At 45.0% G+C, this 72,089-nt stretch overlaps 2 protein-coding genes and 4 long non-coding RNA genes across 10 annotated transcripts; 4 read left to right on the top strand and 2 right to left on the bottom strand.

The window, feature by feature from the left end:
- Nucleotides 1-14,332: 14,332 nt before the first annotated feature.
- LOC139833390 (acyl transferase 7-like) lies at nt 14,333-15,064 on the bottom strand. Its single transcript, XM_071823666.1, has one exon. The coding sequence runs from the start codon at nt 14,958-14,960 to the stop codon at nt 14,505-14,507; it is 456 nt and encodes a 151-aa protein (XP_071679767.1). The 5' UTR covers nt 14,961-15,064; the 3' UTR covers nt 14,333-14,504.
- Nucleotides 15,065-23,411: 8,347 nt separating this feature from the next.
- LOC127313431 (uncharacterized) lies at nt 23,412-29,755 on the top strand. Of its 5 annotated transcripts, XR_007858989.2 has the most exons (11): nt 23,412-23,929; nt 24,053-24,246; nt 24,354-24,468; nt 24,679-24,965; nt 25,342-25,556; nt 26,447-26,639; nt 26,907-27,115; nt 27,294-27,383; nt 27,765-28,039; nt 28,236-28,303; nt 29,356-29,755. It is a non-coding gene; the product is annotated as an uncharacterized lncRNA (long non-coding RNA). The 5 variants fall into 5 exon arrangements; XR_007858986.2 differs by lacking the exon at nt 26,447-26,639 and having other exon boundaries at nt 23,417-23,924; XR_007858987.2 differs by lacking the exon at nt 26,447-26,639 and having other exon boundaries at nt 23,417-23,929; nt 27,841-28,039.
- A 5,088-nt stretch (nt 29,756-34,843) lies between these two features.
- On the top strand, nt 34,844-53,467 carry LOC139833516 (uncharacterized). The gene is made up of 3 exons (XR_011749333.1): nt 34,844-34,945; nt 52,966-53,092; nt 53,179-53,467. It is a non-coding gene; the product is annotated as an uncharacterized lncRNA (long non-coding RNA).
- On the top strand, nt 41,153-42,577 carry LOC127313433 (uncharacterized). Its single transcript, XR_007858990.2, has 3 exons — nt 41,153-41,232; nt 41,721-41,802; nt 42,252-42,577. It is a non-coding gene; the product is annotated as an uncharacterized lncRNA (long non-coding RNA).
- LOC127313437 (uncharacterized) lies at nt 45,088-47,866 on the top strand. Its single transcript, XR_007858997.2, has 3 exons — nt 45,088-45,215; nt 45,954-47,151; nt 47,238-47,866. It is a non-coding gene; the product is annotated as an uncharacterized lncRNA (long non-coding RNA).
- On the bottom strand, nt 48,837-49,582 carry LOC139833384 (acyl transferase 7-like). Its single transcript, XM_071823662.1, has one exon. It carries the CDS (start codon nt 49,467-49,469, stop codon nt 49,014-49,016), a length of 456 nt encoding a protein of 151 aa, XP_071679763.1. The 5' UTR covers nt 49,470-49,582; the 3' UTR covers nt 48,837-49,013.
- Nucleotides 53,468-72,089: the final 18,622 nt, after the last annotated feature.

Raw genomic sequence — 72,089 nt, 5'->3', positions numbered from 1 at the left:
TAGTTAAAACAAGGGGCATTAGTGCAATTATTGTGAACCAAGGAGAGTGTATGAATGGTAAGAAGTCAAAAGTCACGTACCCAGAATTTGTAAACAACCAAATCCGCCGCGGTGCCGCGGCCAAGAGGATCTTCCGCGAGGCTGTAGTGCGCCCACCTCCAAGCTACGTCGCAGCCACCAGTAGGGAAATTGACTATCCCAGGGAAATACCATCTAAGTAGGCCCCCAAGGATGTTCGAGTACCCACGTGGCGGTCTCTGCGTCGGGTCTTCATACTGGAACGAGCTGCACCATGAAACGACAACATCAATATGTATGTGATAATAATTTTGATAATGACAAAATTGCGATAACGAAATGCCAAAAATTAACATGTACCTCCTTCCATAGGGCTGTAGAACAACGTGCCTGTAGCGCCAGTGCTTCAGCTCGGGGAGCTGTGTTATCCCACGCCGATATGGCTTCCTATCACGTGGCCTCAGCCGCTCCACAGCTGGAACGTACTGGTAATCCTCCGGCTCACACCACTCTAGGCTTGGATCAGGATCGAACACTAAGTTCCCCAACCCCTCATCCTCCGAGAGGTCCTCCTCGTCCCCCTCCTCCTCCCCGGTCCTCCCCACCCCCTCCTCCTCCTCCGGTCCTCCCCACCCACCTCCTCCTCCTGGTCCTCCCCACCCCCGTGGTGCTCCTGGTCCTCCTCCTCGTCATCATCATCGGCTGCGGGAGGGGGGCTAGGACTAGGAGTGAGTACCCGCGTCGCATTCTTCCTACGCGGCCGCCCTGTGGGAGCGACAGGAGGGGGGCTAGGAGGGGGGGTAGTAGCTCGGCCCCGCCTCGAAGTCCCTACACCTACCAAGTCCTTGAGCTTCTTTTTAAGACCGCCACCCCTTTTTTTTGGCGGCATGCTTCAATCACCTGCAAACACAAATGAAGAGAGTGGTTTATTAGTACGCAATATTGTAAAGAGATAAATATTAGTGAAAGCAACAGAAATATAAGTAGATGAACATTAATGAAAGCAACAAATAATGCAAAAGTATGAACATTAATTAATTAGTGGAAGCAACAAATAGCTACCATAGAGTTCTCTCAAACATAGCACGGAGTTCTTACAAATAACCTAGCTAGACAATCTCTATTACACGGAGTTATTACAAATAGGCTAGCCTCACAATTACTACTACATAGATCAGTAGCCTGTGTCGCCATCCGTGATTGGACCGCGTGTCTCCTCATCGTCATCAGGCTCGGCGAACCAATAATCATCAATGAAACCTGGAGGTGGTCCATCTGCATCGAGGTCAATCCCTGCTTTGAACGCCTCGAGCAAACTCAGGTCTTCCGGGGCACAGACATCCTCAGCTTCATCTTCTGCATTGTCTCCATCCATGCCCACGTCTTCTTGTTCATCGTCTACGACCATGTCATCGATAGTCGGCAAGCCGATTGTGAAATGGCCGGGGAGCCCTTCTTCCTGATAAAACTCGACACTCCTTGCTGAGGGGTCTACGCGGCGGTAATCGTCCTTGTTTGGCGGGGGCGGCCTATTGCGTGAAGGCACCATCATCACAACATCCCATCCATGTAGACGTTTTGTCGGGTTTCTGCACGCGTACGGGAGATAGAATACTTGAAAGGCCTGGGTTGCCAAGATGTACACATCCTCTCCCTTATAAACGGAGTTCCTTTCAACTTCGACCAACCCAATTTCAGGATCCCGTCTCACCCGACGTGGGTCAAACCAATGGCATTTGAAGACGACGGGATTTAGCCCTCTGTGAAACCCGTAATTCAGCTCGTATATACCCTCGACTCTTCCATAGTAATGGAGCCCATCATCACCTTGACATACCACCCCACTATTTATTGTCTTCGCGTTGGGCCGGCTTGTTGTGTATTGATGGGTGCAGAGCGATACCCGTTCACGTCATAGGAGTTGAACGCTTCTACGGAATGGTCAAAGCCCCTAGCAATTTTTCTTAGCTACGACTTCATCTCTTTGTCAGTTCTTGCCTACAAGTTTAGCACAAGAAGTTTAGAACGAGAAATGACCGATAAATGTCGGAAGTGCTAGCTAATTTGGATAGAATAGTACCAAATTACAAAACCAGCTACTGAAACCGAAACCGCCTCCCTTATCGAAAATTTGCTTGGATTCTTCCGGGTAGGCTCCTGTGGGTATTCTTCCAATGTATAGCCTTGAATTTCCTATACCGATGAAAAGAGGAAGAGTTAGCCACGAACATACGAGTGAATGTTTGCGAATAATTAAATGGTTCGCACTTACTCGATGTACGGCTTCACTTCGACCATGGTGTTTAAGACATACGAGTGGATCAAGGTCCGCTCATGTAGGTCCGTTCTGTACGGCTTCGAGCCACTTGACTTGCCACCAAGCCCCACGAAGATGCTAAGCTTGGGTACTTCTTCATTGTTGGCGGCATTGTAACGGAGGACCGGGTTGTGCTTTGTGGGAATGTTGGGATCATAGTGCTTAGTGGTGAAGTTTGCCACCTCCACGTTCAGGACTGCCTCGGCTATGGATGCTTCGATCTTGCATTTATTGCCGATCATTTGACGAAGCTTTTGTGTTTCTCTCTCGGGACCAAGCGCCAACGGCCCCACCCGGGCCCCCTTTAAGCACTCCTCCGCGAGGTGCAGGATCATGTGTTGCATCGGATTAAAAAACCCTGGAGGAAAGATCTTCTCTAGATCGCAAAGCAACATGGGTGCCTCTTCATCCAGCTTCTCAATCACTTTAGTGTCTAACTCCCTAGCACAACCGCGGAAGAAAAAACTCAACCTCGCTAGCACTCGCCAAGTCTTCTCAGGGACATAGCCTCGAATCATCACCGGCATTATCCGCTCAAGCCATATGTGGTAGTCATGACTCTTCAGTCCTTGTACTCGCAGCGTTTCAATGTTCAGGCCCCTCATCCAGTTGGCTGCGAACCCATCGGGGAAAAACAAGGAGTCCTTCATCCATTGGAAGACCTCCCTTTTTTGGGCCTTTGTGAGGCGAAACGGAGCGTGTGGCTTAGTCCAAGTTTTTTGGCACCATTAGGTGGCTGCATGTTCAACTCCGGCCTATCACACCACATTTCTTGATCAATTCGAGCCTTTATGTTATCCTTCGTCTTCTCAGTGTCCACAATCGTGCTCCAAATGGCTTCACTGATATTCTTCTCGGTGTGCATTACATCAATGTTATGCGGGAGCTCGAGAAACTCAAAGTAAGGGAGCTTCCATAAGCACGGCTTGTGAGTCCATTGGGGTGTCTCCCCATATCCTAAGAAACCATTCCCATCAGGGCTAGGCTGAAGAGCATCTAACTCGGCCTTGATTTCCGTTCCGGTCTTCGGAATTGGCTTCGGGCCACGGACAACACGGTCTTTCTTGAAACTCTTTACATCACTCCCGTATGCATGCCTCCGCTCAAGGAACTGCCGAGCTTCATCAAAGCATGAATACTTGCCTCCCTTGTTTAGCCGTAAGAAAGTCACGGCCTGTCGCACCGTGGGCAAGGCCACTTCCCATGTGTACACCACCCGCAGAACAAAGCACGTCTTTGGCAGGTCATGCAGGGACGTGTGGTACCACACATACATATCGAAGTACTCCTTCTTTGATGCGTCATATGTTCGGATCCCGCGACCTTCCCAGCCACGAACCAAGTCATCCACCAGCGGTTCCAGTACACATTCATGTTCTTGCCCGGGTATTTGGGCCCGGGATTATCATCGGCACAAACATGTTCTCTCGATCTCATGCACGCTGTGGGGGAGGTTCATGGGAATAACAAACACCGGCCAACAACCGTATACCGCAGCCGACATACCATATGGATTGAACCCATCGGTTGATATCGCAATCGCTACGCTCCTCGGGTCACCTGCTTTCTGGAAATTTCTTCACAAAGTTCTTCCATGCGGTACCATCCGACGGATGTATCATCTTGTCGGTGTATCTGTTTCCTTCCACGGCCCACCTCATCTGGCCGGGCAGTATCCTCGGTCATGAAGAGCCGCTGGATCCTCGGTAGAACTGGAAGATAGCGGAGGATATTCTTGGCAACCGTGGTCCGCCTCTTCGACCATCACCATTGCGGTCTACCTCAAAGTACCTAGAGGAATTGCATTTGATGCAATAATTTGTGTCGCGTGCTCCTCTACGAATAGCATGCATCCCTTTGGACAAGCGTGTATCTCGCTGAGATGACATCTTAAGGTCACCGAGCAATTTGGTCGAATAGTAGAAGTTTTGCGGCAAGAGGTGCCCTTTCGGCAGAAGGCTGCCTACGATGACCAGAAGTTCATCGAACCCATCTCTCGCACAAGTTCCTATGGCACTTCAAGGCCATAAGGCGAGCGATGGCATCTAGTTGGGTAACCTCTGTATTTTCATGTAGGGGTTTTCGCGAAGCAAACAGAGCCTCATAATACTCCTTTGTGTTTTCCTCCGGGTCCTCACTTGTCTCCGCATCCTGAGGTGTCTCCACCTCTACATGAGAGCTTTCAGGCACATTACCATTAGCCAAGTTTTCTAAGCACCTATCAAAACCAGTGTCATATTCCCCCCTAGGTTGAATCTGCCGCACCTCCTTCCTAGCACGTTTCTTTGCCTTTTCTCCATGGTAAGTCCAAATCCTGTAGGACGGTGTGAACCCAAACTTGATCAGGTGCATACTCATAGTTTCCTTGTCCTGTGCCTTTCGGTTAGCGCACTTACTACAAGGGCACCAAACACTTATAGGTCTGCTAGGGATGGCAAACGCCCTATCCACAAACTGCTCGGTCTTTTCTCCCCATTCATCAGTATAGTTCCACTGACTGATTCTGCCATCGTACATCCAGCCACGATTATCCATCCTCTAATCAGCAACAAAACAGACGAACATAGCATTTATATATCAAATCCGAAATAAATGCATCATATATTTATTTATTTTACGCGTGCATCAACCTGAAACTCTACTAGGTGGGCTCCTAGCAGCCGCCGGATCCGTAGATTGAGTACGTTCTCCCAGCTCTACCCCGATCCGAGACAGAATTTCGGCAGCACCTCCCCGCTGCTCTCCCGATACACGTCTCGGCAAAAAGCCGAGAGGGGTGTGCATCCGGAGAAAAACGGGGAGGCGCTACCGAAATCCTGTCTCGGATCGGGGTAGAGCACGGGGAACGTACCCAACTACGCATCCGCCGGCTGTCCCGATAAATGCCGTAAGAGTTACGGTTTATAATATGCGAGACCACTAATGCATATTTATCCGCGTAACCCTTACGGTCGGGAAGAGACGCCTAGGTATCGCGACAGACTTGGTGATCTAGACATAAAGAAAAAACCTAGGTACAAGAGAGGCGAACGGATTCTCACCCTCGAAGCGTGACCGACAGCCGGCGAAGAAGACCAACGACCCTCCGGCAAAATCCCCTCCGGAAACGCCCCGACAACGCTCCTCAAGCGCCCCGACAACGCCGGCCCCTGTGTCCACCCCGAAGCATTGCCTGCAAATGCGGAAAAATAAATTAGTCATTCAAGTCTTGCCGATCCAATTCCTATATTAAACTAAATCATATTTCTATTTTATTTTCTGCCCTAAATATTATTTTTCTACCCTTAACCTAAATCCCACTTCTACTAAATCATACATTCTACTAAATCCTACATTCTAAAGCACTAAATCCTATTTTCATGCATATTTATTGTAACTACTAATTAGCATGCATAATATTTTTTAACTACCCTAAATACAGTAAGTAATATGAAAATTTCAAAAAAAAAGAGGCACATACCTCACGCCCGACGCGCGCGGGAGGCTGCAGGGCAGCAGAGGCGGGCCAGGTGGTGGCGGCCGGAGCTCTTCTGTGCGGCTGGTGGCAGCTCAGGTGGTGGCGAGGGGAGGGGTGCGGGCAGCAGCGACGGGCCGAGGGAGGGGCGCGGCAGCAGCGGCGAGGGCGAGGGGCGCGGGCAGCAGCCGCCGCCGGGGGGAGAGGCGGCGGCGTGCGGGCGTGGCTGGTGGCGGTGGGGGCGTGGCTGGTGGCGGTGCGGGTGTGGCTGGTGGCGGGGGAGAGGAGGCGGGGGAGAAGCAGCAGCACGGTGGGGGAGAGGCGGCGGGAGAGAAGCAGCAGCAGCGGCGGGGGAGAGGTGACGGCGTGCGGGCGTGGCTGGTGGCGGTGGCGGCGTGGCTGGTAGCGGGGGAGAGGTGGCGGCAGCGGCGGGGGAGAGGGGCAGCAGCTCGATGCGAAGGAGAAGAAGATCTGGCCGGCCGGTCGGGACACGATACACATTAAGATCTGCCTCTTTGCCGTGCACACGCCTTTGCCGTGCGGCAAAGGTCCTTTGCCGTGCGGGCAGTCCTTTGCCGTGCGCAAGGGCACCTTTGCCGTGCGGCGGGACTTTGCCGTGCTCTTTAGGTCCTTTGCCGTGCGGTAGGGTTCTGTGCCGTGCGTTTGTGCACGGCAAAGGATTTTAAATTTTTGTTTAACATTTTAATTATCAAAAAAATTAGTTTTATTTCAAAAAATTATTAATCCAATTGTGTTAACATGTGTATTATTTAATAATGTATGTATCATTGTTTTCAATTTCAAAAAAATTCACCATTGCACAAATAGCTCCCCGGTACCCTAATTAAACCCTAAACTGGGGAGGCGGGGGAGGAGGGGGACAATGAGAACCGCAGCACCGGAATCCCATCATAACCCCTAACCCTAAACCCTAAACCTATGCCCAACCTTTACCCTAAACCCTAGCCCTACCGCTGAATCCTAACCCTAACCCTAACCCTAAACCTAACCCTAACTAGTAGATCAGGCACACGATCGTGTGATAATGGCTCTAGTTGCGGTATGCCGGAGGCTACCATGTGCCAAAGGGTCCCAATCTTAGTTATCCATGTGTATATGTCCTAAACAAACCAAAAAGAATGAAAAAGTACATTGGTGCACCCTCGCACGGAGAAATCTAGGGGGGTAGACCCGTCGGGGCACACGTTCCGCTGTTTTGGGGGGAGGAGGGGGAGAACGACTGCCGGAGCACCGGAACCCCACCAAATCTTGCATGTGGGCCTATGCTATGTGTCAAAGTGTGATGCAAGGTGTAATGGTGCAAAAGTAGCTCCCCTAAACCCTAGACCCTAGCCATAACCCTACGCCGAACCCTAACCAGTAGATCAGGCACACCGTCGATCGTGTGATAATGGCTCTAGCTGCGGGTATATATGTGCCAAAGGGTCCCAATCTTGGTTCTCCATGTGTATATGTACTAAACAAACCTAAAGGAATGAAAAGTTACATTGGTGCACCCTCGCGCGGAGAAATCTAGTGGGGTAGACCCGCCGGGGCACACGTTCCGCTGTTTTGGGGGGAGGAGGGGGATAACGACCGCCGGAGCACCGGAACCCCACCAAACCTTGCATGTGGACCTATGATATCTGTCAAAGTGTGGTGCAAGGTCTAATGGTGCAAAAGTAGCTCCCCTAAACCCTAAACCCTAAACTGGGGAGGCTTCGAGCCCTAAACCCCTCTAAATCCCTAAACCACGACGCCGGAGCTGCAGAACCATGCATCATAAACCCTAACCCTAACCCTAAACCCTAAACCTATACCTAACCATAAATACTTACCCTTTAACCTAAACCCTAGCCCTACCCCCTAAACCCTAGCCCTAACCCTACACCTAACCCTAACCAGTAGATCAGGCACACCGTCGATCGTGTGATAATGGCTCTAGCTGCGGGTATATATGTGCCAAAGGGTCCCAATCTTGGTTCTCCATGTGTATATGTACTAAACAAACCTAAAGGAATGAAAAGTTACATTGGTGCACCCTCGCGCGGAGAAATCTAGGGGGGTAGACCCGCCGGGGCACACGTTCCGCTGTTTTGGGGGAGGAGGGGGATAACGACCGCCGGAGCACCGGAACCCCACCAAACCTTGCATGTGGACCTATGATATGTGTCAAAGTGTGATGCAAGGTGTAATGGTGCAAAAGTAGCTCCCCTAAACCCTAAACCCTAAACTGGGGAGGCTTCGAGCCCTAAACCCCTCTAAATCCCTAAACCACGACGCCGGAGCTGCAGAACCATGCATCATAAACCCTAACCCTAACCCTAAACCCTAAACCTATACCTAACCATAAATACTTACCCTTTAACCTAAACCCTAGCCCTAGCCCCTAAACCCTAGCCCTAACCCTACACCACCCTAACCAGTAGATCAGGCACACTGTCGATCGTGTGATAATGGCTCTAGCTGCGGGTATATGTGCCAAAGGGTCCCAATCTTTGGTTCTCCATGTGTATATGTACTAAACAAACCTAAAAGAATGAAAAGTTACATTGGTGCACCCTCGCGCGGAGAAATCTAGGGGGGTAGACCCGCCGGGGCACACGTTCCGCTGTTTTGGGGGGAGGAGGGGGATAACGACCGCCGGAGCACCGGAACCCCACCAAACCTTGCATGTGGACCTATGATATGTGTCAAAGTGTGGTGCAAGGTCTAATGGTGCAAAAGTAGCTCCCCTAAACCCTAAACCCTAAACTGGGGAGGCTTCGAGCCCTAAACCCCTCTAAATCCCTAAACCACGACGCCGGAGCTGCAGAACCATGCATCATAAACCCTAACCCTAACCCTAAACCCTAAACCTATACCTAACCATAAATACTTACCCTTAGCCTAAACCCTAGCCCTACCCCCTAAACCCTAGCCCTAACCCTACACCAAACCCTAACCAGTAGATCAGGCACACCCTCGATCGTGTGATAATGGCTCTAGCTGCGGGTATATGTGTCAAAGGGTCCCAATCTTTGGTTCTCCATGTGTATATGTACTAAACAAACCTAAAAGAATGAAAAGTTACATTAGTGCACCCTCGCGCGGAGAAATCTAGGGGGGTAGACCCGCCGGGGCACACGTTCCGCTGTTTTGGGGGAGGAGGGGGATAACGACCACCGAAGCACCGGAACCCCACCAAACCTTGCATGTGGACCTATGATATGTGTCAAAGTGTGGTGCAAGGTCTAATGGTGCAAAAGTAGCTCCCCTAAACCCTAAACCCTAAACTGGGGAGGCTTCGAGCCCTAAACCCCTCTAAATCCCTAAACCACGACGCCGGAGCTGCAGAACCATGCATCATAAACCCTAACCCTAACCCTAAACCCTAAACCTATACCTAACCATAAATACTTACCCTTTAACCTAAACCCTAGCCCTAGCCCCTAAACCCAAGCCCTAACCCTACACCAAACCCTAACCAGTAGATCAGGCACACCGTCGATCGTGTGATAATGGCTCTAGCTGCGGGTATATGTGCCAAAGGGTCCCAATCTTTGGTTCTCCATGTGTATATGTACTAAACAAACCTAAAAGAATGAAAAGTTACATTGGTGCACCCTCGCGCGGAGAAATCTAGGGGGTAGACCACGGGCACACGTTCATTGCTTTTGGGGGGAGGAGGGGGATAACGACCGCCGGAGCACCGGAACCCCACCAAACCTTGCATGTGGACCTATGATATGTGTCAAAGTGCGGTGCAAGGTCTAATGGTGCAAAAGTAGCTCCCCTAAACCCTAAACCCTAAACTGGGGAGGCTTCGAGCCCTAAACCCCTCTAAATCCCTAAACCACGACGCCGGAGCTGCAGAACCATGCATCATAAACCCTAACCCTAACCCTAAACCCTAAACCTATACCTAACCATAAATACTTACCCTTAGCCTAAACCCTAGCCCTACCCCCTAAACCCTAGCCCTAACCCTACACCAAACCCTAACCAGTAGATCAGGCACACCCTCGATCGTGTGATAATGGCTCTAGCTGCGGGTATATGTGCCAAAGGGTCCCAATCTTTGGTTCTCCATGTGTATATGTACTAAACAAACCTAAAAGAATGAAAAGTTACATTGGTGCACCCTCGCACGGAGAAATCTAGGGGGGTAGACTCGCCGGGCACACGTTCATTGTTTTGGGGGAGGAGGGGGATAACGACCGCCGGAGCACCGGAACCCCACCAAACCTTGCATGTGGACCTATGATATGTGTCAAAGTGTGGTGCAAGGTCTAATGGTGCAAAAGTAGCTCCCCTAAACCCTAAACCCTAAACTGGGGAGGCTTCGAGCCCTAAACCCCTCTAAATCCCTAAACCACGACGCCGGAGCTGCAGAACCATGCATCATAAACCCTAACCCTAACCCTAAACCCTAAACCTATACTTAACCATAAATACTTACCCTTTAACCTAAACCCTATCCCTAGCCCCTAAACCCTAGCCCTAACCCTACACCTAACCCTAACCAGTAGATCAGGCACACCGTCGATCATGTGATAATGGCTCTAGCTGCGGGTATATGTGCCAAAGGGTCCCAATCTTTGGTTCTCCATGTGTATATGTACTAAACAAACCTAAAAGAATGAAAAGTTACATTGGTGCACCCTCGCGGAGAAATCTAGGGGGTAGACCCGCTGGGCACACGTTCATTGCTTTTGGGGGAGGAGGGGATAACGACCGCCGGAGCACCGGAACCCCACCAAACCTTGCATGTGGACCTATGATATGTGTCAAAGTGTGGTGCAAGGTGTAATGGTGCAAAAGTAGCTCCCCCAAACCCTAAACCCTAAACCGGGAGGCTTCGAGCCCTAAACCCCTCTAAATCCCTAAACCACGACGCCTTGAGTCACAGAACCATGCATCATAAACCCTAACCCTAACCCTAAACCCTAAACCTATACCTAACCATAAATACTTACCCTTTAACCTAAACCCTAGCCCTAGCCCCTAAACCCTAGCCCTAACCCTACACCTAACCCTAACCAGTAGATCAGGCACACCGTCGATCGTGTGATAATGGCTCTAGCTGCGGGTATATGTGCCAAAGGGTCCCAATCTTTGGTTCTCCATGTGTATATGTACTAAACAAACCTAAAAGAATGAAAAGTTACATTGGTGCACCCTCGCGCGGAGAAATCTAGGGGGGTAGACCCGCCGGGGCACACGTTCCGCTGTTTTGGGGAGAGGAGGGGGATAACGACCGCCGGAGCACCGGAACCCCACCAAACCTTGCATGTGGACCTATGATATGTGTCAAAGTGTGGTGCAAGGTGTAATGGTGCAAAATTAGCTCCCCGGTGTGTGACCTTCCTCACATTTGGGCGATAACACTTAGCAGATTTTCCGAAGCGCGTACGTATTAATTGCTCTGAAACCCTGATATATGTGGGGGATGAACATGGAGAGTAATTTTGTATTGCACATTGTCTTAATTAACACTAATAAATATTCATCAAAAAGTAGAACTAAAAAAAATAAGTATTAGATGAAATAAAATAGAAAGAAAAACAAATAAAATGAAGTATGGCGCACGGCAAAGAAGAAGTCGCACGGCAAAGGCGGCTTTGCCGTGCACTTTCTCTGGCCGCACGGCAAAGGGTGGCCCACGGCAACGTCCCGGCCCTTTGCCGACCAGATTTTCTTTGCCGTGCGTCGTTTATTGGCTTTGCCGTCCTGGATTCTTTGCCGTGCGCATTTGATGGACTTTGCCGTGCACATTAGCTTTGCCGTGCGGCACTGGTGAGTTTGCCGTGCACATGAACTTTGCCGTGCGCCCCGCTCTAACTTTACCGTGCGTATATTGTTTGCCGTGAGTGCCTCTTTCGGCGCACGGCAAAGATTTCTTTGCCGTGCGGTGCCTCACGGCAATGATAGGCCGCACGGCAGCGCCTGTTTTTCCCGTAGTGCATTTGGTGGACAAATAAAGGGAATTTCATTAATAACAAGTAGCTGCATAATGATGATGGCAAGAGTTGTTACCAAATGCCCATATTAAATCTGATGCTGTTTCAAACAGTCTACAGCTAATTACAAGTCTTGGTTCTCATGGTGCTCTAATGAATTGTAAACATGAAGTTACAGATGCACAACATGTGATTTCATCTACGGAGTACTTAACAAGTAAACAGTATCTTTATAACAAGATAATAACCAGTGGAAGCAGTCAATGTGCCATACACAAAAAGTACCAGCATCAGATTAACTTACCGAACCCAAAGCATCCCGTGTCACTGAAGTTCCTCCTGAGCAGCTCGTACTCCTTCACCTTCAGGCCACTATCCAGCAGCTGCATCGCCTTCTCGCCCCTGATCGTCACGTAGCATGCAATCTTCTCATTACGCCGGATGCCGAAAGACCTCACAGTGTACCTCGCTGCAAGCCTGCAACAACGCAATACCATCGCTGTCAGGCACCACCAACATAGACCATACTGGAACTGGACATGGCCAAACAGAATAGGCTGGCTCTAAGAAACTGACCCTTGGAGAACACCGGTGACTGTCCGCTCAGCTGCTCCAGCACCTACCAACAAATGAAAATAGAGCAGTTACGCCAATGTTTTGCAGGGAAGGTCCATTTTTCCAACACAACATATTCAGAGAAATCAAGTTCAATGTTTGGTGCAACTCAGATTTTATGTTTTGGACTGAAATATCGTGTAGGGGAAGGACATATGGTGCCACTCAGATTACACAAGTTAAGGCCAACCTACAACTATCAGAAGTGGAGCAGACAAGACTGACAACACCCAATCAATAGTTGTTACATGGTAGCATCATATCCTAATAGCACACTACAACATAGGCAATCCACCACAGATAGAATAGGTCAGTGCCGACTGGCTAGATCATCGTTGGCATACGATTTATCAAACTAAATCTCTAGACTGTTGTACAGCAAAGCTGAAATAGTAGAACCGATGATTTCATTCAACGCGGGGTCCATAATTCGAAGGGCTGATTCCCAATTACAGCAGAGAGTACTACAACCCCTCCGCCGCAAAGAGGTGAATCTGGTTCCAGAGAGACTGCGAGGGGATTGGGGAGTACTAGTAGAGGTGCGCGGAGGGGGAGGGGCCGGGTGGCTTACGGATGTGATGTACTCCTTGCCGGAGACGGTGTGGAGGAGCTCGAAGTCGATGAGGCCGCGCTCCTGCAGCTTCTGCACCAGCTCCACCACGTTCCACTCCGACAGCTCGAGCACGCGCTCTGCGCCGCCTCCAGCTGCCGCTGCAGCTCCAGGAGCTCCGCGTCCATCGCCCCTCCCTGCGTCTTCGCTTGCCGGCCTGGCGCGGTGCGATGTCGCCGGAGACGGGGAGGAGGGGACGGCGCGCCACCGGAGTCGGCAAAGTGATGCGCTTGGGGGGGGGGGGAAGGGATCCCTTTCATCTTTGATCTCCCTCCTCGTGAGGTTTCGATTGGAAGAAACGCGGGAGACGAGGAGGAAGCAACGCGGGAGACGAGGAGGAAGCAACGCGGCCGGCGAGGGAAGGTCGGAGCAGGCGGCGCGGGCGAGAAAGTGGTGGCCGGCGGGGGAGGGGCGGGGGAGTGTGAGGGAGAGAGACGACGCTTAACTCGGTTGTTTGTCGGGAAATACATAAGGGGCGTTTTGCAAAAGTAACATCACGCCCATTAATTCGGGCCGGAGGGGGGTGAGATTTAGACTCAAACCCATCTCTTTTCCTCCAGTAGCCGGTGATCCTATACGCCTAATCCGGTGCTGTTGCCAGACACCATGTAGGGATACAGGTGGAGATGTTCTATAAGGTTACTTGGTGAATTGATTTCAGAATCAGGTTATTTTGTGCCGACTTTTTGGTCAATTTTATCGTTTTTTTTTTGTCGGCACACGCCGCTACACGGTAGGCAGCACCGACAGAGAGATGGGAGGACTCCGGTGGCAGTTGGGCACCCGTCAATTCCCTCGCCGAAACTTGTTCTACCGGCCGAACCACGTTCACGGCAGTTCAGAAACGAGAGGGTTTAAGCTGGCAAAATGATACGGCAACAGCAGGCGGCAGCTAAGCTCGGCAGGCTGTGCAGCGGCGCAAGTGGCAAGAAACACGGGAAGAAGACTTCTTCTTCTTCTTCTTCTTTATTTGAGAGGCCAGCAGCTAAGCTTCTGGAACACGAGCAACGGCTTCTTCTTTTATTGAACCACCGAATCACCAGCCAAACATCGCCATCGCAGCAAAAGCCACCGAGATCAGCTGAGGCAAAGTATCGATTTTTATCACACACGCACGCTACCGAAGCTCAATGAACCAGGATCGTGATTGACTGGGACGCGCGCAAGGTAGACGAAGCCCATGTCAGTCAGGTCGCAGCTTGCTCCTCGCGCCGTGCTTACTACTCAAGTCCTGCTTTGCTTGGCTTAGGCGAGGGGAGACAGCGGCTCCGCACCAACTCGATGTCTCCATCGATCGTTGCTGACTTCTTGGCTGGCAGCAACAGCTAACCAAGCGGCAGCAAGCCTGGTAAACCTTCTCGAAGAACGATCGCTAATAGGCAAAACGAACGAATTCAATCGAATACAACGAATCAATCAAACATTACAACGATGCTCTGCATTACAGGCCGCGAATTATGTATGTATGTATCGCGGTGGTGTAGCAGAAGCGGTATAGTTTTCCTCTGCTCCGGCAGCAGCTACCGACGGCCGGCCCGATCAATCAGCTCAGTCGTCGAGTCGCATCATGTCCCGGTGGAAGGCGTCGACGCCGTGGGCGGCGACGCACTGGGTGATGAGGCGGGCGCCGGGCTTGTGCGCGGAGGGGCGGACGAGGATGCAGGTGGCGATGTAGTCGAGGTTGGTGAGCGGCACGACGTGCACGGGCGCGCCCCAGCCGTAGTCCACCTCGGCGAACCCGAGGCGCGACCAGTCGGAGACGAGCAGCGTCCGGTAGTCGGAGGTGATCCGGTACGGGTCGGACCCCAGCTCGCCGCGGCTCCAGCGGGCGAACTCGGCGGGGAGCCGCTTCTTGCCCTCCCGGATCAGCCGCACCACGTCGCACGGGGGAGCCCCTGGGGAAGGCGCCTTGGCGATCAGCACCTCGAACGCGCTGCAGCGGTGGCCCGTCTGCTCCAGGAACCGGGCCTTGAAGTGGTCGATGTACTCCGTGGAGATGTCCATGGCCAGGTACTGCAGACGGAGCTCCGTCGGGATCGGGAGCGGGCCCACGGACGCGGCGGGCGGGCTCGGGATCACCTCGCGGCCCCACGTACGTGCACGCCGGCTCGACGTGTCTGTGGACCGGCCCTTGAGGCCTGGGCATTTGGTTTTAACCGAAAATTCGGTTCGGTTTTTCGGTTTTTTTGATAATTCGGGTAATAAGAAATGAGAACCGAAATTATATCGGTTTCCTAATTCATTTTTAATTCGGTTACTCGATAATTCGGTTCGGTGTTCGGTCTTTAACCGATTTAACCTAATTGTGACAAGAATAAAAAATTAAGTACGTATGATGGCATGCAGTAGCTTGGCAGTTGCCAAATTTCCATGACTAGAAAGCTAGGGCCACATACGACAAGGACTGTTGAGCCCGTATACACTACTAGTGCTACTAACTCCAGGAACCATACGGTCATGCAGTAGTAAACTACTCGTACATAGCTAGATGAAGCAAAATGAAACTAGACAGATGCTTGAGTACACGTACTATTTTTTGGAGGAACTTGTATACACATACTACGTGCATGAGGTTTCATTTAATTTTTTTAGGGATGTGCATGGGCCTGCAAGGAGACATGTGATGTCGTACGTGGAGTCTGAGACATTGGCTTTCTTTTAGTTTGCTTGTTGGGCAGAGAAATTAGTTGAAATGATCTCTGCATGAGACGCTCATGCTATCATTTAACAATATCTCGGTTTTTAAGGTTATTTCGGTTAGTAGATGATCAAAACCGAAATTTTTAACATAAATTCGGTTTTTCATATTTAAGCACCGAAATAGTTTTCGTTCATTTCGGTTTCGGTGTATTCGGTTTCGGTTTCGGTTAGTTCGATTCGGTGTTCGGTGCTCGGTTTTTTATGCCCACCCCACATATACACGCGCGGCTGATTTGTGCACGCGGGCATCCTTCTTTCGGGTCGCGCTGCTGCCCGCGTGGATCCGTCAACCAGCACGAAAGGAAGCGAGGAAAAAAATCGATCCGCTAGCGTTGCGCACGGGGGTCGATCGATCGGGCCGGCCACAAAATACAATAACCAGCATAACGTTATCTTTTACTCCTTTCTTTTTTCTTTTTCCTCCTCTCAACACGGGTCTACGTACGTGAGCTGAACCACCCGCTCGTTCGTTCATGCCACATCTTCCTTATTGCTACATACCTACCCTCTCAGGTCTCACCTACATTTCTTTCTTCTCACAGGTACTACCCATGGAGATTCAACTCTTTACAAAGTTCCGACAATTTGTCTAAAATTAGATACATCCAAACTTTCACAAACTTGTGACATATTTCATTGACGGAGGGAGTAAAATACATTGCTAAGTTAGTTAATCAATAAAAGTTGTAAATCTAACACGACCACTTGACTACCATCACATACGAGAAAACATGCATCGTGAGCCAGCCTAGCTAGGTTATCAACTTCAAAAAACCACTGCACCTACATGTCACCAGCAAATCAAGTCACAGCCACTTCCCAAGAGCGGGCGGCGGCAGCAACCCTTTAGGGTTTAGCTCTGGGCAGGACGAACCGCGACACTTGATATCCAATTCTCCATCCAACGGCTGTCGACGCATCATCAACATAATGGGCTGTCACAAGAAGTTGTGCCAGCTTTGGCTTGGGTCGTGGCCCACGTTTTCTTTGTTGTTTTTCATATTTCAATAAATTTTTGCTCCAAAGAAGTTGTGCCAGCTTTGGCTTGGGTCGTGGCCCACGTTTTCTTTGTTGTTTTTCATTTTTCAATAAATTTTGGCATGGGTGCTTGGAAGCCGGCGATGGAGTCGCCGGTGGAGGGTTGGGTTGGCCAGCCCGGGATGGTCGCCGACGTGGGGGTCCGACCTGAATAAAGGCGGCGGTCCTAGGGCCTCTTTTGCGTGAAGCGGAGGCCTGGACTCGTGATCTGGCCGGAGGGTTGAGTTCCGGAAGGCTCCGCCGGCGAATGTAACAGCGCTTTGCCTGGAGTTTGCTGGATCGGAGGTATTCGGTCACGCGCACCCATGCGTTTATTCCGACCGTTTGGTTCTGGAGGGAGCGGCGCGAAGCTCTTTTTCTGTGTTGACATCAAGTGACTATGGATCCATGATGAAAGTCGGAAGAAGAGAATTTCTTAAAGGCCGGAGGGGAGGACTAGCTAGGGGAGGTTCAAGTCTCCGCGCTGTTGAGGGGCTTGCTTGGTGTCCCGGCTTCACAGACGGTTTGGAAGTGGGGCGGCAACACGGTGAAGCGCAGAGTCCTACCTTTCAGGTGAAAACCCAAGGTCCGGCCTTAACTGGTTGTGCACAGCGGTGACCTTGGTGGAGGCATTGTTTTGAGAGTGGGGACTATCTTCAGGGTGAAAATCTAAGATCTTTGATCGGACGACGACGGTGTTTGAGCACTGTTCCCTTCTTGAAGGCGTCGTTTTTTGGAGAGTCTGTAATTCATGTGTTGTCATGGTGGTGGATGTATTGCTGTTGTTAGGCCCGAGATACTGTAGCGGGACTTTTGTTTCTTAGTTTTCTTTTCCTTTTTTGGCTGTGTTAGGCAATGGCATTACCATCGAGGCGTCCCTTTTATTTATCCTGCACTTAATGCGATTTGGAGGTACTCCTACTACTCAGAGATAATCACGCGAACTTTTTTTTGAGGAAAACATGCGCATTCATTCATATCAAACAAAGAGAGTACAACACACGCGCACGGAACACACTAGAGAAACCTAGGAGACAGTGGCGTAGCCAGGAATTGTTGACACCCCGGGCCAAAAAAAAAGGCCTAAAGTTTTTGAAGAAAATTACCCCAGTTTTAAGACAGATACGCGCTCAGTTGGATAACTAATATGTATTCCATGGTGTTTCAAACTTTCAACTCAAAACGTAAGATATAACAAAATATTATCACTTACCCGAGAAAAATTAACTAAAACACCACAGGGCAGAGCAGAGCACGTAAAGGGAAAATATAAACAATGTAATTGTAAGAGGAAACCAAGATTTTAATGGCAGAACAATAAAAAGGGGAGAGGGGATGAATCAAGATTTGTAAAGAGGAACCTCACCCAGCAGGAGGGGACGCGGTCACACGTCGAGGTGCCGGGAGGCGGGAGCTGAGCGGAGGCCGGAGAGCGGCGTACAGCGGCAGGCGGGCGGCGCTGGACGAGTGAGCGGCACTGCGGCAGGCGGCGCTGGACGAGCCGGCGGCGGCAACGACGCTCGTTCAGATGGGGCTTCGTCACTGCCTGGTTCGATGGTTGCGTCCTGCGTGCGTGTCTCGGTCGCTGGGTTTGGGCAAATCGATGTGCAAGCTCACGCCTAACTGGGCTGGGCTGCGCCCCAGGCCAAGTTCTCGTATACCAGGCGGGTAATTTTACCACGCCCCAGGCCATGGCCCGTGTTGCCTGGGGCCCAGCTCCGCCTTTGCTAGGAGAAACAGGTGTCCAGAACACTTAGCAGAAAAGACCCCAGCAGAAAAGAAAATTACAACGCAAGCCCTGAGGCCCCTGCAACCGTCTTCCTCATCGTCCACCTCCGCCCACCACCGACGCCGGAACGCCTGCCGAAGAAAGAGGAGACGACGAACTGCCCGAAGATCCGCAGAAGCTCCATCGCACTGAGGCTTTGTGAGCCGAAATTGAAGTCCGCCCCGCAGAGCAGAACCATGGCGGTTGTGGCACATCGGCCGGGGAACGACCCCGAGCTCCACGAATCCTAGATCCGAAGCTTCCAGTCGACACCGTCGAGGAAAGCGACCGGACCCGCCTGCCGCTTGCCGCTTTCCATGCTCCGGAGCACCCGACCTCCACCGACTCCTATACAGCATCCCACCAGCCCCTCGGAGACGCCGGAGTAAGCACCTCTGAAACGGGGTCGGGGCAGGGGAACAAAATCCCATGTCATGGTCGTCGCCCCCGCCTCGGCAACCATGACCAGGAACCTCAGACCGGACCAGCCCCTCGACACCGTCACCGAAGACGACGCCGAAGCAGAGCAGGAGCTGCCGGAACTTTATTCGCGCCATGGCCGACAGCTCCACTACGACAGCCATGGCCGACGACCCTACCCTAGACCTACCAAGCCCGTATGTACACGCCGCGCGAAGAACCGCTGTCCTCCCCGCCTCACGGTGCCAAGCAGGCCACCGGAGGCGAGGAGGACCAACAGCCTCGCCGGCGGACAACGCGGAGCTCCTGGTCGCCTTTTCTCCGCCTGGGTTCGTTCTTAACCAACAACACGCGAAATGGGGAAATGGGCATGCGACCCAGCGCCGGACCAGCTCGCCGGCCATCCAACGCCGCAGCTCGCCGGCCGCCACCATCCCCGCCGCCTCTCCCTCGTCCATCTCCCTCGCCGTCCCACGCCTCCAAAGTTTCCGCCCGCGGAACCCTAGCACCCCCTGCCGGCCGCCGTCGAGGACGAACCAACCGGGCCTCGACCAGCTCTCCTGCTCCCCGACGTCCCTGCACGGCTGCCCCCACCCTTCGCCGGCGCGGTCTGTCTCCGGCGCTCGTCTAGGAGGAGGACGCCGACCGGTCCCTCCAGATGCGCCGCTCTCCTCTGAACAACGCACGGCTCTGGTCAGCAATTCCTCCCCCCTTCACCTCACGTCCTCCCTTCCTCTCCCGCTGACGCTGCTGCGTTTTCTCTTCCTCTGCAGCTCGGGAAGGAAGCTGGCGTAGCCCCAAGGAGCCGCATCACGCCGGAGAGGACGCCAGGACGCGAGCCACAGACGGCAGATGGCCTTAATTAACCGCCACCAAATTCCACCCCCGGCACGACCAGCAGCTTGTCAGGATCCTAATTGGATCTGACGAACTGGGATCAGCAAGGACAACAAATCGAGAAGATTTGGTAGAAAAACTAGGTAATTGAAAGACATCAATTGAAGGATAAATTGCAGGAAATTAAGAATAGGAATTAAGGGCAAGATAAATTTAGGGTTTTTGATTCTTGATTTTTGGAACATGATACAATGCTAGTCTTATAAAGACATATAGCCAGCTACAAGATGACCACATCAGCCAAATACCAATACTACCATCACACACTTCTTGACCACTAATAACCCCATAGTACATCATCCTATTCCCTCACACAGCTCTTTTGTCCCCTCCAACTCGCAAGCTCGTGAGACATTGCATCCCTGTGACGCAGGACGCTGCACCGGCCCTGGCCTGGGTGTATGTAGTGGGGAAAAGCAATCTTTCTCTATTACACGATTGCATCCGCCGGTCTTTGGTTCACAAGGTTTTCTAGTCTTTGGTTCACAAGGTGTTTTAGGTTTGCTCTGGATCGCTGCAGCTAGTTTGTTAGCTGGATTCGAGGCTGCCTTGCACGTGTAATTGAAATTTCTGAACTTGGAGCGCCCATGAGGCATTGGTACCTGTTCAAGGCAGCACCCATAAGTAGTTTGTTCTCCTAGATATAATGGAAGCGCTTCTTGCTTATTTTGATGTATGTAACCGCTTGGTGTTATAGCTTACATGGTCAGAAGTGTAAGTTGATTACTTGCCGGGGTTCTGGTTTGATGCAAGTTATTCGGATATATAGGTTGTAGGTTAGGGTTAAATCATGCTCGAAAAAGTTTGATCAGATATATATGTACCAACCTTCTGTAATTTGATCGTGCTTGAAAAGTTATATAATGGTTGAAAATATTTATCATATTTGTAGCCTCATAAATGATAAATCATTTGATAATGCTTGGATTTTTTTTTTACTTTAGTATATGAACCAGATATGTTTGTTTATGGAAACTTGAGAACCTCAATTCTTATATCTATCTTGTTAATACCAACTATCTCGTTTTATTCATGCAGTGACACACGTGGAGATGCACTGGATCTGTACGAGAACATGCAGACCAAGGCGGAGGCGGGTTTAGGAACGCCGACTAGCTCCACTTGGACAACGCTGGGGACAAGAACGACTACGGCTCATAGTAAGGTAGCTTCCGCTGCCTTCTCCGAATGTAATTTACTAGTTCCTTTCCATGTTTCTAGCTAACTTGAACCTTGTAATTCTGCTGTTAGCCGTGAGAAGATACTGGCACGAGGAGCTGCGGCTACTGCTGCTGCACCTGTACTTCGAGGAAGGAGTAGTGCTTGGCCTGGTTGTTGTGCTACATCGCAAGTGGTATAGGTGTGGCGACAATGTCCAGCGCAGCTATTTCCATTGCCGATGACCAGCGATGCCGCCACGTGCCCTGCTTCTTGGGCCATCCCGCAGCATGTACTGGCAGCCGAGAGCCACCCCTGCCCCTCCTAGCTGCAGGACAACCCTAGTTTGCTGCTGTCTGGCTTCATCGACGTGGTTCTGCCATTGAAAGGTATAATTCCTTTTCTCCTAGGTGTGTTTCAACTCCTGTTCTGTTGTTAATCAAGTGATGTTATTGATGGTTTGTAATTCTGCAACTTGATATTTTTTCTTGATGCGGATTGAGCTTATAGTTATGTCATATGTGTTCTGTTACTCTGTTAGTAGCTTGCTTAGTAGCAGGAATATATACCTTATGAAATGGGTTTTCAAAATGGAGCTGATTTTGCTCATTTACTAATGGAGATGTGACAAGTTTGTGCTTCCATTGATCAGTGGTTTTAATTTTTTAGGTTAGTACTATGAGATGCCATTTTTTTTAATTGTGTAAAATGCTTGTACAAATACCATTTTGTGGTGGGGAAAGCCTGAAAGGCATATGAATTTTGTTGGTGTGGGTTTCTTCTTTATAAGTAACTAGATAATGCCCCGCACGTTGCTGCGGATCATGTGAAAAAAGTTATGTGAATATAAACTATGAGAAAAGCTGCCAAAAACTTTATGGATTAATTGTGTATTTCATATATTCCACCTCCCGCAAATGCTAAATACGAATGGATGGTCGTATATAAACAATTACCCCATTACAGAATTTAAGTGCACATGAAAATTATCTACTTGTTGGATGTGACTGTTTAGTTTCTAACGAAGGATAAATAAGTCGAATCCTACTGAAATATGTGTAATCTTCTTCTCACTCTTCCAAAATAAAGGGTCTAATTATGTCAGGCCACACGGCATTGCTCGTGCACGTGTGTGTCACACAATGTAGCAACCCCAATTGAAATTCCTCGAAGCTGGGTATCACCTTCATATAGAAGAAAGCATGAGTGTAAATAACGAATGTGCAAACATAACATAGTGGTAAAAGTATGATACTGAGAAAATGATCCAGAATTATATGCAATATTATGCAACACAGAATAAGATTTATGTAGCACTATAAAAAAATACAATCCATGAATACAGGGAGAACATAAAGCATGGAAAAGGAAGGGCCTTCCAGATAATTTTTGGAAAAAAGGTAATCAAAGACAAAAATAATAACATTGAATTGCTTACCTTCTCTTTCATTTTTTGCAAACCTCTAAAACAGAATTATGCAGTTTTCAGCACTTCACATGTTTTTTTTCGTATTGGATGGCTAGTTCCCAATTTCAGCTGCAAACAAAGCATCCGCTACAAATGAACACGTACCTAGTCAGAGGGAGACCAATTATAAATGATGAAAGAATCCCTGGAGAAATTATACATGACTATAAAAAGTGTGATGAAATAAATTTCTGCTCATACATCTGGCCAATCAATCACCTACATGAATAGATCTAGATGAAATACAGGCAAAAGATATGTAAAATATATAGGCAAATGTAGGAGGGTAGATAGATGCTGACCGAATCATTTATTAGCTCTTGGACACTACCGGCCATCTTGGCTCTTCTGGATCAAACTGCAAGCATTAGAATTTTGCAGAACAACATACGAGTACCTAAACAAATAGACCTGCATGCATAGCCCTCTGGAACTGGAATGTTGGTCTCGCTTCTCCCCACGATATTGGACCTGACCTCACTCGCCACTGGTGCAATAAGCCATCAGAGATGAACAGATAAGGATAACCACCTATTGGAGCTTGAGAAGCGGTCAGATAAAATTTGACCTTCATCTCTGTGATAGCAGAGTCATCGTTTGTGTTTGTCGTAGGAGATGGAGCGTCATAATTGACAGGGGAGGAGCTGCTGCCGGTGGACTTGAAGAGGGACATGCCTCATGCTTCAGTGGAATCTAAAGGTATAATTGCTGCACCCCCATGGGGATCTCACAGCGATTTGCGATTCTTGACCGTCGGATCTCCTCATCTGTGCAATCACGTCCGTTCGTTGTGGGCTCAGAGCTAGCGTACTGGTTGGCTGTGGCAGCGTGTGGGCGTCCTCCTGCTAGATAAAGTGATGCAATGGCGCTGTTATACCCTCCTGCAGCTGCACACAGGACCCACGTCCATTCGGGTCCACTCCTCATTGGATTGGGTAAGTTTTTGGGTGGGTTACGTGAGACTGCTGCTGGAAGAGAGAGAACCAGCGGGCAAATCCTCCCCAATCCGTGTCTTCTCCTCTTTCCCCCAATCCTATCTCCTCCACCCGACCCTCCTGCTCCCACCCGCTCCGACGACCGCCCCCCACTTTCTCCACCCAGCCGGCTGCAGCCCCGCCGGCCGGAGGCCATGGCGGAACCATACGCGACGGAAGGGCTGCAGCCCAGCCTGGAAGCGGCACTGGAGATGGAGGATCTCCTCCATAGCTTCGTTCCTCCACAACTTCGTTTCTTCGGGATATGCTGACCAGCCGGATGCCTTGGCTTGCAGGACGACGAAGAGCTCAACGAGGGATGGGGAGGCGGCAGTACATCAATCGGCGCGAGCTCGTGAGGGGAGAAGATCATGGCGGCTAGGGTTTCCACAACAGGTCACTAGCCCGCAGTTCCTCCCTGCAGATTGGCCCAAATCAGGTCAGAGCGGCGCGACGGCAGCCTCCTGGTAGTATTGGTGATGATGCCATGGCTAGACCCTATGGTTGCTTGGTCGGCCAGATCTGGTCGGCTGGTTCTTCCTCCTCCTTTTCATTGGTCTCCCCATGTAAGGTGCTTCATCTGACATGTTTTAGATTTTGGTTGTGGCTATTGATTGCAAACTTCTCCTCTCTTATTGCTCTTATTCTAGAGCTGATTAGTTAGTTACTGATTTTATTCTTTCTTTTATCATAGGTTCTGATTTCTTTTGCTAAGATCAATTACACCTGGGTGGCGACAACTGAAGTGACAAAGAGGATAATAGCCATCTTTCCATAAGGCCATGGGAAAATGAAGTGTGGCAATTGTGCTAATCCTTGAGTGCAAGCAACTCTCTGGAGAGTTGATCGTGTGTTTGGAAGAGGTGTCCCAGGATGGTTCTGTATTAGGTGCTCTTTTTTTTGTCTCCTACTTCCATTAGCATTTCGTTTTTTAGATACAAACACTCTGATTTTCGACTGCTAATTGATGGTTTTCTTCAACACAATGTATGCAGGTCTGCGAAAGGATAAGATTCTAGCAGAAGGGATTAGCGAAGAAGAAGACCAAGGTGATTTCACTCTCTAATGTTTTCCGTGTAGTTGGGAAATAAGACCAAGAAGAAGACCAAGGTAACATCGAAATCCAGCAATATGTCTCTTAGTCATGCACTGCTTTGAGGATAAGTTTACTTTAAACCAAGCATCCACTATTTTAGATCAAATGGCTGTGATTGGTATTAAAAACCTGATTCAATTTAGTTATAAGAATAGATTTAGTCTATCTATTGCAGTCTGATTCGAATTTTTTTAGTTAGTATACTCACATCTCAGTTTGTACAGGTGCTAGCTGACATGGTCCCATTTGGTTTTCGAGGGCGCTGGTGACAGACGGTGACGTTGTGATCTCCTTATATCGGTTCTTTCATGTCTCTGTACCATGGAACCTATTCATGTTTCCTTTTTGTCTTTTGAGGTAACTAAGTTCAAAAATGATCTAAATAAGCTTATCCATGAGGAGCATGAGGAGCAGCTCTGCTTTTGAGGCTGCGGCCACAGACCTCCCCGTCCCCTGCAGCGACTGGCAATTTGAGGCGACAGCCATGCTCCTTACTCTCTTTCTTGATCCGGTAGTTTCTTTGTTTTTCTTTTTTTTTCTATTATCTTGAGGAAATCCTAGCTCTATTTTCCTTTGTAACAGAAACCTACTTCTAACAAGGACAAGGAGCCATGCTAATATTCCTCTCTTCCTACTAATCTCCCTCCTCTCGATCTATTTAATCCTACAGATCATCATATTTGTTTTGTCTAGAAGGTGTTTGACAAAAAACCATGCAGGCCACACTTTAATTGGGTTGTTATTAGAATGTTTCTCACATTTTCATGTAATCAGTCTAATTCAAATATGTTTTGGTGGGTGGATGGATATCCCCCAATCCAATCATTTTTTTGTGGTTTGAGGTATTTTCTCAAATGATAATAACATCTGGAGATTTTTATTTCCAGGACATGCCTTAATAATGGAGTCAGATCTACTCATTAGGCAGAAGGAAGTGAGGAACAAAGGAGAGCATATTGTTAACGGCCAAGATTCACCATCTGACAAGATTTATGTGGAGTCCCTGCTCAACAGTGTGCTCTGGAGCTCTGCGCCACGACCGACAAAGTGGGAGACATGCAGCACTTCATGCTGGCTACCACTTCCCTCCATCAGCTCTTAGGTACACCCCTTTTTTCCACGCTAATTGCTCAATGAAGTTGCCTGGTGGGTTATTGAGTTCGTGTGGTTGTGCTATATGGCTGCAACTGGCCAGCTTTGGTTAATTATTTTTTCAGTGCATACATCACTATTATACCTCCTTTTCTTGCTTATGATCATGTATACTACATTCATTTCTGGGAATTTGAGTATCGAAGAAGGCTTGCTTTTCTATGTAATAGAGCAACCAAAATGATCATTTACCTCTTCTATAGGGAATTGTCCTTTTTGAAAAGAAAAACAAATTTTTCTATGATTATTTGTTATGCAGCAGTCATTATCACTATATTGATTTCACTTCACATATAGGTTTGTTACTGCGGTTATTTTTCAGAGTACATCTGTCTAGAATAAGGATCTTGCTTTTCTATGTAAAAGAGCAACCAAAATGATCATTTACATTTTCAATAGGGGATTGTCCTTTTTGAAAGAAACAAACTTTTCTATGATTATTTGTTATGCAGCATCCATTTTCACTATACTGATTTCACTTCTCATATAGGTTCCTTATCCCGGTTCTTTTCAGAGTACATCAGTCTAGAATAAGGATACTTAGAAAGTTCAGTTTTCGGTGTTTTCTAAATGTCGTTCTATTTCTGCTAGATAGAACACCATATAACACGATGCAATATATTATATCAGTCATACCCATCAAAATTGTATGCTTTCCTTGATGTTTTTTCTGTCATAACGAACTGTAGGCCTAATAGTTGGAACCCTGGTTGGTTATACATAGTTATTTATTTTCACAAGTGCTTAGTGTGTGCCTAGCAGCTTGCACTAGAAAGCTGGATATGTGGTTCCTGTAATCCTATTAATTTACAACTAATAGTGACGAAACTATTTATGAAGGTGTAAGACGGTCATTGCTGCTCTATTCAAGGAGGGGAAGACATCAAAGCAAAATAGTAGAAAAGAAATGCTATTTGCTCTCCCTAATGATTTTGTTATAGTAGGCAATCAAGTTCCTTTCGATGACTGTATTGAGATGTGTCTTGTACCCAGAGGGAGTTCGCATACCTAAAATTGAATGCTTTATCTGCAGGTTGTATGTCAATTTTACATCTTTTAATGGGCTTTGATTTTAATCTGTCTTCAGTTGTTCTCATGTTATTTAATGGGTATGTGGGTGCTAATAGACACTAATTCATTCTACCTCCCGTTCATTTGGAATTTGGGCCGTTGGATCGATGGCACCTCAGAGTGAATCTTTCAGATCGAGAGGGTTCTATTTCTTCTCTGCTCGATGCAGCAAGAATCGAATTGACGGGAATGCCAGTGGTTCATGTTTTGGTTTTTCCTTATCTCGCAGGGAGACTTCAAGCACGTGGAGGACATGAAGCACATGGTGGCCTCCGAGACGCTCCCCGACTCCGACCAGAAGCTGCAGTATATTGCACCACCTGACAGATTGGTTGCCATCTGCTCGGCAACATTGGGTATCTGTGCAATTAGGTAGTGTATACCGTAGCTCAGACAATCACCAAAAGGGGTGGGATTGGACACCCTGTAGCAAACAAGGTAAAAGTTCTCTGAATAAAATGTCTTAACCTGCTTCTCTATGTGTTGCCTGATGTGTGTGGGTGAGAGAAATAAAAAGGAAACATTAGAGTTCTTCATTGGTTTATCTCATTTTGTTTAGCAGGTATATAAAGCATTTGATTTATGTGATGAACTGATTATTCCCATTCATTTTCAGGTTTAGGAGCCACTTGTGCATTGCAGTTGTTGTAGCACAAATGTCGTCTTCCTTCACATATTTACTGTCGAACTCCACTTTATTAAATAGGTAATAGGTACATTCTTTCTGTACATAGGTCAATAAACATTTCATATGCTGTGCCTTTTGGCTACAGATTTTTTTTTGGCATAAGATAGAGTATTCCTTATTTGATGGACCTTTCGCTTTTTTTATGAAGTGTTAGGTCGCTGAGATGTTTGCGAGCAAAATAATCTAATCAGGCCCTATATCTCTTTTTTAATTTAGTCTTAAAGATTTTATGTAGCATGTCTTTGATCTGTTGAATCTTACTGAGTTAGCAAATCATTCTACGTTAATCTCTCTTTGTTTTATATTGTTGTATATGCTCCTGTAAGAAAAGTACCCTTAGTTTTGCATGGAATTTGTTTCCATTAAATCCTTACATTCTTTAGATTTCTCCTATTGCAGGATGATGATGTGAACATCTTTAGTTTCGGAGATCTTTTGCACACAGGAGTCATTATTTTGTAACTTGAATGTGTAGGTTCTTCACGAATTTCAGTCAGGACAATCTGCTGACTATATAAACATCAGATATTGCGCCACATGCCACCAGCTCAAGAAGAGTCGCACCTTGAAAAAATAGTGTCATGACCTGGCAGGATGTCGTGCTACGCCGAATACTACTGTTATGTCTGGTGGCCAAGATGACAATTGCGTGTTCCTAAAATGAGATTATACAGGTAGAAGCATGGAAACTTGGTGTTTGTTATCATTTCGTTCTGTGCATGTCTTCAGAATATCAAAAATGCAGTTGTTGGTGTTATTTGAATTATATTTGTGTGATTTAAAAAGTAAGCAATGCGTTTCTTATACATTGGGTCTCAGATTTCAATATACATGGGGAGATTATTTAGGTTGTGCTATACTTCTGTGCAGGGAAACCTTATGAATCAAGTAGTGCGCTGATGAGGTTAATAGGTTTTTATGGACGTGAGAGGGATAAGGTATTCTCTCCATACCTAATCATTTATTTCTTCATAAGCACATTATTTTTGGTGATTCTAATTATTTAAGTGTGCCGGTATCCACTATTTTACATTATGGGACAGTTGAGCTAATGAAAACACAATCAGCTTGCTGCTTTGTGTCTGGCGTTAAATACCGAAATATCTGCACTCTTTTAAAATTTGGTACAGTTGGGCTAACAAAACCACAATCAGCCTGCTGCTTTGTGTTGGTTAAATACCGAAATCACTGCATACATATCACGACTAGCTGTTTATGAAGATAATTTCACCAAGAATAGAAGGTTGGTGATTCAGATCAGAGGTCAGTGTGAGCATCAAGCACTACATGTTCAGCATGTATTGTTTAAGTGTGACGATTATATCATCATATTAACAATCACAATGATGATGTCGGGTATTTCTTTTGGATACTCAAATAGCTTAGTATTGCCCATTTGAGCATCATATATGGTAGTGATACAGTGAAATTATCTGATACACTGTTATACATAACATTATTGCTAGTGCATTATTTAGGCGAGGAAAGCTTTCACCACTTATTTCTCTTCATAATGATAATTTGCTACTATGGTCTTCTGAGCTGTGAACTTGTATGCTTTTGTTGATTGGGGTAGATTCAAATGCATCGTTGTAAGTTAGGCATGTCTCCCATCTATGGCCTCTGCATGTACATACCCTGTTCTATTCTATTTTTTTCTTGGATGTGCATTTATCTCTATCTAGGTACAATATATTTTTCGAGTGATACCAATCTATAAAAGTTACAAGTTATCCTTATCTCCCATGGTTAGATTTTCCAGACCTGGCATGTTTGTGTAATTAGAGAAGAAATATCTTATTTTTTCACTGCTACCCGTGAATCCTTGCTGAGTTTTCATTTTCATCTGGTTTATAGATCCTAATAAAAATTTGCACATAGGCTAGAGTTAACATTTTACGCATCAACTTGTCATGGTCTGCTAGCTTACAAAAATTTATTTTTTCTGATATGATCATTGTAACTTATTTGGCAATTCATAACTATGAAGCTTCAGCTACGTATTCCGAACAAGGTTATATTGAGGCTTGGACATACCAGAGATCAACCCGTCGAGAAGCATGCATATACCAGGAAACCAAAGAAACAGCCTAGAAGCATGCGGTTTGTCCAGGACGAGCACTGCACCTGCAATGGAAAATATAAGCCACTTATCTACACTGCCAGAAGTATCTACATTAGCTCCAAGAAAAAACACTTGGTTAATATGGAGCACTCCTGGTCTACTGTAATATTAACAATCGCTCTGTAATTGTAACAAGTTCCTCTCTTGGTTTGCTATCATGGCTACTACACTGGGATAATAGTGTTTTCATACAATGTTGAGTTTCATGCTACACCATATGCTTCGAATCGACACATGAATATATAGATCCAGCCTGACTCAATCATTCTTATAAGTGCATATCAGTACAGTTTGCTATCACCCTACGATGCAGACTTGAATGTACTTACATATAGGCTCCTTTTTACATACAGACTCAGTGCTGATAACCAAATGTGCATATCTGAGTTTGAGTTAAACAGCTAAATGACTGCATCATCTCCCCTCCGCACACTCGAGCATGATACCTACCCGCTTATCTCATTCCCAATCTATACAAACAGAATCTGAAAACGATTAAAAGATAATTGATGAAGAGTGAAAAAATCAAAAATGAAGAATGAGTCTAAAACAAATGACACATTTAGAGCGCGTTCGAGAAAAATGAAGATTGATATACTTAGCAAATTCAGCTAAACAAATGAGAAAACCAACAAATGATTTTTAATGAGATATAAAAAGCTCACTATCGATGAAGGCAAATTGCCGGTCTGCCACTCATTTGCTCAGTTCCCCTTTCTTATCCCACTTCTCTCTCCCACTAAAAAAAGCTGAGATTAGTGACTAAGAAAATTATAATGAAGAACTGAGCAAATTAAAATGAAGAAATAAGCAAAACGAACTGAAGAAGAAAAATTATTACAAATGAGATAGAGAGCTCACCCTGGCTGCAGGCAACTGCTGGTTTGCTACTCCAATGCTTTGTTCCTCTTTCTTCTCCAACTTCTCTTTCCCACTAAAAGCAAAGACTAAAGAAACCACGTGGAAGTCCAGTCTAAGAAAACTCTCAGAAATCAACAACTGACTCTGAAGAACAGTGAACAGGATCAAGACTGAGATGAAAAACTGAAGGTATATGAAAGGATCACTGAACTAAATAACCTAAGAATCTGATAACTGAAGAAAGAAAGACTCGCAGTGATGAAAATGGAAAAGAGACTACGATGGAAACTGGAGAAAGAGATACTATAACTGAAAAGCTAACGAAACATGAACACTAACTAATGGCTAAGGAAGAATGGGTGACTGAAACTTAGATCCAAAATGCCCAATTTCCACTAGCCCCCGCTCTGCGCTGTAAACACCCAGTACAGCTACCCTCGTCCGTCTCTCTCAATGGTGACAACCATAACTGAAAATCACGGACCCAAACTCCCCAGCCTCGACAAATCGTGCAGAACATAGAACAGAGGTCCAAAATCTCCCTCCCCCATAAACAGGAAGCATAATAATTAGGAGCACGATATAGACTCGATACAACATCATCTGAAAAAGGAATCAGCGCGCGGAGGAAAATCTCCCAAGCCGGCGTCGGCGCCAGACCCTTCGGCCGTCCCGCCAGCCGGTAATCCCCTTGGACCGGCCAGTGGCCACATCCCGCGCCGGACATATCGGTCAGCCGCCGAGACTCCCCGGAGCACGTCGATGAGGAGGCCTAAGGCGTGGTCGGCCACGCCGGTGGAGAAGTCTCGCCAGCTCCGGCCACAACGACGCCCTGGCGCGCGCACTCGACGAGATGTCAGGCCGCCCGCTCGCCCCGCCGGTTGTCTCTCCCTCTGTGAAAGCTCTTGGACACACTCCGACAAGACTCACCTCCCAAACAAAGAAGACGCGTGGCGAGAGAAGACATGAGCGGGCAAGCAAAAGCAAACGGATACAATAGAAACTGAACAGAAGAGATCAAGCCCGTAAGAGACATCAAGATGCGCACAACCTTGTAACGATCCAACGGACACGAATATGACTATTCACTAATTGAAAAAACAGCTAACAATTAAATAGGCGTTTATCATTTTGGAATGTGCCGAGGGGTATGTATAAACTGATGTATGATCCTGTAGTGGTCTTAGTGCTGTATATCGAATATTTCGTCATTACATCATACTATTACGCCTGGAATATGATATTATTAATCTTGGAAACTAATGGGTTCAAATTATTTCAGAATTTCAATACGAAAAGCAAGGAATGCGTCCAAAGACGCGCTTAAAATTTAAGAAATGTATTATCATATTAGCAGCTATTTTTATCTCTGTTATACAAAATAAATATGCACATGAACTTCACGGGACCGTGCGCCAAGGCGCACATCTAAATCTAGTGATAGAATAAATAGGTGGACTTGCTGCTTGCTCGCCTCGTCCGTGGATCCATTTGCCCCTAGTGCTGTGAGGAGAGGAAGCGGTGAAGGTGCATGCCAAAGTAATAATGTCTTCAATGCTGTGACGGTTTGAGAAGAGGAATAGCCAATTGACGTATCTGCTACAATAGTGGAGAGTAAATATGCCAAATATTTTTAACTGTGAAGGAGGGAGTAGTAAGGATTAAGTAGTAAACAAAAAATGCAAGGGGATAGGCGTCATCATACGAACAGGCAGCTGTGCCTAGCCTGCATGTACCAGATGACATGGACATGAGTTGGGTAATGTGGTGGGACCGCTGATGTGGCATAGTTGCATGTTTAGAGAAATAGGTTAGTGGGGATGAACTACTTAATTATATAGGATTTGATTCCGAGTATTTCCTCTTTATAAGCCTGAAAGGACCTGAATCTGAGTATTTATCCTTTCTATTATAGGCCACTATGTTTTTGCTTATGCCAGTGTTGTATAATTTTGCAAGAAAGCTAGAGTCAGCTACAATCAATGTGTAACTGACAAGTTTTCTGCTTCTGTATATAGATTTAAGAGTTAGGAATTTAATCAGTACAACTTATCACTTCAGTTTGGATAAGCAGCTATTTGTGCCAGCATTGTATAATTAGCTAGAAAGCTATATTTGTTCTTCACACATGGTTTTAAGTGAATTAAGAATCATGACAGAAAATTACTATTGTTACGCCATCACTGACACCAAGTTCCACCCGGCCCCCGGCACGAGCAGCAGCTCCATCGTCCCCTCATACACGCACACTGATGAGACCTTGCTTCTCTGTGACGAAGGACGCTGCACCGGCCCTCGGTGTATGAAGTGGAAAAAACGATCTTTCACTCTTACGCGATTGCATACACCGGTGTTTGGTTTACAAGGTGTTCTAGGTTTGCTCTAGGTTTGCTGCAGCTACTTTGTTAGCCGGATTCGAGGCTAGCTTGCACTCGTATTTGAAATTTCAGAACTGGGAGCGCCCATGACGCGTTGGTACATGTTTAAGGCAGCAGCTATAAGTAGTTTGTTCTCCTAGATATAAGGGAAGCACTTCTTGCTTATTTTGATACATGTAACCGCTTGGTGAAGCTCACATGTTCAGAAGTGTAGGTTGATTACTTGCCGAGGTTCTGGTTTGAAGCAAGTTATTCGGATATATAAGTTGTAGGTTAGGGTTGAATCATGCTCGAAATTATTTGGTCAAATATGTAGCGGCCTTCTATAGTTTGATCGTGCTTGGAAAGTTATATAATGGTTGAAAATATTTGTCATATTTGTAGCCTATTAAATAATAAACCATGTGACAGTGATTTGAGATTTTTTTTTTACTTTACGATATGAACCAGATATTTTTGTTTATGAAAACCCGAGAACCTCAATTCTTATATCTATTTTGTTAATTCCAACTATGTCGCTTTATTCACGCAGGGACACATGTGGAGATGCTCTGGAGCTGTATGAGAACATGCAGACCGAGGCGGCGGTGGGTTTAGGAACGCCGACTAGCTCCACTTGGACAACGCTGGGGACAAGAACGACTACGGCTCATAATAAGGTACCTTCAGCTGCCTTCTCCGAATGTAATTGTCTAGTTCCATTACATGTTTCTAGCTAACTTGAACCTTGTAATCTGCCGTTAGTTGTGAGAAGATACTGGCGTGAGCTGCGGCTCATCTTGTTGCACACCGTACTTCGAGGAAGGAGTAGTGGTTGGCCTGGTTGTTGTGCTACATCGCAATTGGTATTGATGTGGCGACAATGTACAACGCAGCTATTTCCATTGCCGATGACCAGCGATGCCGCCACGTGCCCTGATTCTCGGGCCATCCTGCAGCATGTACTGGCAGCCGAGAGCCACCCCTGCCCCTGCCTAGCTGCAGGACAACCCTAGTTTGCTGCTACCTGGCTTCATCGACGGGGTTCTGCCAGGGGAAGGTATAACGGCTTTTCTCCTAGGGGGGTTTCAACTCCTAGAGTTACGAACTTAATCGGTACAACTTATCACTTCAGTTTGGATAAGCTTTGTTTGAACTAGCATCGCATAATTAGCTAGAAATCTATATTTTTTCTTCACACATGGTGTTAAGTGAATTAAGAATCATGACGGAAAATTACTATTGTTAGGCCGTCTCTGACATGAAGTTCCACCCCTGGCACGAGCAGCAGCCCCGTCGTCCCCTCCGACATGCCCGCTGGTGAGACCTTGCATCTCTATGACGAAGGATGCTGCACTGGTCCTCGGTGTATGTAGGGGAAAATAGTGATATGTCACTCTTACGCGATCGCATTCACCGGTCTTTGGTTTACAACCTGTTCTAGGTTTGCTCTAGGATTGCTGCAGCTACTTTGTTCGCCGGATTCGAGGCTAGCGTGCACTCGTATTTGAAATTTCAGAACTGGGAGCCCCCATGAGGCGTTGGTACCTGCGTAAGGCAGCACCCATCAGTAGTCCCTTCTCCTAGATATAAGGGAAGCGCTCCTTGCTTATTTTAATGTATGTAACCGCTTGGTGTTATAGCTTACATGGTCAGAAGTGTAAGTTGATTACTTGGTGAGGTTCTGGTTTGATGCAAGTTATTCAGATATATAACTTGCAGGTTAGGGTTTAATCGTGCTCGAAAATGTTTGATTCGATATGTAGTGGTCTTCTTTAATTTGATTGTGCTTGAAAAGTTATATCATTCTTGAAAAGATTTATCATATTTATAGTCTCATAAATCATGTGATAATGCTTGGAGATTTTTACTTTAGGATATGAACCAGATATGTTTGTTTTTGAAAACCCGAGAACCTTTATTCTTAAATCTATCTTCTTAGTTCTAAATATGTCACTTTATGCACGCAGCGACATACGTGGAAGTGCACCTGCACTTCGAAGAAGGAGGAGTGCTTGGCCCGGTTGTTGTGCTACAACGCAAGTGGTATTGGTGTGGCGACAATGTCAGCGCAGCTATTGCCAGTGCCGATGACCAGCGATGCTTCCACATGCCACCGCTTCTCAGCCTCCCGCAGCATGGACCGGCAACCAAGAGCCACCCCTGCCCCTGCCTAGCTGCAGACAACCCTAGTTTGCTGTTGCCTGGCTTCATCGACGTGGTTCTGCCATTGGAAGGTATAAATCCTTATCTCCTAGGTATGTTTCAACTCTTGTTCTGTTAATCAAAGTGAGGTTATTGATGGTTAGTAACTCTGAATCTTGAGATTTTTCCTTGATGCGGATTGAGCTTATGGATATGTGTTCTGTTATTCTGTTAGTAGCTTGCTTGGCAGTAGGAATATAATTATCTTATGAAATGGGTTTTCAAAATGGAGAACATTTTGCTCATTTCCATTGGATGGAGATGTCAAGTTTGTGCTTCCATTGAAGGGTGGTTTAAATTTTTTAGGTTAGTACTATGAGATGTCATTGTGTTAGTTGTGTGAAAGGCTTGTACAAATACCCATTTCCTGGTGGTGGAAGGCTACAAAGCACCGATACGAGTACGGGGGCACGACAATTTCTGGAAACAACAATACCGCGATATGGCAAGTATATATATAATAATTAATAAAATGGCTTGGGATGAAGATAAAGAACATAGAATGCTGATCAAAATATTGTTGTATTCACTGCCTCCATGCTGATAAAAATTAATAAACTGGCTTGTAATAAAGATAAATAATATTTTTAAAGTCCTTAATGACAAAATGGTCATCTCATCAAATTCCTGTATCATTATACTGTGCCCCCTGCAGTGATACTTTCAAAATACATCGATGGCGTCCCTGGCTGCCAGGGTTAGTAGTGGGCTTCCACTGGGCTTCCCGTGTCCCTGCCCTTTCGACGATGTCCCTAGCAGCTTGTCGGCATTTCTTTTATTTCTTTTTAAAATTGAAAAGTTGATACTCCTGGGATATGTGTATTGCCAGCGTATCAGGCTATCGGAGTATCGGTGGAGTATCATACGTGGACACATGGCAGAGTTTGACGTATCGGTGCTCCGTAGTTGAAAGGCATATGAATATTGTTGGTGTGGGTTTCTTCTTTTTATGAGGAATTTGATTTCTAGATAGAAGTAGGTCCTGAATGTGGGTACTTTTATGTTTTGTTATATGCCACTATTTTTTTGTGCCAGGAAGGATCGATCTTTAAATCAAACTTTTGGTTTAGGGATTGTTTTCTCATTTTTTATTTATTCACCAGTATTGATTGAACAAAAAATACGTTAATATATAGGAAATATTTACACTCATTGTATGTTTTCTCTTATTTATGTATTCAGGAAGGTCTACACTTAGATATCTAGTAATGACAACCTTTGAGGCCGCCGCTAGCACAGCTTGGAATGCAACTAGCTGGAAATGCTAGGACTCCCGTCGAGAGCGGGCTTTGATTTCATCAGAAACGATGATAAGTAGAGGTTAGTTTCCACATTTTTATACAATAGAGGTTAGTTTCCACATTTTTATACCTTATTATGAGATAAACATCACTGAAATTAATTTATACAAATATAATCTAGAATAATCCCATAACATACTGGAGGAAGCTTAATTATTGATGAAAAAAATCCCCATGAGCAAGAGTAAGATGATGTGTGCCATCATATGACAAGAGAGCGAATACTTCAGTTGCTATTCCACGGACATCTCATGTTAGCTAACAGTTCATACCTGAAATCGTGGTGAATAGATTTCAAATACTCCCTCCGATCCAAATTAATTGACTTCACTTTGTCTAGATATGGATGTATCTAGTTAACAAAAGCATCTACATACATCCGTATCTAGATAAAGTGGAGTCAATTAATTGCATTCACCGGTCTTTGGTTGACAAGGTGTTCTAGGTTTTCTCTAGGATTGCTGTAGCTACTTTGTTAGCCGGATTCGAGGCTAGCTTGCACTTGTATTTGAAATTTCAGAACTGGGAGCCCCATTAGGCGTTGGTACCTGTGTAAGCCAGCATCCATAAGTAGTGTGTTCTCCTCCTTGATATAAGGGAAGCGCTCCTTGCTTATTTTAATGTATGTAACCGCTTGGTGTTATAGCTTACATGGTCAGAAGTGTAAGTTGATTAATTGCTGAGGTTATGGTTTGATGCAAGTTATTCTGATATATAACTTGTAGGTTAGGTTTTAGTAATGCTCGATAATGTTTGATTTGATATGTAGCGGCCTTACGTAATTTGATTTGTGCTTGAAAAGTTATATCATTCTTGAAAAGATTTATCATATTTGTAGCCTCATAAATCATGTGATAATGCTTGGAGATTTTTTACTTTAGGATATGAACCAGATATGTTTGTTTTTGAAAACCCGGGGAACCTTAATTCTTAAATCTATCTTCGTAAATCTAAATATCTCGCTTTATGCATGCAGTGACACACGTGGAGATGCACCTGTACTTCGAGGAAGGAGGAGTGCGTGGCCCGGTTATCGTGCTACAACGCAAGTGGTATTGGTGTGATGACAATGTTCAGTGCAGCTATTGCGAGTGCCGATGCCAGCGATGCTGCCACATGCCCTTCTTCTCAGGCCTCCCCAAGCATGGACCGGCAACCAAGAGCCACCCCTGCCCCTGCCTATCTGCAGACAACCCTAGTTTGCTTCCGCAGCATTGGAAGGTATAAATCCTTATCTCCTAGGTCTGTTTCAACTCGTGTTGTGTTAATCAAAGTGAGGTTATTGATGGTTAGTAACTCTGCAGCTTGAGATTTTTCCTTCATGCGGATTGAGTTTATGGATATGTGTTCTGTTATTCTGTTAGTAGCTTGCTTTGGCAGGAATACAATTATTTTATGAAACGGGTTTTCAAAATGGAGCACATTTTGCTCATTTCCATTGAAGGGTGGTTTAATTTTTTTAGGTTAATACTATGAGATGTCATTTTTTAATTGTGTGAAAGCCTTGTACAAATACCCATTTTCTGGTGGTGAAAGGCTACAAAGCACCGATACTAGTACGGGGACATGGCAAATTTCTAGAAACATCAATACCGCGATACGGCAAGTATACATATAAAAATTAATAAAATTTCTTGTGATAAAGATAAAGAATATAGAATGCTGATCAAAATACTGCGTATCCACCGCCTTGCTTGATAAAAATATTAAAGCGGCTTGTAATAAAGATAAAGAATATTTTTAAAGTCCTCAATGGCCAAATGGTCATCTCATCAAATTCCTCTATCATTGTACTGTGCCCCATTCAGTTATACTTGCAAAATACATCGATGGCGTCCCTAGCTGCCAGGTTTAATAGTGGGCTTCCACTGGGCTTTCGACGATGTCACCGGCAGCTTGTCGGCATTTCTTTTATTTCTTGTTAAAACGGAAAAGATGATACTCCTGGAATATGTGTGCTGTCAGCGTATCAGGCTATCGGAGTATCGGTGTAGTATCATGTATGGACACGCCAGAGTTTGAAGTATTAAGTATCGATGTTCAGTAGGTGAAAGGCATATGAATATTGTTTGCGTGGGTCTCTTCTTTATAAGGAATTTGATTTCTAGATAGAAGTAGGACCTGAATGTGAGTACTTTTCTGTTTTGTTATATGCCACATTTATTTGTTTATGGTTGTAATTTGGCAAGAAAGCTACAGTGAGTGCGCAACTGACAAGTTTTCTGCTTCTTTATATAGTTTAACTAGAATTAGGAACTTAATCAGTACTACTTCTAACTTTTGTTTGGATATGCAACTGTTTGTGCCAGCATTGTATAATTAGCTAGAAAGCTATATTTTTTCATCACACATGGTGTTAGTGAATTAAGAATCACGACGTAAAATTACTAACGCCGTCTTTTGAAACTTAGAATTTGTGCCATTTTATATACTCAGCTTTTGCTTACTCATCTTAACTTTGATATTTTTAATCAGTTTGTAATCCATATTTTCATATAATATGCTTTAAGAAATTAAGTTTACGGTTAATTCTCGTGAGTGCATACATTTTCTTGCCATACTTGTAAGGTTCAAAAGCATATATAAGATCATTTAAATTATTATTTGGTGGGCTGGTCCCACGAGAGGCGATGTGTCCTTTGCATTGGCCTACAATGAGGTAAAGTCTTATGTCTGACACATTCCATGTGTGCTTTACGTTTGAAATACATGATCAAATTTTCTGGTCTCGGTGTTTGATCATACTTAAATATATGCTTGACATGGTTTTGTGTGTATTTCTTTTATTGATTATACCTTTTGTACATGTTGCCACTTTCAAATTCCTTGATGCCCTCAATTTAGTTGATTTGTATGCATGTCAGGTCCTAGAAGCCTGGGTGGTGTGGCTGCATCCAGAAACTTGTCCCTCCAGGTGTGCCTCCTCGGGAACAAGCAGGTCGACCGACTGCGGCTGCTCTTCTCCGATGCCGGGGGCGGCGGGCTGCTGGTGCTGCTTATTGACCCATCTGCCTCCACCGCCGGTGAGGTCGATGGCGCATCCTTCCTGGACCTCGCGTCTGTTTCTTTCTTTCTGATGGAACACAGTTGCTTTATGTTTTTTTGTGTGTATGGGGAAAACCTTAGATATCCTAGGATTGTGGTAGAGCCCAAGGCAGCTGTGATGGTGATGATGGGCAGCGGGTTTTTCAGGGGAGATACTTCCACCACTCACAATTCATGGACAAAGAACGGCTACAAGTCGTAGATGAATGTTCCTGCCTTTTCTGGAAAAAAAAAACACTTCAACTTTGTAGGCTGGTAGCTGAATGGCTAGTCATTGCTCAGATTTGTAGGTCACAGTCATCTATCTTCAATTGAGTTTGCGCTTGAAAATTTCTTGGCAATGTTTATACTTCTGAGATACATGCTATTAGGCAAAAGAAAACATGCCAGCTAAACAATGTGTATCCCTTCACTTCGAATCCTATGCATGCCAGAAGCAACACACCATTATAATTTACAAGTTGACCGGTTCCAAGTCGCAGAAATTGTAGCTATGGTTTTCTTTTTCAAAGGGAGTCATGGCAGGCTTGCTTTAATGAGTATTTTGTTCAAGTTATTATCTTCATTTGTGATAATGATCACATAATTTTTACTTAAATGACATGGTTTCTTGTGCATTTTTTTTATTGATAATACCTTTTGTACATGTTGCCATTTTCAATTTCCTTGATGTCCTAATTTTACCTGATTTGTATAACTGGCAGATCCTAGAAGCCTGGGTGGTGTGGTTGCATGCTTGCCGCGGCCTCCTGCGCCTCGCTTGTTGGTTGTAGGCCTTTGGCTTCTTTGTCTCCAGTTAAGGTGATTTTCCGCTTCTCCCCTTCTTATGTGTGCGTTCTCTGTCATTTCATGGGCATCTAGCCGTTGTTGTTCTGTGCTCCAACATGAGCCAACAATGATCTAATTAATTAGGATGCATGTGTTTGTCCCTCCGAGCTGCATTCTTATTTTTTGTGTTTGCTGTGGCATTGCAAAGTTAAAAGCATGTGATAGGTTCAATGTGGCATTGGAAAGCTATAAACAAATTACACATTGGTGAAATTGTCCATTCATGGAACCACAACTATGTTGTGTTGCCGTGATCAAACACATGGCGCAATAATTTCAAGCATTGTGGTTTCCCCTCGCTTCTGTTGCTACATGTCAGTTAAACTTAGCCTTTAACAATTCTGGAAATAATATATCATCCTTGTCTTGTTTCAGGTACCATATAATTGTTGTTATGGATTTTGGTACCACATGTGCGCGCCCTAACTACTACGCCTGCATCACGCTCACTAGGTCCCGGATGACACCCTCCACGCGACGATATGGCCAGCTCTGGGTCGCCACGTCTTTAACACCATGCTGCAGTTGTGCCTCAAGGCTGGGGGACGAGCATGTGTCAACTGCTTCGAGAGCTCCACCCGGCTGCTCTATATGAAAGGATCCAACTATCCAAGGCAACGCCCCCCAAAGGTGCAATTTTGGTCAAGAAAAAATATACTAGCGCCTTGTTGAGCTGCATTAATTGAACTCCTGTAAAATAGTACCCAAAAATGAAATGGCAGTAGAGATGTATCTCGTGTTGCAGTTAGGATTCCACTGTCTACTGGGGCTGCAGAATACATAGTTACATAAAAAAATTTAAAAATATATATTAGTAGTCTTACAATGAATTGTTTGTGTGCAATTGAAACAAGTGCTAAAACCTACATCAGAAGGTGCACAATACTTAGTTATATGATTTTTTTTAAAAAAAATATTGTTAGTCTTACAATGAATTGTTTGGGTGCAATTGAAACAAGTGCTTAAACCTACAATGATGCTTCTCTGGACAGCATGTGTGCTTACCTTCTTATGTCTACTGTTATCATTGAGAAAACTAATTTTGACTTTTTTGATCCTGGTTTGCAGAATGAGTTGAGATGATTATAGGTCGGTATATAGCTATATATACACACAAACTGAGAAACGCAAACGCCAATGATCAGGTTAGTGCTTAAGAATAGATTTGGGGCAACCTGTCCGGCATTTCTGAATCTTTTTATGTGAGATTTTTTTTTCTATGTGGGTGTTTGTTGCTTAAGCATAATCACGGTATACTTTCAATATGTCAATGTTAATTCTTTTGAATAGCATGCTTTTTCCATGATATGTTGTTGTTAACTAAAGAAAAGAAGATGACATTGAGTTTTGATTGTTTCACCTCTACCTCCTTTGTGAGCCTATGCTACTGGCGCTTTACTGTTGGTACTGTTGTACCCTTCTGATCTTATTTAGTGGTTGTTGATGCTGCTACAGGCTGGGCTATCATACTCTTTCTGATAGTTATCAAGTTTAGCTGATGGGTATCCTTAGTCCATGAGAACGCTGCATGAGCACACGTGGCTTTATTTTTGAAATGCCAAGTGGCTATTGTCTCGGTTGGTCTATTTGCTGAATGTTGGCTCGGTCGTGTCTGACTTGGAAGTTTCTCCAGGACCTGGACTGTGTATGTATACTGAATGATTCACAAAGCTCCAGGGTTGTGATAGTTGCAGCCACGACACACTGGTTTGCAGGTAGTTACTCAATGTCATAGTGTAGACTTATATTTGTATATAATGAGCTCCTAGACCTGGGAGCTGCTTTGATCTCTCTTTTGTTTTGTCTTCAGTAGCTATTACTAAAACCTGAGAACTAGCTACTCGTCTATTCTAGCTGTGTCTGCTGTGGCATGTACCTAATAGCTAGTGACCTGTTTGCATGCATACTTGTTGCTTTGACAATGTCAAAAAACCATTTCATTCGGGAAAAGAAAATCATTCTAGAGATTAATGTCAAAGTTTCCATCCCATCTCTGCATGCACACGTGTCGCCTTGTATCTGAGCAGCAGATCTTCATGCCTGACTATATTGATGTGGTCTTTTGTGAACTTGCTCTATAGCGAAATGGTTTCTATGTAAGGAATCGATGATAGTATCAGTAATAACCAAACATGATAATAATTTCTTTTTATGTGATTTGCAGGTTCCGTCGCTTGGTCTGGTGCATCAGGGGAGGGTCCTGATGCTACCCGGTGTTGAGCAGGACGTCACGGCCTGGTCAGCGTGGACTCCATCGCTGACTGGCTGCTTCTTTGTGCCGTCGTGACCGGGCATGCTCTGGTGTTTCTGCATCTTGGTTGGCTGTGGCCAGTGTTGTACTGGTTTAATGCTCACACATAAATATTTATCAGGGGAACAATCTTGTTTCAACAATCAGGACTTGTAATATTTATCTCCTTTGCACGTTTTGTAACATCTGCCCTTAATTTTCATCCGTCTTTAGATGCCACAAGTGTTGTGCTCTTTGCACCTTTATTGTCAAATGTTTACTGTGTGACCGAGAAGTCCAAAAAAGAGTGTAGGGCATGCCAAAATTCTGAATTTTTCCATATTAACATTTAATGATCTAATTGTACAAGAAAGCAGCAGAGGTTTTGCCAACAAATTTAATCTCGAACGCACATGCTGATTGCTCATATAAAGAAGACAAGAGGTAACTTTGCATCGTTGCATTAGGACGTTGGGAAAAGGCACTGGCTGCTCAAGAGCCAAGCCGTAGCCAAGAGAAGTAGAGGGACAAAAATCGCCAGCTTTCAGTTGTACGTGGCATTCACTGCTTGACACTCTCCGGCCGTTGTAACAGCTGTTGACTGCGATGCTGATCTCAGCGTCGACGATCGTCTTGCTTCCAGAATTTTAATTTTTTTATGTTATTGTTGTATCAAACAAAGTTTACTTTGAAGTATTTGACTAAATATAATGGTGTTAGCAACCACAGGCACCTGAACAGCCAGCAGAAGAAGAAAAAAAGAAATCTCAGGGCTAGCTTCTTATCCATGCAGAGATGACAATTTGATCAGGCTAAAGGAAAAGAAAGCAAACGTTAATTCTGGAGCACAGCTTGGGCTTCTCCTCCGAATTTCAACAGAAGCCCTCCCTCAGGGTCCTACAGTCCATAATGACTACCTCTAGATAATTGAGGTGCTCTCCTCCTCGTACAGTCTATAATAACTACCAGCGACAAATCCAGAGGGTCCATTGCTCCCCATGATCATTAGGAAGATGAAGGAATTAGCGCCTACCACTTGTTTTGCTAATTTTTTTTAATCTCTAACGCACATGTAATTAGTTGCACATGTAATTAGTTGATTAGCTTATCAATTGTTTTTCTTAAAGAAAATTTCTTGGTCAGTAGGTACTTGCTCAGTTTTTTGATAAGGCCATATAAAGAAGATCACGAGAAGTAGCTTCGCATCATTTAATTATGCCCCGCTCAAGAGGGAAGCCGTGGCCAGGAGAAGGACAAAAGTCCGCTAGCTTCACTTGTACGTCGCCTTCACAGTCTAACAGCTGTTGGCGGCGACGATGATCCGCTAGGTGCGCCACGGCTGTTGTAGTGATTTTAGATTTGATATAATTTTCTTAGAGGATTTTCTTGTGTCGTTGTTGCATCAGTATAAGTTTTCATGCATTTTACTGAATATAACGGTGTTAGTATTTAGTAACGCTAGGCATATGAAGAAAAGGCACAAGAGAAATGTTTCCAGGCCTAGCTTGGAATCCATGCATCAGAGGACAATTCGATGAGGCCAAAAGAAACGAAAAAAGCAAACGTTAATCTGGAGAGATTGGGTTTCTCCTCCAAATTCCAAAAGAAGTCCTCCCTCGGGAACCCTACAGTCACTAATAACTACCTCCAGAATTGAGCTGCTCTCCCTCCCGTATTCCATAATAAATTGCCTCAAATTTAGCCTGTGATTACTGGCTATTTAATTGCATGGTGCATGTGTTGTCCATGTCACCTATCCGTGGCAAAGCAAATCCCAGCGGTCCGATGCTCCGCATGATCAAGGAGATGAAGAAATTAGCTATGATCTTCTTCCCGCTCTCCCCCAGCCTTGTTTTCCTGAAAATTTAAATCTTCCCCAAATCCTCTCGGCCCTCCTTCCATCTATAAGTACAAGCCCCATGACCACATGCCGCGTGTCGGCTTCGCGTGACTTGTGACTTTGGACTTTGGCGAGGAGAGGAGAGGAGAGGAGACGAGCCTGCCATGCTTCATCTCGGCGGCGCCGCCGCCCATGGCGTGGCATGGGGAATGAGCTTGCTGCCGCTCTAGACTGGGCCTCCGTGGTGAAGACGGCTGCATACATAGGGAGGAGGCTGTTTGGAGCCGCCGGCCGTTCCTCCTAGAGGTAAATTAACATGCATGCCTCTCCATCCTTTTCTTCTTCTACATCATAGGATCTGTTTTTCTCGTCTTTGCGCCCAGTTCCGGCCGTGAAATCAAAGACGAGCATAATCTTGGGATGATTTTGCCTTCCTTCTTTTTTACATCTCCTTTTTCTTGTCAACAAATACATAGCACGTGTTGGCTGTATGCAGCGCCAGTGTTTTATGCGGCTCAAATTCCACGTAGTACTGTATGTGGAAGTCATCCTAAAAGGAGCAAAGAATAGGTGGGTTAGGATGTTTTGATATCGAATCTCGTTTGATCTGGGAAGGAAAAACGGAGACAGCCTGCACGTGGTCCATCGAGCACACGTCGCGCGCGTTTCGTTCTTAAGTATGTACACAGTTTCATAAATAAAACAAGTAGTCACTTAGAGGATTCTAGAATAGAGTTAGAGTATAAGCCAGTTAAGTTAAGGTAAGACTAAATGGTGATTTTTAAACGAGTAACTTCAGTTTTAAACACAATCTCGAAAAAATCAGTTTTAAACCCATATGAAGGTAGGGTGGATCGGGCCCTAATTTTCCAAGCCATGAAATAGACAAGAAAAGATCGAATTTTGCAATTAATACACGATTTTAGGATTTTGCAGAAATAATACACGGCCGCTCGAGCCAAGCGTGGTAAGGGGCAACCTCTCAATGCTAGCGCGGTAGGCGCAGAGCAGCTCGACCGGTTCTTGGACGACGACTTCCTCCTCTTCCTCGCCGACCGGTGAGATTCACCAACCTACTTGTCTGAATTCGGGTTAGAATTTTGTTTGGTGTTTCAGAATTAAAATGGTAGGCCGTGTGGAACGCAGCCGGAACAATCATCTCAGTCATTTAACCCATCATCTTGCTAGTTCGGAACAACATCTATCTAACTGACGCTTTAGGGTATCTCCCGCGGTCCTAAGAACTTGGATCATGGATACCAATTCACCAACATAACAATAAGTTGTAATTGTGTGTCTTGCTAGCAACTGGGTACCATCAATTGATGAATTTTAAATATCACGATTTAATTTTATTTTAAGTGTAGAAACCATGCATTATAATGATGTTTCACGCATATAACTCTTAGTCTTACTACTAACTTTTTTTTTTTACGGAAAGGCAGTCAGAGCTGCATTTCGTTCATCATATTAGAGTAATGTTGTAAATATTGTGCAACATAAATAGAAAATGAAATATGTAGTACCCTGTTTGAGATAATATACTGGTTTTGCAGATTACCTAGTTAATTAGATTTTTTTTTGATCCATGTATGTACTTGACAATATCTTGGTGGTGCAACAAAAGGAGTAAACACAATTATTAACTAAACTAATCAATCTTTCGAACGAACTTTTGTAAGCTGTTGAATTGGAATTAGATGAACGGATAATGTCAATTGGTTTAAATAAACTCGTACCCTTTCATGTTGACTTTTAAAAAAAGTAGTTTTACGAATTACTTGCTTATTTCATAGTTGAGGCGCAGCAGCTGGACCTGGAGGTGGTGGCGGCGGAGGCGGAGGTTGAACTAATTTGACAACTTTAAACTAATTTGACGACGCCAAATCCAGAACGGTTGAACTTGTTGTGTATTTATACTAGACTTTTTTATTTATAATAACTAGACTTGTCTGGAGGGCCAGGGGTAAAAACTTCTCATAAAAAATAAACCATCATTTCACGTAATGTATGTTGTTTTTATTCACACATTTTTCGATACACTATCTCACAATAATATTTTAAACAGAACTAGCCGAAAATTGTGTACCCATGATCATGTATGCATATTTGCCAAAACTATACATACATTTTGTTACCTGCTTAGATACATTTTGCCAAACCTATAGGAAAACAATAAATAAAACATTCTTAAGCAAATAAATTCATGACTACTATAGTATTCTAGTGCATTTATATGTTTATTTGTCCATACCTTCTTAAGTATCTACACAGCTTCATAAATAAAACAAGTAGTCACTTAGAGGATTCTAGAGTAGAGTATGAGCCAGTTAAGTTAAGGTAAGACTTAATGGTGATTAAACGAGTAAATTCAGTTTTAAACACAGTCTCTAGAAAATCAGTTTTGAACCAATATAAAGGTAGGGTGGATCGGGCCCTAATTTTCCAAGCCATGAAATAGACAAGAAAAGATCGAATTTTGCAGATAACACACAATTTTAGGACTTTGCATGAATAATACACCACCGCTCGAGCCTAGTGTGGTACGGGGCAACCTCTCAGTGCTAGCGCAGTAGGTGCAGAACAGCTTGATGCTGCTTCGGTTAGCGCCTAGGCGTCCGACCCTGCACAACGGCAGGCCGAGTAAAGGACTTACCTCTCAAAGCTAGAGACATAAGCTCCTGCCACTTTGGGCCAACGCAGTAAGCCCCTCTCCTTCCCGTCACTTCTTTCCCGCTATTTCTCCTCAGCCAGTCCTATAAAAACCCTCATCGATTCTTCGTGATTTATTATTGTGTTAGTTGTCTAGCTTGGTAGGGGCTATGAGTTTGCCTTGCTCGGATCATGCTGATAAGCCGACAAAGATGAAGGGTGCAAGGTTGCCCCGGGAGGGTGGAACTACGTGGTGTTGGTGTGGAAATCATGCCAAGATGATGGTGGTGATGGATTTTCATCTGGGCATGAAGCTTTTCATGGGTGCCAACTGCCAACTAAGTATGATCCACCATGTTCCAATTTCGTCGTATCAAAAGCCTGCAATATGTTTTTACTTGGATGATTAGTAATCCGGGCTCTGTCAGATCCACGAGCACACCTAAACTGACGGATCCTATAGTGATGCAAGGTGGGTGATGATGATGAAGAAGCAAGAACATGATCGAGCTCGAGAAGTAATGAGTTGCGGTGAATAAAAGGAAGGTGGACTTCTCATGATCTTGATTGTCGGCACGTTGAACATGGACCCGAAGGCGAAGACGTGGTATATGGAGGAGCAGGCCGCCATCTTGCAATAAAGGAGGGCATCGACGACACCGGAATGATGGAAGGGTCATCTTTCGTGGAAGAGCGGACGCCAACAGCGGAGGATCCATCTTCCATTTGATTTCCATTCTATTCATGCGGTGTTGTAATATGTGTGACTGGACCTTGTGGCGTTTTGGCTGCCAGTACTTCAAATTATGGCCGACACTGTGTGTTTTCATTTCTGTAATTTTCTAATTGCAAAAAATTAAGTCAAAAATCTATTAGGGATGCCGTCTTGGGGGCGTGGCTGAGGAGAGGACCGCAAACGCGGTAGGCGTTGTCGGCGCCCCCATAAGCGTGATCTGGTGCGGTTGCGTGACACCATGTAGGGACTAGGGACACGGCTGGCCACCCAACTCAAGCTACTACACGCCGCATCCGCACCAAATGTGCCGTGAAGAGTGACTGAAGGGGGGCCACCAGTCTACTTCCAGGGGGAAGGTCGACGCAGCGTGTTGTAGAATCCTAGTTGGCTAAGCTGTATGCCGCAACATGTTTTACTTTGACGAAGCTGTATGCCGCAACATGTTTAATCCGTTGTTATCGAACCTAAGGGCTTTATTAATTTAAAGTTGGGCACTTAGTGCCTTTTATCTAAAAACTAGGGACACAGCTGGAGATGTTCTAGAAGGTTAGTTGGTGAATTGAATTCAGAAGCAGGTTATTTTGCGCCGGACTTTTTGTCAATTTTGTGGTTTTTTTGTCGGCACAGGCCGCTATACGGCAGGCAGCACCGACAGAGATGTGAGGACTCCGGTGGCAGTTGGGCACCCGTCAATTCCCTCACCCAAACTTGTTCTACCGGCCGAACCACGTTCACAGCAGTTCAGAAACAAGAGGGTTTAAGCTGGCAGAACCGAACAAAATGATACGGCAACAGCAGGCGGCAGCTAAGCTCGGCAGCCTGTGCAGCGGCGCAAGTGGCAAGAAACACGGGAAGAAGAAGACTTCTTCTTCTTCTTTATTTGAGCGGTCAGTAGCTAAGCTTCTGGAACACGAGCAACGGCTTCTTCTTTTATTGAACCGCCGAATCACCAGCCAAACACACCAGCACACGCGTGCTAGTGCTAAGCGTCGCCATCGCAACAAAAGCCACCGAGATGAGCAGAAGCAAAGAATCGATTTTTAACACCCGCGCACGCTACCGGAGCTCAACAAACCAGGATCGCGATTGACTGGGACGCGCGCAAGGTAGACGAAGCCCATGTCAGTCAGGTCGCAGCTTGCTCCTCGCGCCGTGCTTACTACTCAAGTCCTGCTTTGCTTTGCTTAGGTGAGAGGAGACAGCGGCTTCCCACCAACTCGATGTCTCGATCGATCGTTGCAGACTTCTTGGCTGGCAGCAAGGCTGGTAAACTATCTCGAAGAAGAATCGCTAAGTGGCAAAAAACGAACGAATTCAATCGAATACAACGAATCAATCAAACATTACAACGATGCTGTGCATTACAGGCCGCGTATTATGTATGTATGTATCGCGGGCGTAGCAGCAGCGGTATAGTTTTCCTCTGCTCCGGCAGCAGGTACCGACGGCCGGCCCGATCAATCGCAGCTCAGTCGTCGAGGCGCATCATGTCCCGGTGGAAAGCGTCGACGCCGTCGGCGGCGACGCACTGGGTGATGAGGCGCGCGCCGGGCTTGTGCGCGGAGGGGCGGACGAGGATGCAGGTGGCGATGTAGTCGAGGTTGGTGAGCGGCACGACGTGCACGGGCGCGCCCCACCCGTAGTCCACCTCGGCAAACCCGAGGCGCGACCAGTCGGAGACGAGCAGCGTCCGGTAGTCGGAGGTGATCCGGTACGGGTCCGCCTCCAGCTCGCCGCGGCTCCAGCGCGCGAACTCGGCGGGGAGGCGCTTCTTGCCCTCCCGGATCAGCCGCACCACGTCGCACGGGGGAGCTCCTGGGGAAGGCGCCTTGGCGATCAGCACCTCGAACGCGCTGCAGCGGTGGCCCGTCTGCTCCAGGAACCGGGCCTTGAAGTGGTCGATGTACTCCGTGGAGATGTCCATGGCCAGGTACTGCAGACGGAGCTCCGTCGGGATCGGGAGCGGGCCCACGGACGCGGCGGGCGGGCTCGGGATCACCTCGCGGCCCCACGTACGTGCACGCCGGCTCGACGTGTCTGTGGACCGGCCCTTCACATATACACGCGCGGCTGATTTGTGCACGCGGGCATCCTTCTTTCGGGTCGCGCTGCTGCCCGCGTGGATCCGTCAACCAGCACGAAAGGAAGCGAGGAAAAAAATCGATCCGCTAGCTTTGCGCACGGGGGTCGATCGATCGGGCCGGCCACAAAATACAATAACCAGCATAACGTTATCTTTTACTCCTTTCTTTTTTCTTTTTCCTCCTCTCAACACGGGTCTACGTACGTGAGCTGAACCACCCGCTCGTTCGTTCATGCCACATCTTCCTTATTGCTACATACCTACCCTCTCAGGTCTCACCTACATTTCTTTCTTCTCACAGGTACTACCCATGGAGATTCAACTCTACAAAGTTCCGACAATTTGTCTAAAATTAGATACATCCAAACTTTCACAAACTTGTGACATATTTCATTGACGGAGGGAGTAAAATACATTGCTAAGTTAGTTAATCAATAAAAGTTGTAAATCTAACACGACCACTTGACTACCATCACATACGAGAAAACATGCATCGTGAGCCAGCCTAGCTAGGTTATCAACTTCAAAAAACCACTGCACCTACATGTCACCAGCAAATCAAGTCACAGCCACTTCCCAAGAGCGGGCGGCGGCAGCAACCCTTTAGGGTTTAGCTCTGGGCAGGACGAACCGCGACACTTGATATCCAATTCTCCATCCAACGGCTGTCGACGCATCATCAACATAATGGGCTGTCACAAGAAGTTGTGCCAGCTTTGGCTTGGGTCGTGGCCCACGTTTTCTTTGTTGTTTTTCATTTTTCAATAAATTTTTGCTCCAAAGAAGTTGTGCCAGCTTTGGCTTGGGTCGTGGCCCACGTTTTCTTTGTTGTTTTTCATTTTTCAATAAATTTTGGCATGGGTGCTTGGAAGCCGGCGATGGAGTCGCCGGTGAAGGGTTGGGTTGGCCAGCCCGCGATGGTCGCCGACGTGGGGGTCCGACCTGAATAAAGGCGGCGGTCCTAGGGCCTCTTTTGCGTGAAGCGGAGGCCTGGACTCGTGATCTGGCCGGAGGGTTGAGTTCCGGAAGGCTCCGCCGGCGAATGTAACAGCGCTTTGCCTGGAGTTTGCTGGATCGGAGGTATTCGGTCACGCGCACCCATGCGTTTATTCCGACCGTTTGGTTCTGGAGGGAGCGGCGCGAAGCTCTTTTTCTGTGTTGACATCAAGTGACTATGGATCCATGATGAAAGTCGGAAGAAGAGAATTTCTTAAAGGCCGGAGGGGAGGACTAGCTAGGGGAGGTTCAAGTCTCCGCGCTGTTGAGGGGCTTGCTTGGTGTCCCGGCTTCACAGCAGCGGTTTGGAAGTGGGGGCGGCAACACAGGTGAAGCGCAGAGTCCTACCTTTCAGGGTGAAAACCCAAGGTCTGGCCTTAACTGGTTGTGCCTGGCAGTGACCTTGGTGGAGGCATTGTTTTGAGAGTGGGGACTATCTTCAGGGTGAAAATCTAAGATCTTTGATCGGACGACGACGGTGTTTGAGCACTGTTCCCTTCTTGAAGGCGTCGTTTTTTGGAGAGTCTGTAATTCATGTGTTGTCATGGTGGTGGATGTATTGCTGTTGTTAGGCCCGAGATACTGTAGCGGGACTTTTGTTTCTTAGTTTTCTTTTCCTTTTTTGGCTGTGTTAGGCAATGGCATTACCATCGAGGCGTCCCTTTTATTTATCCTGCACTTAATGCGATTTGGAGGTACTCCTACTACTCAGAGATAATCACGCGAACTGGGTTCGTTCTTAACCAACAACACGCGAAATGGGGAAATGGGCATGCGACCCAACGCCGGACCAGCTCGCCGGCCATCCAACGCCGCAGCTCGCCGGCCGCCACCATCCCCGCCGCCTCTCCCTCGTCCATCTCCCTCGCCGTCCCACGCCTCCAAAGTTTCCGCCCGCGGAACCCTAGCACCCCCTGCCGGCCGCCGTCGAGGACAAACCAACCGGGCCTCGACCAGCTCTCCTGCTCCCCGACGTCCCTGCACGGCTGCCCCCACCCTTCGCCGGCGCGGTCTGTCTCCGGCGCTCGTCTAGGAGGAGGACGCCGACCGGTCCCTCCAGATGCGCCGCTCTCCTCTGAACAACGCACGCCTCTGGTCAGCAATTCCTCCCCCCTTCACCTCACGTCCTCCCTTCCTCTCCCGCTGACGCTGCTGCGTTTTCTCTTCCTCTGCAGCTCGGGAAGGAAGCTGGCGTAGCCCCAAGGAGCCGCATCATGCCGGAGAGGACGCCAGGACGCGAGCCACAGACGGCAGATGGCCTTAATTAACCGCCACCAAATTCCACCCCCGGCACGACCAGCAGCTTGTCAGGATCCTAATTGGATCTGACGAACTGGGATCAGCAAGGACAACAAATCGAGAAGATTTGGTAGAAAAACTAGGTAATTGAAAGACATCAATTGAAGGATAAATTGCAGGAAATTAAGAATAGGAATTAAGGGCAAGATAAATTTAGGGTTTTTGATTCTTGATTTTTGGAACATGATACAATGCTAGTCTTATAAAGACATATAGCCAGCTACAAGATGACCACATCAGCCAAATACCAATACTACCATCACACACTTCTTGACCACTAATAACCCCATAGTACATCATCCTATTCCCTCACACAGCTCTTTTGTCCCCTCCAACTCGCAAGCTCGTGAGACATTGCATCCCTGTGACGCAGGACGCTGCACCGGCCCCCCTGGCACAGGTGTATGTAGTGGGGAAAAGCAATCTTTCTCTATTACACGATTGCATCCGCCGGTCTTTGGTTCACAAGGTTTTCTAGTCTTTGGTTCACAAGGTGTTTTAGGTTTGCTCTGGATCGCTGCAGCTAGTTTGTTAGCTGGATTCGAGGCTGCCTTGCACGTGTAATTGAAATTTCTGAACTTGGAGCGCCCATGAGGCGTTGGTACCTGTTCAAGGCAGCACCCATAAGTAGTTTGTTCTCCTAGATATAATGGAAGCGCTTCTTGCTTATTTTGATGTATGTAACCGCTTGGTGTTATAGCTTACATGGTCAGAAGTGTAAGTTGATTACTTGCCGGGGTTCTGGTTTGATGCAAGTTATTCGGATATATAGGTTGTAGGTTAGGGTTAAATCATGCTCGAAAAAGTTTGATCAGATATATATGTACCAACCTTCTGTAATTTGATCGTGCTTGAAAAGTTATATAATGGTTGAAAATATTTATCATATTTGTAGCCTCATAAATGATAAATCATTTGATAATGCTTGGATATTTTTTTTTACTTTAGTATATGAACCAGATATGTTTGTTTATGGAAACTTGAGAACCTCAATTCTTATATCTATCTTGTTAATACCAACTATCTCGTTTTATTCATGCAGTGACACACGTGGAGATGCACTGGATCTGTACGAGAACATGCAGACCAAGGCGGAGGCGGGTTTAGGAACGCCGACTAGCTCCACTTGGACAACGCTGGGGACAAGAACGACTACGGCTCATAGTAAGGTAGCTTCCGCTGCCTTCTCCGAATGTAATTTACTAGTTCCTTTCCATGTTTCTAGCTAACTTGAACCTTGTAATTCTGCTGTTAGCCGTGAGAAGATACTGGCACGAGGAGCTGCGGCTACTGCTGCTGCACCTGTACTTCGAGGAAGGAGTAGTGCTTGGCCTGGTTGTTGTGCTACATCGCAAGTGGTATAGGTGTGGCGACAATGTCCAGCGCAGCTATTTCCATTGCCGATGACCAGCGATGCCGCCACGTGCCCTGCTTCTTGGGCCATCCCGCAGCATGTACTGGCAGCCGAGAGCCACCCCTGCCCCTCCTAGCTGCAGGACAACCCTAGTTTGCTGCTGTGCGGCTTCATCGACGTGGTTCTGCCATTGAAAGGTATAATTCCTTTTCTCCTAGGTGTGTTTCAACTCCTGTTCTGTTGTTAATCAAGTGATGTTATTGATGGTTTGTAATTCTGCAACTTGATATTTTTTCTTGATGCGGATTGAGCTTATAGTTATGTCATATGTGTTCTGTTACTCTGTTAGTAGCTTGCTTAGTAGCAGGAATATATACCTTATGAAATGGGTTTTCAAAATGGAGCTGATTTTGCTCATTTACTAATGGAGATGTGACAAGTTTGTGCTTCCATTGATCAGTGGTTTTAATTTTTTAGGTTAGTACTATGAGATGCCATTTTTTTTAATTGTGTGAAATGCTTGTACAAATACCATTTTGTGGTGGGGAAAGCCTGAAAGGCATATGAATTTTGTTGGTGTGGGTTTCTTCTTTATAAGTAACTAGATAATGCCCGCACGTTGCTGCGGATCATGTGAAAAAAGTTATGTGAATATAAACTATGAGAAAAGCTGCCAAAAACTTTATGGATTAATTGTGTATTTCATATATTCCACCTCCCGCAAATGCTAAATACGAATGGATGGTCGTATATAAACAATTACCCCATTACAGAATTTAAGTGCACATGAAAATTATCTACTTGTTGGATGTGACTGTTTAGTTTCTAACGAAGGATAAATAAGTCGAATCCTACTGAAATATGTGTAATCTTCTTCTCACTCTTCCAAAATAAAGGGTCTAATTATGTCAGGCCACACGGCATTGCTCGTGCACGTGTGTGTCACACAATGTAGCAACCCCAATTGAAATTCCTCGAAGCTGGGTATCACCTTCATATAGAAGAAAGCATGAGTGTAAATAACGAATGTGCAAACATAACATAGTGGTAAAAGTATGATACTGAGAAAATGATCCAGAATTATATGCAATATTATGCAACACAGAATAAGATTTATGTAGCACTATAAAAAAATACAATCCATGAATACAGGGAGAACATAAAGCATGGAAAAGGAAGGGCCTTCCAGATAATTTTTGGAAAAAAGGTAATCAAAGACAAAAATAATAACATTGAATTGCATACCTTCTCTTTCATTTTTTGCAAACCTCTAAAACAGAATTATGCAGTTTTCAGCACTTCACATGTTTTTTTTCGTATTGGATGGCTAGTTCCCAATTTCAGCTGCAAACAAAGCATCCGCTACAAATGAACACGTACCTAGTCAGAGGGAGACCAATTATAAATGATGAAAGAATCCCTGGAGAAATTATACATGACTATAAAAAGTGTGATGAAATAAATTTCTGCTCATACATCTGGCCAATCAATCACCTACATGAATAGATCTAGATGAAATACAGGCAAAAGATATGTAAAATATATAGGCAAATGTAGGAGGGTAGATAGATGCTGACCGAATCATTTATTAGCTCTTGGACACTACCGGCCATCTTGGCTCTTCTGGATCAAACTGCAAGCATTAGAATTTTGCAGAACAACATACGAGTACCTAAACAAATAGACCTGCATGCATAGCCCTCTGGAACTGGAATGTTGGTCTCGCTTCTCCCCACGATATTGGACCTGACCTCACTCGCCACTGGTGCAATAAGCCATCAGAGATGAACAGATAAGGATAACCACCTATTGGAGCTTGAGAAGCGGTCAGATAAAATTTGACCTTCATCTCTGTGATAGCAGAGTCATCGTTTGTGTTTGTCGTAGGAGATGGAGCGTCATAATTGACAGGGGAGGAGCTGCTGCCGGTGGACTTGAAGAGGGACATGCCTCATGCTTCAGTGGAATGATAGAATAAATAGGTGGACTTGCTGCTTGCTCGCCTCGTCCGTGGATCCATTTGCCCCTAGTGCTGTGAGGAGAGGAAGCGGTGAAGGTGCATGCCAAAGTAATAATGTCTTCAATGCTGTGACGGTTTGAGAAGAGGAATAGCCAATTGACGTATCTGCTACAATAGTGGAGAGTAAATATGCCAAATATTTTTAGCTGGCGTTACATAGAGATAAGTAGTAAGGATTAAGTAGTAAACAAAAAATGCAAGGGGATAGGCGTCATCATACGAACAGGCAGCTGTGCCTAGCCTGCATGTACCAGATGACATGGACATGAGTTGGGTAATGTGGTGGGACCGCTGATGTGGCATAGTTGCATGTTTAGAGAAATAGGTTAGTGGGGATGAACTACTTAATTATATAGGATTTGATTCCGAGTATTTCCTCTTTATAAGCCTGAAAGGACCTGAATCTGAGTATTTCTCCTTTCTATTATAGGCCACTATGTTTTTGCTTATGCCAGTGTTGTATAATTTTGCAAGAAAGCTAGAGTCAGCTACAATCAATGTGTAACTGACAAGTTTTCTGCTTCTGTATATAGATTTAAGAGTTAGGAACTTAATCAGTACAACTTATCACTTCAGTTTGGATAAGCAGCTATTTGTGCCAGCATTGTATAATTAGCTAGAAAGCTATATTTGTTCTTCACACATGGTTTTAAGTGAATTAAGAATCATGACAGAAAATTACTATTGTTACGCCATTGATACGTCCAAAACGTATCTACTTTCCCGAACACTTTTGCTATTGTTTTGCCTCTAATTTGTGTATTTTGGATGCAGCTAACACGGACTAACGCTGTTTTCAGCAGAACTGCTCTGGTGTCTCGTTTTTGTGCAGAAATCCAACTTTCGGGAAAATCCTCGGAATTTATGCAGAAGGCCCTATTTTCTCAGGAAACTAACGGAGCCAGAAGGAGAAGTCAGGTGGAGGCCCGAGGGCCCCACACCATAGGGCGGCGCGGCCCAGGGGGGGCCCGCGCGGCCCTGTGGTGTGGCCCCCTCGGCCGGCCTCCGACGCCCTCCTTCGGACTACTTATCGGCCTCGACCTAAAAACGCTCAGAGAGAAGTCGAAGTCGCCAGAAACCCTCCAGAACGCCGCCACATCGCCACACTCCGTCGCGGGAGCCGAAGTCTCCGTTCGGCACTCACGGACGGGGAATCGGAGGAGATCATCACCGCCATCACCGCCAACGCCTCTACATCAACCAGCCATGTTTCCCCCATCCATGTGTGAGTAATTCCCCCGCTGTAGGCCGAAGGGGATGGTAGGGATTGGATGAGATTGGTCATGTAATAGCATAAGATTGTTAGGGCATAGTGCCTAGTGTCCGTAATTGGTACTTTGATGATATTGTTGCAACTTGTTATGCTTAATGCTTGTCACTAGGGCCCGAGTGCCATGATCTCAGATCTGAACATGTTATTGTTTCATCAAGATATTCATTGTTTAAGGTCTTACCTATAAGTTGTATACACATGTCGCTGTCCGGAACCAATGGCCCCGAAGTGACAAGAATCGGGACAACCGGAGGGGATGGTAGCGATGTGAGGATCACATGTGTTCACGGAGTGTTAATGCTTTGCTCCGGTACTTTATTAAAAGGAGTACCTTAATATCCAGTAGTTTCCCTTGAGGCCCGGCTGCCACCGGCTGGTAGGACAAAAGATGTTGTGCAAGTTTCTCATTGCGAGCACGCACGACTATATATGGAACACATGCCTATTGATTGCTTTGTACTTGGACACCGTTTTATTATTATCTGCAAATGCCCTGCTATGATTGTTACATGAGTTTCTCTCATCCATGCAACGCCCGTCATCCGTCCCCGTGCCTACAGTATTTTAATCCTGCTGTTTACTAAAATCACTACTGCTGTCTTTGTTACTCTGCTGCTGTTATTTCACCATCGCATCGCTATAAAACTGTTACTCGATAAACTCTTGCGAGCAAGTCTGTTTCCAGTGCAGCTGAATTGACAACTCATTTGTTAAGGCTTCCAAGTGTTCTTTGTCTCCCCTTGTGTCGAATCAATAAATTGGGTTTTACTTCCCTCGAAGACTGTTGCGATCCCCTATACTTGTGGGTCATCAAGACTATTTTCTGGCGCCGTTGCCGGGGAGCATAGTTTTATTTGGAAGTTCACTTGGATTAATATTGTTCGCTGCAAATTCTCCATCATGGGTAAACCTCGCGATACTAAGATCGCCATATTACCATCCACTACAAGAAAAGGTACAATTCTGAGTACCTCCGCTACACTTGATTCACCATCTGTGATTGATAAACTTGTTTCACCACCACATGCTTCGCATGCGGGTACATCTGCTGAATCTGAACACTCTCATAATATTGATAATGTTTCTGCTGTGCTTGATGATAGTGGTTCATTGGGATCCTTTCTAGATGCTACAATTGCTAGGTCTAGACAAATTGAAAATACTGAAACTCCTAATGCTGCTACACCTGTTAGTTCACCTGAACTTGGTTATTTTAGTGATGATCCTGAGGAAGATTATGTGGAGCTTAATGATGATTTTATTGAAAAATGCAATGCTACTACTGATGCAAGAAAAATTAAAAAGTTGCTTGCAGAACATGCTGTTAGATATAAACTGTCTCCTGATCCTAAGTTTGCCACATCTCCTATAAACATTAGGGATAAAGATTATGATTTTTCTCTTGATTTATCTCATATAGCTATTGTTGAGAAAACACCCTTTTGTGGTACTGAAAAAGAAAGTGCTGTTGAACACATGACTGAGCTATCTACTCTTAGTAGCTTGTTTTCTGATGATGTCAAGATGCGTACTTACTTTGTTGCTAAAATCTTTCCATTCTCATTAAAGGATGACGCTAAAACTTGGTATAATAATTTGCCACCAAATTCTATTAAAAGTCCGAAAGAATTGCTTGATGTTTTCTTCCGCAAATACTTTCCTGCTAGTGCTCAACATATTGCTTTGCAGAGAATTTATAACTTTAATCAGGAAGATGAAGAGAAATTGCCTGAGGCTTGGTCGAGATTCTGCTCTCTTATTAGAGCTCGACCTGAGCATGATTTAGAAAAGCATGATTTACTTGATATATTTTATAGTGGACTAACCATTGAGTCTAGGGCATACCTGGATAGTTGTGCTGGTTGTGTTTTCAGGAAAAGAACTCCAGATGACGCTGAAGAATTATTGGCTAAAATAAGCCGGAATCATGATGATTGGACTACGCCTGAACCGACTCCAACTCCAATATTGAAGAAGAGGGGTTTAATTAAATTGAATGATGAAGATATGAGGGAAGCCAAGAAGTCTCTCAAGGAGAAAGGTATTAAATCTGAAGATGTGAAGAATCTACCTCCTATTGAAGATATATGTGAGATAATTCCCCCTTCATCCATGATTGAGGTAAACTCCCTTCAACGCTTTACTAGGGAAGATATTCCGTATTCGAAACCTCCTGCACAATGCTTAGATGAGTTTGATAATTATATTGTTAAGCAAGAAAATTTTAATATGAGAGTAGAGAATCATTTAATGGAAAATTCTCAAGCTATTAGTGAATTGCATGATATTGTGGAGAGGACCTCCAATGATGTTAAGATGCTTGTTAAACATTTTCAAATGATTCAAACTCAAATTGATCAACTCACTAAAGTGCAAAATGACTTGTTAGGGAATAATTCTAAAGAGAAACATGCTTATGAAGTAACAACTAGAGGTGGTGTCTCTACCCAGGATCCTCTATATCCTGAAGGGCATCCCAAAAGAATTGAACAAGATTCTCAACGCATTGAACCTAGTGCTCATTCTAGGAAGAAAAAGAAGAAGAAGCATAAAAATGTTGTAGAATCCTCTGAACCTGTTAATGATCCTAATAGTATTTCTATTTCTGATGCTGAAACTGAAAGTGGTAATGAACATGATAATGATAATGATAATGATAAGAATGATACTCCTGATAAAGAAGAGGTTGAAGAAGAACCTGAAAAGCATGCTAAAAATAAAAAGTACACTAAAGAAGACTTTATTGCTGAGAAACATGGTAATGAAACAGAACCTTGGGTGCAAAAGCAAATGCCTTTTCCTGCTAAGAAACTAAAATCAAAGGAAGAAGAACACTATAATAAATTCTGTGATTGGATGAAACCTTTATTCTTGCAAATCCCTTTGACTGATGCTATTAAATTGCCTCCTTATTCAAAGTATATGAAAGATATTGTTACTAACAAAAGGAAAATCCCCAATGAGGAAATTTCCACTATGCTTGCTAATTACTCTTTCAATGGCAAAATTCCAAAGAAGTTGGGCGACCCAGGTATACCTACTATTCCTTGTTCTATTAAGAATAATTATGTTAAAACTGCTCTATGTGACTTGGGAGCTGGTGTTAGTGTTATGCCTTTTCCTCTTTATAAGAGACTTTACCTAGATAAGTTGATACCTACTGATATATCTTTGCAAATGGCTGATAAATCTACTGCTATTCCTGTTGGTATATGTGAGAATGTTCCTGTTCAAGTTACTACTAATTGCTTGATATTAACTGATTTTGTTGTGTTGGAAATGCCTGAAGATGATAATATGTCTATTATTCTTGGGAGACCTTTTCTTAACACCGCAGGGGCTGTTATTGATTGCAATAAAGGAAAGGTTACTTTCAATGTTGATGATAGGGAGCATACCGTTTATTTTCCCAAGAGGATTGAGAAAGCGTGTGGAGTTAATACTATTTCTAATGTGAGAACTATCAAAGTGGGAACTATTGATTGTCCTATATATGAGCCTAAGGAAGAATATCAAACTCTTGTGATTGGATCCATATCAATACAATTCAAGGTAACATGATTGATTTGAGGTTTATTTCTTCTTATGCTATGTAAAATTTATTTGGTGACAAGACTTGATCAACCTTGTTAACAGATACTTTTTATATGCATAGAGGAGGTAAACAACATATCTTTCTTCCTCCACTTGCTCTAGTTGCTGTAGCACTTTTAATTTGCAAAGTTCTTTAGTTATTTGAAGATTTCGAAATTTTTCCTGGCCAGTAATAATAAACTAAATACCCAGAAATATGCGTTTTTCAAAGTTTTCAAAAATTCACAAAAATTATACCGTTGGTCCTATTTTTCGACGAGGCACCTGGGAGCACCAGAGGATGACCTGTGGGGCACCAGAGGGCGCCAGACCACAGGCCGGCACGGCCAAGGAGGTGGCCGCGCCACCATGTGGTGTGGGCCCCCCTCTGCCCCACTTTGCCATCTCTTCCTCCCAGACTCTTCTCTCTCCCGAAAAAATCGACACCAAGTTCCTCTCACTCGCATTTTTGCTCCAGAGCTCCAGATTTTTCGATCTCTTTGCTCAGCCCAGATTACATCCGAAATTTGGCACATTTGCTCTTCGGTATGTGACTCCTCCACCCATCCAAGTAGAATTTCATTTGGTTGAGTATATCTTGAATATTTTGCTGCTGTAGGTAACATGTTTAGTGAGCTTGCATGCTTGTTCTAAGTGGTAGAAACTAGTTTTGATGCATGATTAGTACTCTAGCAAGTTCCTATGGTAGTTTCCCTCAATTATATGTCACCAAACCAAATTTTTATGTCATTTGTTGAAAATTTCAGAGAAGCTATGAAGAAGTTTAGCTTTGGAGAGTTGTTCAAGAAGGGGACAACCAGCACCGGGAGGCCTTCAAGGGCCGCCACCCGGATTAGGCAATCATACAATGAAGACATCCTCGCGCCTAGCTTCGCGCCCGAAGAGGACAACGGGCCTCCTAATGCTTCTACTTTTCCTTGCTATGATTTTCTAAGGAATGCAGGAATATTGGAGGATTTCTTAACCCTTGTCAACAGGGCGGGGTTAACCACCTATATGGGCGATGAAAGGGAGCAATACTACTTGCTCACCAAAATCTTCGTCGAGAGTTTCCAGTTCAACAACAAACATTATGAGCCAACGGTTGCATTCAGGATTTATGGTAATACTGTGACTATGCCATTGAAGGATTTTTGTTGTGCCTTGGATATTGCCCCTGTAGGTACAGCAAGTAGGATTGATGACAACCCCCGGGACTTGCTGGAGCTCTACCGAGGGATCACTGATGATGATTGCCGCACCATTCAGCGGGGCAAGATAAGGAACATTCAACTCCCCGCCATTAAATATTTTGCATACTACATTGCTACTAGCATTCTTGGTAGGGAGAACACTAGTAATATCTCTAGCTACCATCTTGCTTTCCTGAATATTGCACTTACTGGTCAAACCTCCTATCACCTTGGTGCTCTTATTGCTCGCCGCCTGACTACCAGGGGGCCTATTTTTGGAGGAACTATTGCGCTGCGTGTTTTAACTTTTCTTAATCTTCCTATTGATCCTAATGATGTGCCATTGGCACCTAGGAGACTCGATATTACTGCTATGAAGAGTCATCATTTTGTTACCACCTGACATAGGCATCCCAAATGGGCCTACCGAAGATGGTACCCGGGGTTTACTGGAGGCCTAATACCCGAAGAATAAGAAGATTCGGGAGCCCAAGATTTACTAAGGAAAGATAGAGTTGTAATAGGAAGTGTTGTTTGTAATCTGACGGGATGAGTTAGAAACCGTCCCGGACTCTGTAAACTTGTATAGCACGAATCCCTCGGCTCCACCTCCTATATAAAGGGGGAGTCGAGGGACGTAGAATCAATCGAATCATTGTCTGCAAACCCTAGTTTTCATATTCGTCGAGTACTTTTCGGCTGAAACCTTCGAGATCTACTTACCCTCTACTTCCAACTAAACCCTAGCCTACAATCCATAGGCATTGACAAGTTGATACCTTGTCAATTGGCGCCGTCTGTGGGAACTAGAGGCGTAAGGAGCTGATCTCGATGGCACGCTCAAGATCTTCGACATCGTCAACTGCAAGCAACACAATGGATCGAGGTAAACAGATCGCTGCTGGTCTTGTCGATTTTGTTCCTCACCCACCCTCCCGTTTGGATGCATATGCGTATCTGGCGGAGCCCATGGAGATGACGTTCGGAAGGTTTCACTTTCGCGTCGAGAAGGAAGGATCGTATCGTGTCGAGATTCCGATTTCGTCGGGATCGTCGGTGATCGATTCAGATTTTTCAAGCTATGCATCGTCAACCGAGTCAGGAGAAGAAGAAACCTCGGTGACACGTTACGTCAGCACCAGAACAAGAGAGAAACTCGCCAAGATTTTCAACGACATGTCGTTTGAGTCATCCGCGGACTCATATATAAGCAATGGCTCAAGCGATGTCGACAGTTACGACTTCATCGACAAATCTCTCACAGTGGGCAAGGTCTTCATCAATCTCAATAATGATGTCACCAATCCCAACGTAGATCTGAGTACAAAGTATCATCAGATTTACGCCATTGAAGATCAAGAGGAAACATCTGAGGCTTTCGACAGTCTGGGAAATCCATACGTCGATCCCTCCAATCTGCGACAAGGCCTGGGCAACAAATACGTCGGGCCAGAGCCGCGAGATAGAGTTCAACTTTCACAAGCAGCATGGGACAGAGCCGCGAGAGCCATGAACGGCACAGAACCAATGGCTACCACGGCCACACCAGAAGAACTGCAAGCATATCAATATAGGCTCGCACGAGCTGCCAGGGAATTGGAAAAACAGACAGCTGAGTTGAACAGGAGAAAGGAGGCAGCTTCTGCATCCAGCAGGAGAAGGGCAGATTTAAGTCGACAATCTAGAACTACGGGTGATAGCCATCGGGAGGCGCGGAACAGAGCAAGATCAAGGCTGCAACACATACCCGAAGCAGAAAGAGAGCACTTGGTCCAGAACCTCGACATGTCCTTCATGTCGATAGATACAAGAGGAAACATCATCCCTAAGACACCAGAGGCTGGGTATATGGCGACACATGCTTTTATCCTTGCGTCTAAACCACCTCCAGGTGATCCAAGGGAAACATTGTACAATATGGCGGTAGCAGGAGTTGGAGCTATGGGGACAGCGTTTGTATCAACGCCTCCCGAAGGAGCGGCAAGGCAAAATAGTCCACGACTCTACTTTAGATAATATGGTGTATAGAATGTTGTTTTCTGACGGGGATGAGAAAGAAATTCCTCTTCCCCAACCTGGTTTGTTGAGTATTGACAGGCAGTCATGGTCGTGCACTAAGGAGGAGGTGGATGAACATTTGAAGATAAAAGACTTCCACCAGCAACATGACTCCGAGGACGTCGGGACCTCCTACGACCACACCGTCACATATCCGGGTGCTTCTTCTAGCACATACCCGGAATACGACCCATCTTCATATTACGGAGACACTACTTCATGGGATCGATGGGATTGAATTCCACTTAGGCCAAAAGCCTAAGCTTGGGGGGAGGTATACCGGCATCACTCATTCTTTGCATATTATGGTTGCTGGATACTTGCACATACTTGTTTTGTTCGTTTGAGTGGTTTTCTAATGAGAGGAAGATGATATTTGGGGAAATGCTGCCTGAAAACAGATTCTGGAATGTTACCGTAAAAATTGTCAAAAATAGCCAGAGCGTCATTTTAAGCTGCAAATTTTTGTGCAGGTTCCCCAGGTTGTTATCTAACTTTCATTAGTTGAACACTTTTCGATCTGAGCAACGTTAGATTTTTGTAAAAATCGATTTCTGTACTGCTGTCAGGTTTTGGCAGATTTCTGCCATCTCGCTTTTCTGTGTTTCTTTTAGTTTGCTATTTCTTGTTTTTGTTTTGTTTCCTTCCCAAAACACAAAAAGACCAAAAATATTTCTGTTATTTCTCTTCACCATTTGTTTGCTTTGGTTTCTTGCATTTGTTTCACTTTATTTGCTATTGCTAGTCTGCTATAAGAAAACCCAAAAAGATTTTGCTTTGTTTGCTTGTTTCCTCTTGTTCTTGTTTCTAATTTGAAAACACCAAAAATATTTGCTGTTCTTCTCTGGTTTGTAAAGTTTATTATGAGTTCAATGGTCTTCGGTGGCTGGAGCGTGGTTTTCATTTCATATTATCCAAGCTACACAAGTGAAAAGGCAATAATGACGATCTACGACAATCTGATTGTGGTGAGAGGCTGGTATGAACTCTATTTGTTTTCATTTTTGTACATATACTCATCCATGTGAGCATGCTTAGTTGGTTCATGTGAGGTATATGTTATTTGAGAAAGTCTAGTAGTTTATGATCTCTCATGTTTAGCTCCAATCTATTAATATGAGTAGCATGTCATGGATGTTTGCTTGCATTGTTTTATTCATAAGTAAGTATGGCATTGTGGTATCCTCCTCTGAATAATTCATTTATATCAACTTGGCACATGCTCACGCATGCATATGACTGAACAAAAGTCAATTAAGCCTCGATGATCTATATTGCTTCAGAGTTCTTGTATCACTTTTATGCCTCCGTTAATTTATTTTGCCGCAAGCATGATTATGATAGTTACTGCTCTCTTGATTTGTCGCTCCCTAGTCTATTGCTAGCCTTCACTTGTACTGAGCGGGAACGCTGCTCGTGCTTCCAAACACCTGAAAACCAAGTTGTTCCAAAAGTGTCCACCATAAATACCTATGCATGGCATTTCAAACCATTCCAAGTAAATTCTCGTGCGCTACCTTTAAAACCTTTAAAATGCTTCTCAATTTGTGTTTATGTTTCATAGCTCATGAGGAAGTATGTGGTGTTTAGCTTTCAACCTTGTCATTTACTTTTGACGGACTCTCATATGGACTAGTGGCACATCCGCTTATCCAATAATTTTGCAAAAAGAGCTGGCAATGGGATTCCCAGTCGAATTAATTAACTTAAATAGACACTCCTCCATGGTTTGTGATTGTTGGACGGCACCCGAAGTATTCGGTTAGCCATGGCTTGTGTAAGCAAAGGTTGGGGGGAGTGTCATCATCATAATAAAAATAAAATAAAAAGGCACTCCTTCATGGTATGAGATTGTTGGCAGGCACCCGAGGATTCGGTTAGCCATGGTTTGTGCAAGAAAGGTTGGAAGGAGTGCCAAATAAATATGCAATAATTCATGGGAGCCGCTCTTGAAAGTCCGGTTGGCGAGGTAGTTAGTGTACCCATTGCCATTCGTTGACAACAACAAACACCTCTCAAAATAATTTTACTCCTGTCTTTATAAAAATAAAAAGCTTTAGCGCATGTTAATCCCTGCTTCCCTCTGCGAAGGGTCAATCTTTTACTTTTATGTTGTGTCTCCATTATTTCTTTGAGCACTATCTTGAGAGCACAACTGTCATTCTTAGTACAATATGCTTGTCTCAAAATATGATTGATTGTGGTATAACTTTGATGCATTTATCTTTTGACAATCACTACTTCTAGTCTTTCTATGAACTCCAGAGGTGCCCGGGCATTTATGTTTTGCCAATCAAACACAGGCAAGCGAGATACCACTTTATCATACTCTCTTATGAACATTGCAATCTTATTTATATACATGATTCATGATGCTTATTATTAATTGTTGGTACCTCTCCATGATTGACATAGCTGTTAGATGATCTTATTTGCATGTATCTCATTATGAATTGCTTAAGTATTAGCCATAGCATGAGAATATATACATCATATGAGCAAATGTGTTCGTGAAAGTTCTTTTATCGCTCAGTTGTTAACTGAATTGCTTGAGGACAAGCAATAAGCTAAGCTTGGGGGGAGTTGATACGTCCAAAACAGGCAGCTGTGCCTAGCCTGCATGTACCAGATGACATGGACATGAGTTGGGTAATGTGGTGGGACCGCTGATGTGGCATAGTTGCATGTTTAGAGAAATAGGTTAGTGGGGATGAACTACTTAATTATATAGGATTTGATTCCGAGTATTTCCTCTTTATAAGCCTGAAAGGACCTGAATCTGAGTATTTCTCCTTTCTATTATAGGCCACTATGTTTTTGCTTATGCCAGTGTTGTATAATTTTGCAAGAAAGCTAGAGTCAGCTACAATCAATGTGTAACTGACAAGTTTTCTGCTTCTGTATATAGATTTAAGAGTTAGGAACTTAATCAGTACAACTTATCACTTCAGTTTGGATAAGCAGCTATTTGTGCCAGCATTGTATAATTAGCTAGAAAGCTATATTTGTTCTTCACACATGGTTTTAAGTGAATTAAGAATCATGACAGAAAATTACTATTGTTACGCCATTGATACGTCCAAAACGTATCTACTTTCCCGAACACTTTTGCTATTGTTTTGCCTCTAATTTGTGTATTTTGGATGCAGCTAACACGGACTAACGCTGTTTTCAGCAGAACTGCTCTGGTGTCTCGTTTTTGTGCAGAAATCCAACTTTCGGGAAAATCCTCGGAATTTATGCAGAAGGCCCTATTTTCTCAGGAAACTAACGGAGCCAGAAGGAGAAGTCAGGTGGAGGCCCGAGGGCCCCACACCATAGGGCGGCGCGGCCCAGGGGGGGCCCGCGCGGCCCTGTGGTGTGGCCCCCTCGGCCGGCCTCCGACGCCCTCCTTCGGACTACTTATCGGCCTCGACCTAAAAACGCTCAGAGAGAAGTCGAAGTCGCCAGAAACCCTCCAGAACGCCGCCACATCGCGAAACTCCGTCGCGGGAGCCAGAAGTCTCCGTTCTGGCACTCCGCCGGGACGGGGAATCGGAGGAGATCATCACCGCCATCACCGCCAACGCCTCTACATCAACCAGCCATGTTTCCCCCATCCATGTGTGAGTAATTCCCCCGCTGTAGGCCGAAGGGGATGGTAGGGATTGGATGAGATTGGTCATGTAATAGCATAAGATTGTTAGGGCATAGTGCCTAGTGTCCGTAATTGGTACTTTGATGATATTGTTGCAACTTGTTATGCTTAATGCTTGTCACTAGGGCCCGAGTGCCATGATCTCAGATCTGAACATGTTATTGTTTCATCAAGATATTCATTGTTTAAGGTCTTACCTATAAGTTGTATACACATGTCGCTGTCCGGAACCAATGGCCCCGAAGTGACAAGAATCGGGACAACCGGAGGGGATGGTAGCGATGTGAGGATCACATGTGTTCACGGAGTGTTAATGCTTTGCTCCGGTACTTTATTAAAAGGAGTACCTTAATATCCAGTAGTTTCCCTTGAGGCCCGGCTGCCACCGGCTGGTAGGACAAAAGATGTTGTGCAAGTTTCTCATTGCGAGCACGCACGACTATATATGGAACACATGCCTATTGATTGCTTTGTACTTGGACACCGTTTTATTATTATCTGCAAATGCCCTGCTATGATTGTTACATGAGTTTCTCTCATCCATGCAACGCCCGTCATCCGTCCCCGTGCCTACAGTATTTTAATCCTGCTGTTTACTAAAATCACTACTGCTGTCTTTGTTACTCTGCTGTTATTTCACTATCGCTCTTGCTATAAAGCATTACTATCGATAAACTCTTGCGAGCAAGTCTGTTTCCAGGTGCAGCTGAATTGACAACTCCGCTGTTAAGGCTTCCAAGTGTTCTTTGTCTCCCCTTGTGTCGAATCAATAAATTGGGTTTTACTTCCCTCGAAGACTGTTGCGATCCCCTATACTTGTGGGTCATCAGCCATCACTGACACCAAGTTCCACCCGGCCACCGGCACGAGCAGCAGCTTGATGGCGTGTAACTCACACGTTCGTTGGGAACCCCAAGAGGAAGGTATGATGCGCACAGCAGCAAGTTTTCCCTCAGAAAGAAACCAAGGTTTATCGAACCAGGAGGAGCCAAGAAGCACGTTGAAGGTTGATGGCGGCGGGATGTAGTGCGGCGCAACACCAGGGATTCCGGCGCCAACGTGGAACCTGCACAACACAACCAAAGTACTTTGTCCCAACGAAACAGTGAGGTTGTCAATCTCACCGGCTTGCTGTAACAAAGGATTAACCGTATTGTGTGGAAGATGATTGTTTGCGAAAAACAAGAAACAAGATTGCAGTAGGTTGTATTTCAGTAAAGAGAATTGGACCGGGGTCCACAGTTCACTAGAGGTGTCTCTCCCATAAGACAAACAGCATGTTGGGTGAACAAATTACAGTTGGGCAATTGACAAATAAAGAGGGCATGACCATGCACATACATATCATGATGAGTATAGTGAGATTTAATTGGGCATTACGACAAAGTACATAGACCGCCATCCAACTGCATCTATGCCTAAAAAGTCCACCTTCAAAGTTATCATCCGAACCCCTCCGCATTAAGTTGCAAAGCAACAGACAATTGCATTAAGTATGGTGCGTAATGTAATCAACAACTACATCCTTAGACATAGCATCAATGTTTTATCCCTAGTGGCAATAGCACAACACAACCTTAGAACTTTCATCACATCGTCCTGTGTGTCAATGCAGGCATGAACCCACTATCGAGCATAAATACTCCCTCTTGGAGTTACAAGCATCTACTTGACCAGAGCATCTACTAGTAACGGAGAGCATGCAAGATCATAAATAACACATAGATATAACTTTGATAATCAACATAACAAGTATTCTCTATTCATCGGATCCCAACAAACGCAACATATAGAATTACAGATAGATGATCTTGATCATGTTAGGCAGCTCATAAGATCCGACAATGATAGCACAATGGGGAGAAGACAACCATCTAGCTACTGCTATGGACCCATAGTCCAGGGGTAGACTACTCACACATCACACCGAAGGCGACCATGGCGGTGTAGAGTCCTCCGGGAGATGAATCCCCTCTCCGGCAGGGTGCCGGAGGCGATCTCCTGGATCCCCCGAGATGGGATCGGCGGCGGCGGCGGCGTCTCTGGAAGGTTTTCCGTATCGTGGCTCTCGGTACTGGGGGTTTCGTCACGGAGGCTTTAAGTAGGCGGAAGGGCAAGTCAGGAGGGGGCACGGGGGCCCCACACCACAGGCCGGCGCGGCCAAGGGGGGGGCCGCGCTGCCCTAGGGTTTGGGCACCCCGTGGCCCCACTTCGTTTCGTCTTCGGACTTCTGGAAGCTTCGTGGCAAAATAGGCCCCTGGGCGTTGATTTCGTCCAATTCCGAGAATATTTCCTTACTAGGATTTCTGAAACCAAAAACAATGAAAACAAAGAATCGGCACTTCGGCATCTTGTTAATAGGTTAGTTCCAGAAAATGCACGAATATGACATAAAGTGTGCATAAAACATGTAGATAACATCAATAATGTGGCATGGAACATAAGAAATTATCGATACGTCGGAGACGTATCAGCATCCCCAAGCTTAGTTCTCGCTTCGTCCCAGCAGGTAAAACGATAACACAGATAATTTCTGGAGTGACATGCCATCATAACCTTGATCATACTATTTGTAAAGCATATGTAGTGAATGCAGCGATCAAAACAATGTATATGACATGAGTAAACAAGTGAATCATAAAGCAAAGACCTTTCATGAATAGCACTTCAAGACAAGCATCAATTAAGTCTTGCATAAGAGTTAACTCATAAAGCAATAATTCAAAGTAAAGGCATTGAAGCAACACAAAAGAAGATTAAGTTTCAGCGGTTGCTTTCAACTCATAACATGTATATCTCATGGATATTGTCAACATAGAGTAATATAATAAGTGCAATAAGCAAATATGTAGGAATCAATGCACAGTTCACACAAGTGTTTGCTTCTTGAGGTGGAGAGAAATAGTTGAACTGACTCAACATTGAAAGTAAAAGAATGGTCCTCCATAGAGGAAAAGCATCGATTGCTATATTTGTGCTAGAGCTTTGATTTTGAAAACATGAAACAATTTTGTCAACGGTAGTAATAAAGCGTATGTATCATGTAAATTATATCTTACAAGTTGCAAGCCTCATGCATAGTGTACTAATAGTGCCCGCACCTTGTCCTAATTAGCTTGGACTACCGGATCATCACAATGCACATGTTTTTACCAAGTGTCACAAAGGGGTACCTCTATGCCGCTTTGTACAAAGGTCTAAGGAGAAAGCTCGCATTGGATTTCTCGCTATTGATTATTCTTCAACTTAGACATCCATACCGGGACAACATAGACAACAGATAATGGACTCCTCTTTTATGCATAAGCATGTAACAACAATTAATAATTTTCTCATTTGAGATTGAGGATATATGTCCAAAACTGAAACTTCCACCATGGATCATGGCTTTAGTTAGCGGCCCAATGTTCTTCTCTAACAATATGCATGCTTAACCATAAGGTGGTAGATCTCTCTTACTTCAGACAAGACGGACATGCATAGCAACTCACATGAAATTCAACAATGAATAGTTGATGGCGTCCCCAGTGAACATGGTTATCGCACAACAAGCAACTTAATAAGAGATAAAGTGCATAATTACATATTCAATACCACAATAGTTTTTAAGCTATTTGTCCCATGAGCTATATATTGCAAAGGTGAATGATGGAATTTTAAAGGTAGCACTCAAGCAATTTACTTTGGAATGGCGGAAAATACCATGTAGTAGGTAGGTATGGTGGACACAAATGGCATAGTGGTTGGCTCAAGTATTTTGGATGCATGAGAAGTATTCCCTCTCGATACAAGGTTTAGGCTAGCAAGGCTTATTTGAAACAAACACAAGGATGAACCGGTGCAGCAAAACTCACTTAAAAGACATATTTAAAACATTATAAGACTCTACACCGTCTTCCTAGTTGTTCAAACTCAATACTAGAAATTATCTAGACCTTAGAGAAACCAAATATGCAAACCAAATTTTAGCATGCTCTATGTATTTCTTCATTAATGGGTGCAAAGCATATGATGCAAGAGCTTAATCATGAGCACAACAATTGCCAAGTATCATATTACCCAAGACATTTATAGCAATTACTACATGTATCATTTTCCAATTCCAACCATATAACAATTTAACGAAGGAGAAACTTCGCCATGAATACTATGAGTAGAAACCAAGGACATACTTGTCCATATGCTACAGCGGAGCGTGTCTCTCTCCCATAAAGTGAATGCTAGGATCCATTTTATTCAAACAAAACAAAAACAAAAACAAACCGACGCTCCAAGAAAAGCACATAAGATGTGATGGAATAAAAATATAGTTTCAGGGGAGGAACCTGATAATGTTGTCGATGAAGAAGGGGATGCCTTGGGCATCCCCAAGCTTAGACGCTTGAGTCTTCTTGATATATGCAGGGGTGAACCACCGGGGCATCCCCAAGCTTAGAGCTTTCACTCTCCTTGATCATGTTGCATCATACTCCTCTCTTGATCCTTGAAAACTTCCTCCACACCAAACTCGAAACAACTCATTAGAGGATTAGTGCACAATAAAAATTAACATATTCAGAGGTGACACAATCATTCTTAACACTTCTGGACATTGCATAAAGCTACTGGACATTAATGGATCAAAGAAATTCATCCAACATAGCAAAAGAGGCAATGCGAAATAAAAGGCAGAATCTGTCAAAACAGAACAGTTCGTATTGACGAATTTTAAAATAGCACCAGACTTGCTCAAATGAAAATGCTCAAATTGAATGAAAGTTGCGTACATATCTGAGGATCATGCATGTAAATTGGCTTAATTTTCTGAGCTACCTACAGGGAGGTAGACCCAGATTCGTGACAGCAAATAAATCTGGAACTGCGCAGTAATCCAAATCTAGTATGAACTTTTCTATCAACGACTTTACTTGGCACAATAAAACACTAAACTAAGATAAGGAGAGGTTGCTACAGTAGTAAACAACTTCCAAGACACAAAATAAAACAAAGTACTGTAGCAAAATAACACATGGGTTATCTCCCAAGAAGTTCTTTCTTTATAGCCATTAAGATGGGCTC

This window comes from Lolium perenne, chromosome 7 (assembly GCF_019359855.2).
Source record: "Lolium perenne isolate Kyuss_39 chromosome 7, Kyuss_2.0, whole genome shotgun sequence".
Classification (NCBI taxonomy): Eukaryota; Viridiplantae; Streptophyta; class Magnoliopsida; order Poales; family Poaceae; genus Lolium; species Lolium perenne.
The sequence above is the reverse complement of the archived record's forward strand: the minus strand, read 5'-3'. Positions and strand labels throughout refer to the sequence as shown.

Bases quoted from the DNA above. Each gene is read 5' to 3' on its own strand.
- LOC139833384 (XM_071823662.1), bottom strand. From the start codon at position 49,469: ATGGACATCTCCACGGAGTACATCGACCACTTCAAGGCCCGGTTCCTG.
- LOC139833390 (XM_071823666.1), bottom strand. From the start codon at position 14,960: ATGGACATCTCCACGGAGTACATCGACCACTTCAAGGCCCGGTTCCTG.